At 41.2% G+C, this 72,089-nt stretch overlaps 3 protein-coding genes across 7 annotated transcripts; all 3 read right to left on the bottom strand.

Moving 5' to 3' along the window:
- Positions 1-38,936: 38,936 nt before the first annotated feature.
- On the bottom strand, positions 38,937-40,083 carry LOC121854474. The gene is made up of 2 exons (XM_042349149.1): positions 39,733-40,083; positions 38,937-39,131 (listed from the first exon to the last, which is right to left on the bottom strand). The coding sequence occupies exons 1-2, from the start codon at positions 40,081-40,083 to the stop codon at positions 38,937-38,939; spliced, it is 546 nt and encodes a 181-aa protein (XP_042205083.1).
- Positions 39,562-48,797, bottom strand: LOC121854463 (ADP-ribosylation factor 1-like). Of its 5 annotated transcripts, XM_042349140.1 has the most exons (7): positions 48,097-48,284; positions 47,311-47,419; positions 46,501-46,635; positions 43,818-43,898; positions 43,448-43,629; positions 42,654-42,884; positions 39,562-39,666 (listed from the first exon to the last, which is right to left on the bottom strand). In XM_042349140.1, the coding sequence occupies exons 3-6, from the start codon at positions 46,541-46,543 to the stop codon at positions 42,678-42,680; spliced, it is 513 nt and encodes a 170-aa protein (XP_042205074.1). In that variant the 5' UTR covers positions 46,544-46,635; positions 47,311-47,419; positions 48,097-48,284; the 3' UTR covers positions 39,562-39,666; positions 42,654-42,677. The 5 variants fall into 5 exon arrangements, with proteins under 5 accessions (XP_042205074.1, XP_042205072.1, XP_042205071.1 ...); XM_042349136.1 differs by lacking the exon at positions 39,562-39,666 and having other exon boundaries at positions 41,253-42,884; XM_042349138.1 differs by lacking the exons at positions 39,562-39,666; positions 47,311-47,419; positions 48,097-48,284 and adding an exon at positions 48,672-48,797 and having other exon boundaries at positions 41,252-42,884.
- A 7,203-nt stretch (positions 48,798-56,000) lies between these two features.
- LOC121854458 lies at positions 56,001-57,681 on the bottom strand. The gene is made up of 2 exons (XM_042349132.1): positions 56,914-57,681; positions 56,001-56,667 (listed from the first exon to the last, which is right to left on the bottom strand). The coding sequence occupies exon 1, from the start codon at positions 57,642-57,644 to the stop codon at positions 56,937-56,939; it is 708 nt and encodes a 235-aa protein (XP_042205066.1). The 5' UTR covers positions 57,645-57,681; the 3' UTR covers positions 56,001-56,667; positions 56,914-56,936.
- Between the last annotated feature and the right edge of the window lie 14,408 nt (positions 57,682-72,089).

Genomic DNA, 72,089 nt, shown 5'->3' with positions numbered 1-72,089 from the left:
TGTGTTTAGGGTGTGTTGTGTTTAGGGTGTGTGTTGTGCTTAATGTGTGTTGTGTTTTAGGGTGTGTTGTGTTTAGGGTGTGTTGTGTTTAGGGTGTGTTGTGTTTAGGGTGTGTTGTGATTAGGGTGTGTTGTGTTTAAGGTGTGTGGTGTTTAGGGTGTGTGTGTGTTTAGGGTGTGTTGTGTTTAGGGTGTGTGTTGTGTTTAGGGTGTGTTGTGTTTAGGGTGTGTTGTGTTTAGGGTGTGTTGTGTTTAGGGTGTTTGTGTATGTGTGTTGTGTTTAGGGTGTGTTGTGCTTAATGTGTGTGTGTGTGTTTAGGGTGTGTTGTGCTTAATGTGTGTTGTGTTTAGGGTGTGTTGTGCTTAATGTGTGTTGTGTTTAGGGTGTGTTGTGTTTAGGGTGTGTTGTGTTTAGGGTGTGTTGTGTTTAGGGTGTGTGTGTTTAGGGTGTGTTGTGTTTGGGTGTGTTGTGTTTAGGGTGTGTGGCAATGTGTGTTGTGTTTAGGGTGTGTTGTGTTTAGGTGTGTGTTGTGTTTAAGGTGTGTTGTGTTTAGGGTGTGTTGTGTTTAGGGTGTGTTGTGTTTAGGGTGTGTTGTGTTTAGGGTGTGTTGTGTTTAGGGTGCGTTGTGTTTAGGGTGCGTTGTGTTTAGTTACAAGATTAAAAAATCCCTTCATCGGGCTACAGTCATCCAGTGTGTCGGTAGAACTAACATCACTCGGAGTTACGTGATGGTGTGTGACAATTCCCTGAAGCGCCGAGGAGACAGAGACCACTTACTGCTTACCGTTCCCTCGCGTCCCTTTGGTAGGAAATACGAAAATATCTTATGAATTATTTCGGTGACAATAAATGGGTCTCCTCGCTTTTTGGTGCTTTGACGTACACCCCTCCTCACCATCTCACCATCACCATCACCCCCACCCCATCACCATCACCCCCACCCCTTATACCCCTCCCCACCACCACCCCCCCTTGCCCACCAAAAAAGTTAAGTCCTTAAGATGCAACAAACTGAACAATGTCCAACTCAAATCTCAAAAGGTTATTTCCTGTTAAACTCAAATGCTGTTCTGTGGGATTTGTTGTCCCCAAGACGTCGAGGCTGCGAACTACTCGTCATTTTCCGAGAGTAAAAACAATACTGTAATTCATTAATTACTCCAACAACTATTATATAACTTACCGTGCATGAGCGCAGTGTACGGAGACTTGCCTCTAACCTATGCGCTGTAAAATATACTTCCTGTTATAATATTATCTCACTAAACACTTCACACCACTACGTCAACAAAACGCTGAACACAGAGCATAAGAGGTAGACTACATCATGAGTTGACATACCCTTAACTAAGAGAGGTAACTCGACAAAATATATGATTCATAGTCAATGTGTAACGTTCGTCGTGCAGTTTCCCATCTTAGTTTACTTTGCACCGGGAACATCTGCACTGTGTTCACCTGGCGGTCGCGTGAAACGATTTAATAAACAGTCTGAGAATATTCCAGAAAATCCAGAAATAATTAAGTATAATAAAAATTCTTACGGTTGTCTTATATGGAGATAAAAATAAATTTAAATAAATAAATCACCTGGTAATTAATGGTATTTAAACAAAGCGATACCGATGCCTTAGTTGGGATGCAGACTACCAGAGGGCAGTGTGATTAAAAGAATCGCTGATCTGTTGAAACGAATCTACGAACTGCGTGAACGAATCTATGAAATACTGGAAAGAGTCTCAGAGTTGCGTCACGAGTGTAAAATAAATTTGTTAGTGATTCTATTTAACTTTACGAATATTATAGAAGTGTATGTGTGTGTGTGTGTGTTGCATTACGGTCAAGATATAAACTTGGTAACTAATTGCATTACTATTTTAACAATATAGATTTTCAAACCAGCGTCAATACTAATACTTTTACCACAATCTACTACTACCACAATCTATTTCTACCACAATCTACTTCTACCACAATCTCCGTCTACCACAATCTACGTCTACCACAATCTACTTCTACCACAATCTACTTCTACCACAATCTACGTCTACCACAATCTACGTCTACCACAATCTACTTCTACCACAATCTACTTCTGCCACAATCTACGTCTACCACAATCTACGTCTACCACAATCAACTTCTACCACAATCTACGTCTACCACAATCTACTTCTACCACAATCTACGTCTACCACAATCTACGTCTACCACAATCTACGTCTACCACAATCTACGTCTACCACAATCTACGTCTACCACAATCTACGTCTACCACAATCTACTACGTCTACCACAATCTACTTCTACCACAATCTACGTCTACCACAATCTATTTCTACCACAATCTTATTCTACCACAATCTACTTACCACAATCTACGTCTTCCTTGGCCAATCTACTTCACCACAATCTACGTCTACCACAATCTACGTCTACCACAATCTACGTCTACCACAATCTACGTCTACCACAATCTACTTCTACCACAATCTACGTCTACCACAATCTACGTCTACCACAATCTACTTCTACCACAATCTATGTCAACCACAATCTACGTCTACCACAATCTACTTCTACCACAATCTACTTCTACCACAATCTACGTCTACCACAATCTACTTCTACCACAATCTACTTCTACCCCAATCTACGTCTACCCCAATCTACTTCTACCACAATCTACGTCTACCCCAATCTACATCTACCACAATCTACGTCTACCACAATCTAATTCTACGGACTGTTATTCCTCTGACATTAAATTGAACTGTCAAAAAAATGTCTTATTCTTTAAATTTATTTCCGAATTTAAAGAGAGACAAAGAGAATTTATTTTAATTTCAGATATCGGAAATAAATTACACAAGGAGAACAAACGTACATATGTGTGTCTGTGTGTGTGTGTGTGTGTCATGAGGTTGTCTCTCATATTCCGACATCTGATAAACCGTCTGTATGGAGAGTGCATTTCTTATCGTAGTGAACATAATGCTATAATATACACAGTTTATAACAGAAAATATTAATAGTTATTGAAAGTTTATTCTATAGTAATATTAGATTTATTTTAAGATATAAATATATTTTCTAAAGTAATTTACACGATACCCAGGTCAAGTTTCCCGGGAGGTCAGGTTAAAATAGCAAAGCTCGACATGGTTTAATTTTGAAATGACGGTCCGACACAATTTAATGGCAGAAAGTAAGTAAAGTAAGTAAAGTAAGTAAAAGTAAGTAAAAGTAAGAGAAGTAAGAAAAGTAAGTAAAAGTAAGTAAAAGTAAGAAAAGTAAGTAAGTAAAAGTAAGTAAAGTAAAGAAAAGTAAGTAGAGTAAATAAAAGTAAGTAAAAGTAAGTAAAAGTAAGTAAAAGTGAGTAAAGTAAGTAACAGTAAGTAAATAACCATTGTAAATCGTTATTCATAGTAACTTAATGAACAAAAATATATCTGACTACTGTCTTGTACTGACCTCACATGACCTGACCTCCCATTAAAACAAATCTAGCGTCATTATTGTCGTTAATTTCATCTTGAATTTAATATAACCTTTCCATTGACCCCTCCTCACCCCGTGACCTAGGCAGGGGGGGGGGTGGTTCCTTTGATGCCAGGTTAAACAGATGGGACGCAAGCATGACACCTGCGCCATTTCCCTATTCAAATAACATTATACACTGGAACAGAGAATTTTCACGCTTGGGTGTATTTATCCAACATTCGACTGGACGCTCACACTCCTGGCTACTGAACACCCCTGGCTACCAAACACCCCTGGCTACCAAACACCCCTGGCTACCAAACACACCCTGGCTACCAAACACCCCTGGCTACCAAACACCCTTGGCTACTAAACACCCTTGGCTACCAAACACTCTTGATACTAAACACTTTCTGCTACTAAACACTTGCTACTAAACACTTTGGTTAACAAACACTCCTGGTCAAACACTCTTGGCTACCAAGCACTTGCTACTGAACACCCTTGGCTACCAAACACCTCTGGCTACTAAACACCCCTGGCTACCAAACACCCCTGGCTACCAAACACCCCTGGCTACCAAACACCCCTGGCTACCAAACACCCCTGGCTACCAAACACTCCTGGCTAGTGTCCCCCAATACATTTTCTCCTGCATCCAACCAGACGGACGAGGTGTAGCTCATATACTCTCCAGTTCAATGTCAAGAGTCTCAAGGACGTAAGAGCTTAAGTTTCTCGAAAGCCTTGAACTCTTGGAAACATTTTTAGTAACATAAGAGTAAGACATTAACTCATAGTGTGTTGTCGAGGATTTTATGTAACACAACTCTCTCTCTCTCTCTCTCTCTCTCTCTCTCTCTCTCTCTGATATCTGGAAACATGGAAGGAATTTCTAAAAACAAATAAAAACAAGCAGGAGCTGGAATATTAGAAGCAATGTAGGAGGGAGAGTGGTGAGGGAGGGAAGCAATGTAGGAGGGAGAGTGGTGAGGGAGGGAAGCAAATGTAGGAGGGAGAGTGGTGAGGGAGGGAAGCAATGTAGGAGGGAGAGTGGTGAGGGAGGGAAGCAATGTAGGAGGGAGAGTGGTGAGGGAGGGAAGGGAGTGGCAAGACAAAAGGCGAGGCTTAACACGGAACAACGACAGGACGGGACAAGGGTGGACACTATCCATCCTACAGTGGCGAAACAGACGAACCCACAGTGGTGAAGGGGAAGCAGATGGGTACAGTGGAAAGGGGGAATCAGGGTGTACACAACTAGAACAATAGGAATGAAGAGAGACAAGTGATGGAATTAAGGGAGGGGAGGAGAATGGTAAGTGAGGGGAGAAGAATGGTAAGTAAGGGGAGGAGAAGGTTGATGAAGGACGGGGAGGTAAGTGAGTGAACTAAGGAGTGACGTATAGTTGTTATTAAAGGGAAAATAGGAAGGAAGTCTACAGGAAAGAACCTTGTGTGTGTGTGATGGTCAGCGTACTCGCCTCACTAGCCAGCGGACCCGGGTTCGATCCCCGGGCAGGGTGAAACTATGGGCAAGTTTCTATACGCCATTTGCCTCTGTCTACCCAGCAGTAATTGGGAACCTGAATGTTAATCGATTTGCGGGTCGTGATCCGGGTAATGTTTAGCCAGTGCAGTTGGCGAGTTGTCCGGTCTTCTCGGACTATTCCTTGACATTGGGTCATGCAACTCGTTAACTCAGGGTGTGGTTGTTGGCGACAGCTTCTACACCTTAAACAAATTCACACCTAAGTAGCCCTTGGGCCGGCCATCCTCGTTACACGAGGAGCAACCATTATTTATTTGACAGAGGTAGGAAGACAGAGAAAGCACACACACACACACACACACACACACACACACACACACACAGCAGCAGCAATCAAGGAGCCCAATAAACCATTTATCATAACTTTATAGATCAATCACAAAAAAACTGACACACACACACACACACACACACAGGTTCTCATCCTCGACTTCTCTTAAAAGTTTGTTGACGTTGGTTCGTGCAGGTAAATCTGGCTCTAATTTAAGTTTTAATGGGTCGGTACACAGGTGGAGCAAGTTAGTGAGAGAGTTTCTAGCCAAGAGTCACACGGGGTCAGGTCACCACAAATACCTCCTCTTGTGACCTTATTTACCTCACCATGAATCAAGCTGAGTCAGGTTAAACCTATAAAAGCATTAAACTGAAAAATAAAATAAGCTTTTAATTAATGCGACGTGAAATAAAAATATGATTACTCATGACATCATTACCGGGCTCAGCACAACACGTCACGTAAACTTGGCCACTTTTTCAGACAACGCCGACTGGCTGTTATGACGCAGTGCAACGATAATAAATAAATAAAAATTACCGTAAAATGTCTTAACGAAACGGCTGGCGACAGAGAGTCTATTCCCCGGTGTTAAACAGCCTCTACCTGCACGCTCACACAACCACCACCACTACCTGCACACTTACACCACCACAACTACCACCACTACCTGCACACTTACACCACCACTACCTGCACGCTTACACCACCACAACTACCTTCCACCACTACCTGCACGCTTACACCACCACATCTACCACCACTACCTGCACGCTTACACCACCACATCTACCACCACTACCTGCACACTTACACCACCACATCTACCACCACTACCTGCACACTTACACCACCACATCTACCACCACTACCTGCACGCTTACACCACCACATCTACCACCACTACCTGCACGCTTACACCACCACATCTACCACCACTACCTGCACACTTACACCACCACATCTACCACCACTACCTGCACACTTACACCACAACTACGCTTACACCGCCCATCTACCACCACTACCTGCACTTAAACCACCCCTCACCACATGCCACTTACACCACCACTACCTGCGCTTACACCACCACATCTACCACTTGCACGCTTACCACCATACCTACACACACACACACACACACAGGTAGATCAGATTAACTGCTACACTCTATGCCCCCCCCCCCACCATCCTATCACAAACACAGTATAGATTCGACACAAGGATCACCCAGTAATACCTTAACAAAACCATTTCGTTAATAATGACACACCTTCTCAAGTCTTTACCTGAAGAATGTCAATCAGGAAAATTCAAAAGGGTCAATTTTCGGGTAATACGACTCATCTTTTACCCGAGAGAGGATTTAGTATTGAGAGCTGACTGACAATTTTCCCCTAAGACCTTAAGTTTCATATGGGAGTCAAATTTCAACTACTTCGTCACTATTAGTTATTTTTATGACATATATTACCGTTTTGAGGGAACCTGGGGATTTTTTTACCCTAATATAAGACTGGGAACTCTTATCGATATATGATTCATTGATTCTGAGTCTATACTTACAGCAGTTATGAGTTTTTATTTGGTGAAATTCATCAATATGTAATTTATTTCTTATGATTAGTGTAATGCATTGTTTATTATGGAGCTAAACGTGACAGTGATGACTTAATACACCATAGACCTACACTGAAATGTCTGAATTCATCTTCCATCGTGGATATTATGTAAAAAAAATGGACATTGACATCAAGAACATGTTTATATCTTTACTGGTTCAAAAGTTATGGCAGTTCTCATATATCACTCTTGTTTATCGATGATCAGCCATCTTGAATTTGACCCTCTGGTGGTGTAAACTCACACTTTTGCGAGGTATATAGGAATTTATTTTCTTTTAAATCTAACGAGTCACAATCAACCACCAACCCTTTGTTTTGGATATAATGCTCACGGTAGCACCATCTATGACAAGATTTTAATACATATACAAGGTTAGGTTAGGTTAGGTTACAAACTCTTTACATTACTCAGTTACGTAAACTCTGCCTAAAACAAACCATGAATTACCTACGACTGACTTCAGCCAGAACAGATCAGAGTTTGGCAGTGTTCAATGATCCGTTCAACTAAAATTAGAGAAAGTTTACTGTTAGTTTGTTATCATTGACGAGACTTATGAAAGTAGTGGCTAACATGTAGCTTCACACACAAGCGGTTTTCATCAGTGAGAAGATGGAACTTTAGGGGAAAAATTATATGGAATAAAGAAAGAGACAGACAGACAGACAGACAGACAGACAGACAGACAGACAGACAGACAGACTCAATTGGTTCAGCAGATAATGAAGAAAGAAATGAACAGTACTAATGACATGCACACGTGTCAAAAGAATATCTCCGAGGGTATGGGTTGTAGGTTAGGTTAGGTGCACTCTTTGTAAGCCCATAGTGGGTCATTAAGGTATTGTGAGGACTGAACAAGGTGATTCCTCTGACTCACATAACGGGATCTCAGGGATGCAGGAGTGAGGTGAGGACAACTCCAATATGAGCGCGGGAGAACCTCAGAATTTTCCTCCGTCTTCTCAACAAAATTCTCCACTTTACAATTCAAGAGACAAGAGGAGATAATGTGGATCAGTACCCCATAAGGTAGCTTCTCCTTACACTCTTACAGGATGGTGCTCATGTTGATTGCTTCGTTGTTTACCTCACTGGCAGCAACTCACGGTCATGATCCACAGACTAGACTATGACCATCTCCCTGACGCATATTCTTACGCTGACAAATCTCTCTAGTCGATGAATTGTTTAATATTTTGGGGGTAAATTTCAACAGTTTTTATATGATTTAGCAACTGCTGAGGATATAGATGAACTCTGCAGTAACCTTGATGAACTGGGGGGGAGGTGCAGTCAGTCGAGGCCAGTGGTTAATGCTCAGTCCGCTCTCCCCTCTTAATGGATCACAGGTGAGCACATCAATGAGATAATTCCCACCGTATATAATTGTACGGTGTTGTCTGCCCTGGTAGATTAACTCTCAGATCAACTTGTATATTACTTGTACCTACTTCAATGATATGGTCGCATATATATAAATTTGTGAGGTAATTTTCTTTTACAGATCACTGGTTATAATGGGTCTTCATTAAACCTCAGTGGTGATATTGTAGCACCGGAATATAAAGAGCTGATTTAATACACACTATCAGAATCTATACACAGTGGTTAATTCATGACGTCGGAATCTATACACAGTGGTTAATTTATGACGTCGGGCATAATGTGTTGTCCCAAAAGGATTTATTTTCTTATAATCCACGACACAGCGTTCTATCATGAGGCTCTTAACTGTCCACACACTTTACGTTTTGAACTATTCCCGTCAGTATGAAGGACCTACACCATTTTACATTCGTCAATACACTTGTAGTTCAAATTAAAATTATTTCCTAATTACAGTTTTTGAAAATCCTTAAATTAGGGTCAAGTTCATATTCAGACAGTAGTTAACCAGATGGAGATGGTGGTGTCAAAAATTATAGTGGTATGGTATCACAGAATATAGCGGTATGGTGTCACAGAATATAGCGGTATGGTGTCACAGAATATAGCGGTATGGTGTCACAGAATATAGTGGTATGGTGTCACAGAATATAGCGGTATGGTGTCACAGAATATAGTGGTATGGTGTCACAGAATATAGCGGTATGGTGTCACAGAATATAGTAGTATGGTGTCACAGAATATAGTGGTATGGTGTCACAGAATATAGCGGTATGGTGTCACAGAATATAGTGGTATGGTGTCACAGAATATAGCGGTATGGTGTCACAGAATATAGCGGTATGGTGTCATAGAATATAGTGGGGGAGGTAGAAAAAGTAAAACAGTGAAAATAAGTAATGCTCACGTATCAAATATTCCATTAAAATAACATCCAGCAAAAAATAACAGAAAAAAAAAAGACAAAAATAACCCCCAGTTTAATTACAGTTATCATTTTTCTTGTAGATTATTAAAAAAAAAAGTTTATATATATTTTTTTCTGATTTACCAAAAAGGATTCCATATTCTAAACCTTGGCAAGTTTGTTTTGGCATGAGAACAGCGTCGTGGTTATTGTGGCTGGCTGGGTGGGTGGACCTTGTGAGGCTGTTGGTATGAGGGCGACGGCCTGAGCCAACACTAAAGACTCACCATCACTTCATCACCAGAGGGAAATGTTTACCCTGAGTACAGACACAGCCAAACCCTGAGACCCAGAGCTGCGCCTGGAATTATTTTGCTCGAGAGGGTAAAGTTGTGTGGAGTCCCAGCGTTCAAGACATTTTCAAGAGAGTGGAGTTTTGTACCATGGTGCTGACGAGAGAGAGAGAGAGAGAGAGAGAGAGAGAGAGAGAGAGAGAGAGAAGATTGGGGGCTATAGAGAAAATAGAAAGCCAAAGCGTATATATTTGTTTGTGCGTACGTGTGTATTTATAAGAATGTTCGCACTAGTGAGTATATTCTCTGGCGCCCCATTTCCCTGGCTCTCTGGCCACCCTATTTCCCTGGCTATCTGGCACCCTATTTCCCTGGCTATCTGGCACCCTAGTTCCCTGGCACCCTATTTCCCCGGCACCTTATTTACCTGGCACCTTGGCACCCTGTTTTTTTTGGGGGGGGAGGGGGCTCTGGTGAAAACAGTTTTGGAAGATTACACACACACACACACACACACACGAAGCAGTTCACCAGTACATTTTTCTCTCCGCCTTGAGATACGGAAGATCGCATGTTAAGGAGCCCATAAACATTCAGTCAGTGTGATAAGAGCACCAAACTTGTCACAGTGTAGCTAAGATGAACCATTTAGAAGCAGACTGACTATTACCAGCAGAAATTCCTTAACCCCCTTTTGGCTGCAACGTTTGTATTCTAGGTTAAGTGAGACAGTCAGATGTTTTTCCCCCATCTTTAGGGTCAAATTTATCCTGGAAAATCTTTGTAAATGTCTGGGTGTACAGGGAGAGGTGCAGGGAATGTCTGGGTGTACAGGGAGAGGTGCAGGGAATGTCTGGGTGTACAGGGAGAGGTACAGGGAATGTCTGGGTGTACAGGGAGAGGTGCAGGGAATGTCTGGGTGTACAGGGAGAGGTACAGGGAATGTCTGGGTGTACAGGGAGAGGTGCAGGAAATGTCTGGGTGTACAGGGAGAGGTGCAGGGAATGTCTGGGTGTACAGGGAGAGGTGCAGGGAACGTCTGGGTGTACAGGGAGAGGTGCAGGAATGTCTGGGTGTACAGGAGAGGTACAGGGAATGCCTGGGTGTACAGGAGAGGTAGGGAATGTCTGGGTGTACAGGGAGAGGTGCAGGAACGTCTGGTGTACAGGGAGAGGCACAGAACGCTGGGTGTACAGGAGAGGTGCAGGAACGTCTGGGTGTACAGGAGAGGTGCAGGGAATGTCTGGGTGTACAGGAGAGGCAGGAACGTCTGGGTGTACAGGAGAGGTGCAGGAACGTCTGGGTGTACAGGGAGAGGTGCAGGGAACGTCTGGGTGTACAGGGAGAGGTGCAGGGAATGTCTGGGTGTACAGGGAGAGGTGCAGGGAACGTCTGGGTGTACAGGGAGAGGTGCAGGGAACGTCTGGGTGTACAGGGAGAGGTGCAGGGAACGTCTGGGTGTACAGGGAGACAAATTCCCTGACAGTTATTTGAGAATGACTACCAACAGACAATTTGTCTTGTAAGTTTGACCCTCCCACCTGTAACCAAACCTAACCTAACCTAACCAAACTAACTTTAAGGTGTTTAGTCATCAGATTAAATAAACTGGTTGGGCTATTCTTCCTGTGATTCTTTTTAACAATCCCATTTATTTCCTGGTCGCTCTTGGCTGCTACATTTGAAAAGAAAAAAACGACCCTGACAGAAGCAAATGTCACCCTTATTGAGTCCAAGGCAGAGAAGGAAAAGTCTTGATTCTGACCATATTTACACAAGTCTCCTTCACTGACTAGTATTGAAAGTTGTTGTCAATATAGGTTCAGTTTTTGCGACAGACAAGAACCTTCAAGTTAAAGTTTAAACTGAATTAGAAACTTATAAAAGAATTATAGCAAGAATATTCAGATATCTATTTTATCAACACGTATTAGTATTATGTCATCAAAACAAAACAAAATCGAAGAAAAACTGAAGAATTGAGATTGAAAATGTTGTCAAAATGGCGAGAGAATAAGTTACAAGTTATGATTGGATTCAGTGGCCGAGTGGGTAATAAACTCGCCTGGTTTCCTGTGTGTCCCTGGTTCTATAGTTCTATCTCCAGGTACTCTAAGTCCACTCTGCTGTAAAGAGGTACCTAGCCTTACAGTTGGGGACATGAAGGTAATCTAGTGCAGTGCTGACGACTATATAAACACTGTCCCCTTTTTCACACTCAAATGATCATGAATTCCTGGAGTAGCGGGGAATGTAGTGTGACGTGAATAGAATGAGGGTGAGAGTATGAGTGTCTGGAGTGGAGTACCTGAGTGAGGGAGGAGTGTTATAAGGAGTATGTGACTGTCTCATTAACGTGTGGGAGGCGCTGGTGTAGTTACTGTGTCGTGTTGATGGTGGGAAGCAACATGTCTTGACTTTTTAAAATCAAATCAAATAATAAATCCCAGTGAACCAACGACCCTAAGTGTAGGAGGTTGGCGCGGTATCCACTCAGCCACCACACCTCAATATCACAACAGAAAAACATGATATTCACACCACCAACTCATATAAAAGGGACAGGTTTGTGGATTTCCCCTGACAGATGACGTTGACAAGAAACAAAACAGTTACACCTACAAACTTGGGAACAAAAAATAGTCGGTAATTTTTTGAAGATTTTTATGTTTTTTTATCCGTAAATTACTAAATATTCATCTTAGATCATTAATTCGGTTAAGTGAGTCAATCAGAGTGTGTGTTGTAATGAAAGTGACATCTGTTGTTAACCTTCTTCCCGTCGTTCTCTCTACGCTTCCCTTTTACATAAATAAAAACAGTAATCTGAATATCCTGAGTTTTTGACGATACAACATATAAAGGCAAATCGTTAAAAAAAAATAATCCGAGCTCAATTCTGAAATTAGTTTAAGCTTCCTAACTTCTTGCTTGATTTGAGGATAGCTGGGGCGATACTGAACGTCTGATGGATCGTTCACTTGAATATTTCTCTTTCTTCAACTGGGTATCTATCGTCATCTCCCATGTACCCCACTGCACAAATCAAGACGAATTCAAGGCATGATCGAATTATTCTTCCAGTGTTCCAGCAGTCGTGATTTCTGGAAAGGGAAAATTCACATCTCACTGTTTACTTTTTTCACTGCTTAATCTTTCTCATACACTCTTTTTCTTACCTTCGTTTCTTAAAATCTTTCCTCACCTCCAATTTCTTCCCCTCGTGATTCTCTTTCTCCCCTCCTCCTCCTCCTCCTCCTGTACTTAAGAATTACATCCACACAACACAATTTTCTTCACATTAACAGCCGACACAACCACGTAACTCCAATTCTTTGACGATTCTTCTCACACACACACACACACACGTGGAAAATAATGTTTGTGAGGCAGAAAAATCACAGGAAAAAGTCTTAGTCTCTCTCTCTGTCTCTCAACCAAAAGTCTCGCCATTCGTTCTAAATCATCCCAAACTCCTCAGCACTGTTTCTTATGTGAGCTTCACGCAATACTCTGAGACTCTATATTAAGACTCTGTACACTACATACATTATCATCTATCTGTTTTGTTTTATTTACTATCATCCTGTGTTGATCTGTGCCCAATGTCTCTCTCTGAACTTCCCCTGCCTGTATATAAACCTACTGCTCTACACTCCAGTCCGATACAGTCTTCTCTCGTCATCTACAAAAATCAAAGTTAATAAGATATATGAGACGAATTCCGTGATATACCTACACCCGGAGCGTCATCTTGATATCATCTGAAATCTTTCGCTAATATCCTATAAAAGGGTAAAATATTAAAGCCAGGAAACTAATTATTAGATTCGGTTATCGGAGTTAGAGACCAAGATGACAGTTTTTAGTTATCATAGAGTGTAATGGGTAGGAAGGATAACTAGACCGGGTGATCACCAGGCGAAAGTAAGGAGTAAGATAACATGATAACTAGGGAGTAGAGACAGTGTGTGTGTGTGTGTGTGTGTGTGTGGCTGTGTGCGTGTGTGTCCCGCTGATTCCTGGCTGAGCAAACTGACTGTGCTGTGTACACGCCCTCTTGTTAACAATTGACGTTCATGCCTTTGTGGACCAGGAGACTTAACACCATTGTATATTAGCCAGGTTAGGTTAGGTTAGGTTAGTTTAGGTTAGGTTAGTATGCAGGTGAAATAAAGTGTGTGGGGGTAAATATTTAGATGAACGCCAAATAATAATACATTTTACTGTGAATTATGGAGTTAATTTGTTTACTTACGGTAGATATTATCATGATTGACCAAAGACAGATGCAATAAGAACACGTCTCCCCGTCTTGTCATTACTGAGTGTGTGGAGCAGAGGCCGCTACACTACGCTACTCCATTGTGTGAGCGACGAGGCGGCGACGACAATAAAAACATACAACTCGGGTTTTTTGTAGGAAGCAATTTGCCTAACAGCATTACAGCCGTTGAATAGTGAGGTAATTTTACTTGGAAATAGAGCAAATGTTTTTTACGTATGTTAGTCTATTGTTCGCTATTTAATTTACAGAACAAATCGAGATATAACCGATGTTGGTGTTACGCAGACGTCTGTAGCGTTCATTTGTGGTGAAACGAAATAATTGAGTTAAAAAATGAAAGGTATATTTACTTCAATGTACAATGAAAGTTTTTAATGTTATTTAAGATATTCCTTAACCAACAGCCTCATAAGATTGTACTTCTGATTAAGCCGTGGATATTAACTATCTTCTGTAGCACAAACTAGAGTGAGAAGTGGTTCCCCTAGGATACTCCACAGAACACTTAGCTTAATATAGTTAGGTTAGGTTAGTTTAGGTTAGGTTAGATAAGGTGACCATTTACACCTGGGTGGACTAGAACCAGTAACCCTTAGGCAAGGAGATGAGGAGATCACTTCATTGACAAAACAAACTCATTATTGTCATCACTGCCAGGTGTGAGTAGGACGGTTGACTGCCACACACTACTGCTGGGGAACACTTTCTGCCACACACTACTGCTGGGGAACACTTTCTGCCACACACTACTGCTGGGGAACACTTTCTGCCACACACTACTGCTGGGGAACACTTTCTGCCATGGTGTTTTTTTAGGCAAGTGACGGCCCGGCCAGGCAAGGAGGTTTTCCTGACACATCAAAAATCCTCCACCGAGAAAAGTGTAAAGCGAATGAGCCTTTAAGGCGGAGGAATGATCTAACAGAAATATATTTTGTCTTAACAGTGAGAGAAGGTTGGGTATAGGAGGGGAAACTATCTCAGGCGTGGAAGCGTAGCACACAGGAGAAGCCAGAGCCGCCAGAATTCCCAGGATAATAAATACACTCGTTACTCCACCACATGTTCGTACTACCCCTCTCTAGTTATCGTCTGGTGGAATATAATATCACCTTATAACGATACAATGGATCACCTATACTGATAACTGGGATAAAACTCCAGCTAGACTCACACGCGAAGACTCCAGGAGGATGAGGACTCCTAATAGCAGATGTACGAGAGACCAGGATGGTTCAGCTGTTGCAGGACTCCTAGTAATAGTCCCCAGGCCTGATATACCGAGTTTCAGGGACCACAATACACCCAGGGCCGGGAATGTTGAATTGTCTTCAAGTTTAGTTCTGCCTCGTGCGGCCAACAAGGGAGGTGGGGGGGGGGAGTCGACAGCCTGGGCAGTATGAGGAGGAAGAGGAGGGCGAGGAGAGGTGTCTACCATCAGGAGGAAACACCAGGCAAGACCAGTGTGGGGAGGAGGACGAGGAGACGTGTCTACCATCAGGAGGAAACACCAGGCAAGACCAGTGTGGGGAGGAGGACGAGGAGACGTGTCTACCATCAGGAGGAAACACCAGGCAAGACTAGTGTGGGGAGGAGGACGAGGAGAGGTGTCTACCATCAGGAGGAGACAACCAGCCAAGACCAGTGTGGGGAGGAGGACGAGGAGACGTGTCTACCATCAGGAGGAGATACCAGGCAAGACCAGTGTGGGGAGGAGGACGAGGAGAGGTGTCTACCATCAGGAGGAGACACCAGGCAAGACCAGTGTGGGGAGGAGGACGAGGAGAGGTGTCTACCATCAGGAGGAGACAACCAGCCAAGACCAGTGTGGGGAGGAGGACGAGGAGACGTGTCTACCATCAGGAGGAGATACCAGGCAAGACCAGTGTGGGGAGGAGGACGAGGAGACGTGGCTACCATCAGGAGGAGACACCAGCCAAGACCAGTGTGGAGAGAAGGACGAGAAGACATACCCTGATAAGTCAAGACCCACATTACTGACACACACAAGAAGTAAAGATAATACTACACATCTCACCAACACACTACTGCACATCTCTTCACCCATCAGGCTCCCACGTATATAAAAATCTTATAAATGGAGTACATCTAAACACAAAAAAAATCACTTAAAATTACAATTGACAAAAATAAATGAGAGAAAAACAAATCTGATTCTTTTTATAGTTAATACAAGATTCTGTTTCACCTGCAACACTTCTGTATTTACGGAATGATATTGTTAAAAGCTTAATATATTCTGTTATGAGAACACCCCCTCACCAAACGTATAATGCCATGAAAAGTTTGTTAATGTGATAAATGATACACTAATGATACTGTTTTCTTGTCATAAATGAATAAATTGTGTTTAGAGATATTAAACACGTTACTATCATTAATACCTCAAACTCCTTTACTATCATACTGCCTCACTATCACCCTACAACACTGCTTCACTATCACCCTACAACACTGCTTCATTATCACCCTACAACACTGCTTCACTATCACCCTACAACACTGCTTCACTATCACCCTACAACACTGCCTCACTATCACCCTACAACACTGCTTCACTATCACCCTACAACACTGCTTCACTATCACCCTACAACACTGCCTCACTATCACCCTACAACACTGCCTCACTATCACCCTACAACACTGCTTCACTATCACCCTACAACACTGCCTCACTATCACCCTACAACACTGCTTCACTATCACCCTACAACACTGCTTCACTATCACCCTACAACACTGCTTCACTATCACCCTACAACACTGCTTCACTATCACTCTACAACACTGCTTCACTATCACCCTACAACACTGCTTCACTATCACCCTACAAGACTGCTTCAATATTAAATTTAAGATGAATTCACTTGTTCCAAAATAGTTGTTAAATGTGTCCACAAGATATGACCAGAAAATAATGATTATTATTGTAATTATTTATTATCACATAAGAGAGAATATATAACAAGTGCACACGCACACAATATATATACATAGATACATATATACATATATATATATATATATATATATATATATATATATATATATATATATATATATATATATATATATATATATATATATATATATATATATATATATATATATATATATATATATATATATATATATATATATATATATATATATATATATATATATATATATATATATATATATCATCAATATTTGTGCTGCAGACTATCCACTGTCAGGGAAACGTACAGTGAATAAGAGATATGAATTATGCATGCATCCCACCCAGCAATTGTTGAAATAAATAGTGTGTATGTGTGTGTGTGTGTGTGTGTGTGTGTGTGTGGGGGTTTGTGTGTGTGGGGGTTTGTGTGTGTGTGTGTGTGTGTGTGTGTGTGTGTGTGTGTGTGTGTGTGTGTGTGTGTGTGTGTGTGGTTCCCAGCCTTCAGGGCATTTAATATTGCAGGACTTAGGTTTAACACCTCGCAGGTGGTGATGGTTGGTGGTGGTGGTGGTGATGGATGGTGGTGGTGGTGGTGGTAGTGTTGGTGGTGGTGGAGGTGGTGGTAGTGATGGCTGGTGGTATGTTGGTGGTGGTGGTGTGGTGGTTGGTAGTGGTGGTGGTGGTAGGTGGTTGGTGGTGTGGTAGTGTGGTGGTGATGGGTGGTGGTGTGGTGGTGGTAGTGGTGTGTGTGGTGGTGGTGGTGGTGTGGGTGGTGGTGTAGTGGTGGTGGTGATGGGTGGTGGTGGTGGTAGTATTATTGGTGGTGGTGTGGTGGTTGGTGTAGTGGTGGTGGTGATGGGTGGTGGTGGTGGTAGTATTATTGGTAGTGGTGTGGTGGTTGGTGTAGTGGTGGTGGTAGTGTTGTTGGTGGTGGTGTGGTGGTGATGGGTGTAGAAATAACTTGTCATTAATTTATTCAATACGGTTTTACATATAAATTCACTACTGACACTTAGATAAGTCTCAAGACCAGAGTTCATGACAACTTGTGGACAAACTGACATACGATCAAATCATGAATAAACTTAACCCCTTGAGTACGATGAATTAACCTCTTCGTACACCAAGGAATAAGTTATCGTTTTCAGAGAGTTTAAGAAACACATCTTATTCCAGGGGTTAAGTCATCGCACTCAAAGGGTCAGATACGACACCCCGGATGTAATAGATTAATCCACTGAGTGAGTCTAATTAACCCTTTGTTTACAGTAACTTAACCCTTTCACTATAGTATCTTAACCCCATGTGTACGATGCCTTAATTCTCCAATGCAAGATGACGCACTCAAGGGGTTAAGCCATCATATTCAAGGGGTTTAAATAGACATACGTGGCCGAGCTGGAGTTAACGAGACATCATTCACACTAATCTCACACATTCTGAGTTTGCCATGCCTCTTGTGATGCCCCAGTTATGAGCATGATTTGCAACTTGGGAATATTCTACATGTAGTCCAGCTCAAGCTTTACAACACTAGCCAACGCTTACACTCCAGTCCTTTACTAAAATACTTTGCCCAATATACCCAAACAAACTAATCTAAGTTACAACCTCGTGTAGTCTGCTTCAACTCCCAAGCAGTATTACATAACTGTGTTTGTGAAAAATGGTTCGCGCCGTCCACTGAAAGCGTGAGAATTAGAGATTCCCATTACCAGCAACTGTAAACAAACGAGCACGTCCTTGTGTAAAGTCAGTGTAACCGCTCTATGCATCAGTTCTCTCCCCATTTACGTCCAATGAGGGTAAATATTGTGAAACGTAGCCGTAAAGCAGCTAACTGAACGCTTATCTTATTACACACTCTGCGTCCAGTCCTCTTAAATTCTCGCCACGTACACCTCGTAAATACCTTAATGGTGCAGGAGCCTTACAACCTGATGGATGGTTCGCCCGGCCCCTAGTGGAGGAGGTCATTTAGGGTAGCTGGGGTAAGGTCTCTAGTGTTAGGCATCATATGGCTTGTGGAGTGTGGCCAGAAGGTGGGTAAGATGTGGCGTAAAGGTGGGGCTCTAGGGTGATGAGAATGGGGCACTGGGGTAGCTAGGGTGGTACTCAGGATGGGGATTAAGGTGTGTTGTAAAGCATCAAGATTATCTCTATATCTCTCTCAGTTGTGACAGTCACCCCTCAAGACACACCAACTTTCTTCATCACTGGTTGTAAGTTTATTCTTTACACTAATGTTCTTCTCTTACAAATATCAAGATCACAAGGGAAGATTTGTCTAAGTAACTATTTTATCGAGTTCTTGGTAGTTAAGTGTGGAAGTTAAATCTGCGTTATGAGACGTATATTTATATAAAGAAATATAAATTGCAGTGGTCCTAACAAAGTGCATCGTCGCCCCACCGAGCCATGAGCAAAAATACGACTAAATTATGGAAAAATAAGGTCCAAATGTCAACAACTTGAGCTTGAAATATCGACCTCAAAAAGTGCTTGAAATATCGACCTCAAAAAGTGTCTGATATATCGACCTCAAAAAGTGCTTGAAATATCGACCTCAAAAAATGTCTGATATATCGACCTCAAAAAGTGTCTGACATACCGCCTTGACAACCCCCTCCCCCCTTCACATGCACTCGGCCCGACACTGAATGAGGTGCACCAAAACACAACTGGCCACACAGTTAAGGAAGATGTCAGAGAAGATCGAGTCACTCTAATCTTGACATTTAAATTCCTCTTATATTATGTACGTTTTCTTCACTATCTCAATTATAACTTCTTCGTATATCCAATTCTTAACCACCACCCCTCTTCTTCCTCCTCCTTGCTCTTCTTTTCCCTCTCTCTTATATTTGTTCATTTCCCTTTGTCCTCTGCTTTATGGTGTCCCTAGGTATGTGCCTTCTCTGTATTATATTGTGAGGGTGAGGGTGGCACAGAGAGAGAGAGAGAGAGAGAGAGAGAGAGAGAGAGAGAGAGAGGATACTTACAATCACAACACGTCACCGGCCACACAAACCTCCCAACAATTCGGTCACTGAGAGATTCAAGAAGAGGACCACAGTAAATATCACTCGAACTCTTAAGCTCCGATAGTAATAAAAATATACGGATTAATATTTACCAGATGAAGACGGAATTCCCACAGACTCGTATTTTCATTTTCCGTCTCATATTGAAAACGAAAACCATTCTTAAGAAGCTACAGGGATAAGATGGCGTCAACATAGTACCAAGATTATATGGGACATGTGTTCGTTTCGTCCCCAGTCGTTAAGAATCAATGCAAGAGTTTGTATCAGTCAACGTTATGTGCTTAATCACTGGGTGACATAAACTGAGGTGGTTGATCATAACCTGAACCATTATATTGGCCCTGGTGGCTAAAATATTTCAACATATGAGTGACTACAAGTAAGTGTTATGATTAAAAGAAAGTTGAGTGTTTATAAATCCCTAACCTAATCAAACCTAACCTAACATGACCTGACCTGACCTGACCTGACCTGACCTGACCTAACCTGACCTTACCTGACCTAACCTACCCCCTTGTATACACCCCTCTGTGCTGAATAAAACCATCTAACGTTAGATAAATGAAATATAAAATATGTCGTCCTCGTAGTGAAGATGTTAATAGTTACTTTCTAGTGTAAGTATTTAAGCTCAGATTTAAAAAAAATATTAAACTATAATGATAATCAAAACGATAAACGAATATTTTATACATGATCTCTGACACCATTTTCCCCCATATGACTTAACAATCCTAATTCAAAACAACTGAACAATTTATAATAATAACTTACGTATCGCTCATTTCCTCATTATATAACTAACAATAAAAGAAAGAAAAAACAGCATAGTATTAATTTATTGTTTATGTCACAAATGTCTCGTCGTAATTTACTGCATATATCGTCGTAATGTTTTAAAATAATATGAAAATGACAGATTTAATTCGGCATAATGTTACTTGAGAGACAGGACATTCTCGGGTTACTTACCGTGTTCTGAGGTGTTTGGGGGCCGCCAGCTGCAGGGAGAGAGATGGGCACTGCTGTCAACTGTGATGTTTTTGGTTGGCACGTTGGCACTTGTTCACTGTAGGTCACTTATTATGTCACTTGGTCACTGTTGGTCACTTATTATGTCACTTGTTCACTGTTGGACACTTATTGTGTCACTTGGTCACTGTTGGACACTTATTATGCCACTTAGTCACTGTTAACACTTTATGACACTTGGTCACTGTTAACACTTTATGCCACTTGGTCACTGTTGACACTTTGACACTTGGTCACTGTTGGTCACTTATTGTGTCACTTGGTCACTGTTAGACACTTTATGCCACTTGGTCACTGCAGCAACAAGATAAGGTTATGTCTTCAGGGTCACACAATGATACCTGAAAAGTAAGAATTAGTCATATCACTCATGTCAGCTATTACCTCCTTAAAGTGACTCATGGCGAATAATACAAATTAAAAACGGATTCATTGAGTCATTAACACCTCAGAAATGGCTTAAGTTAGTCACCACCACCTCATAAGTGACTTAAGTTGGTTACTACCACCCCATAAGTGACAGAGTGAACGACAGCTTCTGGTTACAATAAAGCCATAGAACTAGCTGTCGTGATAAGTAAAAACACGCTTGACCTAAAGTGAATTGCTGGGACTGGATAGGTTTTAAAAAGAAGATCAGATTACATATGACGACCACACGACCAGAGCCCATAATGAGAAACTGTCATTCTGTAAATAAAAGTGTAAAAATATAGTAACCAAATGTAAAATAACTTATGAGGATGTTTATAATACTTTGAACTCTGACCTGAGGGGTGGAGGTTACAATGACCTGTGCCAAATCGAGAAATGTACAGTTAGGTAATAGAAGGAAAGGGACCTAGGTATTGACTCTGAAAACGCTGACGAACACCAAGGAAAGTCCCCAGTTAGTCAGATATTTAAGCGCCTGTCAGTAGAGCAGAGAGAAATTTCTCGAGAGGGTTATAGCTCAGAACTTCAAATACTGTTGACAAGAGAGAGCCTCCTAACTGACACAGACAGAGCCTCCTAACTGACACAGACAGAGCCTCCTAACTGACACAGACAGAGCCTCCTAGCTAACACAGAGAGAGCCTCCTAGCTAACACAGTGCCTCCTAGCTAACACAGTGCCTCCTAGCTAACACAGAAAGAGCCTCCTAGCTAACACAGAGAGAGCCTCCTAGCTAACACAGACATAGCCTCCTAGCTAACACAGACAGTGCCTCCTAGCTAACACAGAGAGAGCCTCCTAGCTAACACAAGAGAGCCTAGCTAACACAGTGCCTCTAGCTAACACAGAGCCTCCTAGCTAACACAGAGAGCCTCCTAGCTAACACAGAGAGCCTCTAGCTAACACAGACAGAGCCTCCTAGGCACAGACAGTGCCTCCTAGCTAACACAGACAGAGCCTCCTAGCAACACAGTGCCTCCTAGCTAACACAGACAGTGCCTCCTAGCACACAGAAAGAGCCTCCTAGCTAACACAGAGAGAGCCTCCTAGCTAACACAGAGAGAGGGCCTCAGACAGCCTCCTAGCTAACACAGACAGAGCCTCCTAGCTAACACAGACAGTGCCTCCTAGCTAACACAGACAGTGCTCCCTAGCTAACACACTAGCACAGCTAACACAGAGAGCCTCCTAGCTAACACAGACAGAGCCTCCTAGCTACACACAGACAGTGCCTCCTAGCTAACACAGAAAGAGCCCTAGCTAACACAGGAGAGCCTCCTAGCTAACACAGACAGAGCCTCCCTAGCTAACACAGACAGTGCCTCCTAGCAACACAGACAGTGCCTCCTCTCCTAGCTAACACAGACAGTGCCTCCTAGCTAACACAGACAGTGCCCCTAGCTAACACAGACAGTGCCTCCCTCTCTAACACAGACAGTGCCTCCTAGCTAACACAGACAGAGCCTCCTAGCTAACACAGACAGAGCCTCTAGCTAACACAGACAGTGCCTCCTAGCTAACACAGACAGTGCCTCCTAGCTACACACAGACAGAGCCTCCTAGCTAACACAGAAAGAGCCTCCTAGCTAACACAGAGAGCCTGTCCCACTTTCTCCCCATGTGTGTGTGTGGAGGATAAGTTACCTTCGCCTTAGTGAAGTTTTGTAGTAAATGTCCTGCTGTGTCCCGTAACAATAGCTCTCGAATGTGTCCCGAGAGAGAGAGAGAGAGAGAGAGAGAGAGAGTGTGTGTGTGTGTGTGTGTAATTCTCTCATATATCTCCCCCTAACATGTGTCTGTGTTAAGTCTCACCGGCGTTTGGAAGATGAATATTAATTGTGAGAGCCTAACATGTATTATAAACCTGACATCCTTCACCTTCCCTTCACTAAACTAATCTCCCCATACCTCCCTACTCTCCACTCCCGCCTCAAGCTCCCCCCCCCTCTCCCCATCCTTCTTCCCAGCGGCCTCTTAACTGCAGAACTGCCTCGTCCTCCAACTTTCAACCTCCACCACTCTCTCTCCCCCTCTCTCTCCTCTCCAACCTTGGCTTCTCTTTAACCTTTTCTCTCTCCCTCCTCTCTTCCAACCTCCAACCCTCTCTCTAACCTCCCCTCCCTCTCTCTCTCTCCAACCTTGGCTTCCCTCTCTTTACCAACCTTGGCTTCCCTCTCTCTAACCTCCCCTCCCTCTCTCTCTCTCCAACCTTGGCTTCCCTCCCTTTACCAACCTTGCCATCACGAAAGACTCAGTGGAGAGATCGATGCTTCTGGGACTCAGTATAACATATAAGCCAACACATTAAAGTTAAAGTAAAATAAGAACACATATAAATAAGTAAGTAATGACTGAATGACACTTCAGGATATATTAAAGAATAATGGGTATTTTATGGAACAGAATAATGTAATAATGAAATGAGAAATAACCAAAAAATAACGAGTTAAAGAAAGAAAAAGGAAAATAAATAGATTAAGTATTGGGAATGTTGATAAAAATCCAAAACTGAGAGAAAATTATAGGAAATACTTAATAGTGTATTTGTAAGTTAAAGTGGAAAGCAAAACCCCAATATTTTAACAACTGGGACCTACCTAAGACCAACCAACATGGAACCAACCAACCAACCAACCAACCAACCATGTCAGCTTAAACCAAGAAGTGTAAACTGTTTGGTGGACTGGTGGGAACTTAATAGCTTTCCTTCCTTTATTTATAGTACAAGGTCTCTTCTCTATACCCTGAGTCTGTGTCTGAATCTGTGTCTATAGCTATGTCGTTACTCAAGCATTACCAAATACATACTGTAAATACTTATAATAAACCAGATATAGAAAGTATTATTTACAATCATGAAAATACTAACATTGTAGAATAACATTGGTCACGTTTTAATGCAGTGTTAAATTTGGTGAAGTATTTCAATTAAATCTTATTTCAGCAACAATTTTGGGACGCCGAATAGTAGTAATTTTATTTTTTATTGTTATTGTTACAGTACTACAGTATTATAACTTAGCCCTATAGTGAAAGTAACACAGTTGTAAATAAAATAGTGTACAGAGTTAATATGATAATGCATGAGGACAGGTCAAGTCGGGTTATGTTTGCTGGGTCAACGCTGTTACGAGTCTCTATTAGTTGTGAAATTTAACTAATATTTTAATTGTTAGGTGCAGTTTGGGTTTGACGTTCCGTATAGAAACTTGAGATAGTAATAAATTAAGTATTCACTGCTGCGGGACACACACACAAACAAACACACACACACACACACACACACACACACACACACACACACACACACACTCACCTCAGAACAAAACAATAACAACATCTTGGTGGAGGGAGGCGCCATATCTGTGTGGACCAGCCAGGTGGGGTCACCATCTGTCTCACTAGATGACAGGTAGACAAGCGCTGTGATATGTTACCTGTATCTCCTCCCTGCCAGAGACCCCCTGAGATGAAGCACCGCAGAGAGACCCCCTGAGATGAAGCACCGCAGAGAAACCCCCTGAATGAAGCACTGTAGAGACACCGTGAATGAAGAGGATGGACAGCTCGGGTTCAGTAAACATCGGGTGGCACTGAAATACGGCTCATCACACACACACACACACACACACACACACACACACACACACCAAACATTAAGAATAATGAATGTCATGTAAGTACGTTAGGTTAGGTTTGAATTAACACTTTGAATGATTTGTTATTCATTAGGAACGTTGGGAATGAATAATCTGATAAATGCTAATCAACTTCATGTGTTTATATTTAAATGGTTAATACTTAAACCTGAAAACATATTACACAGGTATAATATAACAATTCAGTTATATATATTTTCATATACCATCAAAGACTATATTATTTATATATTAATAGTCTTAACATAACTACACTGGCTCGTTAAGGGTTATTCTTATAGCTATCACCTTTCTAGTATACCCGTCGAGTTCAAAAGTTTCTGCGGCAATATTTTATTTACGAAGGAAGATTATCGGTGTGGCCACTAAGCTGCCAAGAGGTCAGGTGAGAGGGGGGATGGAGGATGGTGGTGGTGGTGCTACTGACTCCTCAACCAGGCTATATCCCGACCTTAAAATTTACATTTCTACTCGGCAGGATATGGTGATGTGCACTATCATGTGGAGTAAATATTAGTTCTATCTGACCTATTACTTCGCTGTATCATGCCAGAACTGAATAAGAAATAGATGTTTTAATCATGTATATCAAAGTGCTGTCATACGTAACACAGCAAGAATATAAATTAAGAGAAATTTTCCATGTATCGGTCACCTTCTGCCTCGAATACCTGAATTATACCTGTTAAACTCTCCATAACATTGGTGCATCTATTAAAAATTAAACCCTTATAGTTGATGTAATTTTTATAACATTTCATTATTTTCAGTAAGATCAACATCAGCGTCTGAAATATTTAACCATTAACTTTTATTTATTTATTGTAACTTAAAACATATCAATAAAGATCATTTAAAGACATCATTCAGTGTTGAGACAGAATGCAGCGCCTCTTATCCCCTGTTTAACCTTGAAACAATTAGTAGGTTCAGTATATACCAACACTGTAGCCTTCTGTTGCCAATAAAAGTTTTAGAATTCTATTTTTTTCTTCGGTAAGGTCTATGTTACCCAAGGCAACTAGAAGTTTATTGTTTTACCAGAAGCCCCCTAAAACCACAACAAAAACACAGATTAGCACAAATTTCAATAAACCTTTCAAAGTATTTCATTTAAATATCTCAGACTGAAAATACCTTCCTTAATTGTTGTTCTTTTCTTAATTAATTTTCATAATATAACTCTATTTATTCAATTTTTTGTAGTTTATTTAAAAAGTTTATTCAATACAACTTTGCAGGTATGAAGAGTTAGGTTTATTTTTTGTAAACTGTGTGGGTGAACTCTACGGCTCCTGTCAATAATTCCATAATGTTGTTTTAAATGAGTGGGAACATTGTCTGTGTTTACATTATTTAGTCAAACATTTGATCCTATTCCTGCACCAACTGTTTTTTTTTTTTAGAATTTCTGCTGAAGTTAATGAACCCATAAACCAAATGATTCTTTACTTTGCTCACAAATTCCTCAACTTGTGTGTCTGAGATTTGTCATTTGATCTTTATTTCCTTCTTATGTCTTACTCCCTCCCTCTCTCCTCCTTCTGCCTGAGCATTTTATCTTTCCAATCATATATTTACTGGATATTTTTTTTCTATACATTTCCCTGCAGTAAATCCTTAAGTTATCCTTTTGTATCTTGTATTTTTTTTAAGAATTCTACTCTAGCTTCTCAATACTTTTTTTTTTATGCAATTATCTCTAAGCCTCATTTCTTCTGGCAGTTTTATCATGGTTACTCTTTTAACTCATATTTCTATAACTCCATCGCTGTTCAATATCTTATTCTTCCAGACTTTCTTCTCACAACTTTTTATTTGGGAAATTTTTAGGTTCACAGTTTGGGCTTCCGAAAATTATAAAATAAAGATTATACTCAACAGAAAACTTAAACGCTTGTAATATTTTCTGTATTTGGGAAGAAATTAAAAGGCGGGGACAGATATCAGTCAAAATTAAAACATGATTTGAGACGTCAGAAGAAAACTGTTGAGACACAATATATAGTTTGTACTGCTGCACGGATCAGAAGCGTGGCCACTCACAGCAGACACCATGCAGTAGGGGGATTGTTAAAGGCTTTAGAAATGTAGTCCTCTAGGATAATGCTGATAAAAATAAATACTGATAGAAAGACAAATAACTAAGAGTGACTAGAGCAACAAAATAAATACTGGAAATTTGTAGAATAAGAAAAATTAAGCGTTTTGGTTGTATTAGATACGAGAAGTTAACATTGGAGTAATAAATGATAAAACTGAGTGTAGGAGGATCAGGGGAAGGCAGAGACCGAGATGAATAAGAGAGATTAAACACAGCTGCTCCCCAGAGAGACATAAGCCCTGTGAGAAATAGAAAAGAGAACTGAAAAAAAAAAGGTTGGGAATTGAGAATCGTGGTCGCCAACCCTCAGACATGAAGGTACAAAATTCTTAATAACTATGAACGATATCCCGTGAAAATCCTTACTTATTTATTAGCTTGAAACAAATAAAAATACAATTGAAAAAACAAAAATTCTTACATGTTATGATTTTAAAGTTCCAAGACCACCCCAAACCTAACCCAAACAACATAGGATTAATTTTTACTTTTTTTTTTTACTTTCTGTAGATGTGAAAACCAGACAACTATGTAAATTTATAATACACACACACACACACACACACACACACACACACACACACACAAAAGACCAAAATTCCCTAAGAATTAGACGAAAACCTTACCACACTTTGGCTTAGTTCCCACATCTTATGACTGTACTGCCCCCCTGTTAACAATATGAACCTAGAAGAGAGAATCAACCACTAGAGCAGCAATGCAAAATAACAGAAGACGACTATTACAACCACATCATACCTGGCGAAGAAAAAGATTAAAAAAATACGTCTGGTAATAATTCAGAGTTTGCCTGACAGGATGGGGACGTAGTCAGTTGTTGGTTTGTGCGAGCGAGTCAGGTTCCCAGATACGCAGAGGGGAAGGCACAATAAATTCCCTTGGACTATTAGGAAGAACAGGGCGTGGCCGTCGATAATACATTAAGTGGATTAGTGTGTGTGTGCGAGAAAAGTGCGTTTTGAGTGTGAGGGGTACAATGTATTAAAAGTGCGTGGGGGAGAGTGCATTGTTAATTTGTGGGATGCAAAATCGTTTTAAGTGTATAGGGAAAGTGTGTTGTGAGTGTGTGAGTGGTAGTGTGTGTTGTAAGGGATCAATGTTGTGAGCTTATAAGGAAGAGTGCGTTTTATAAGTGTGTGTAAGAGTGTGTGTGTGTGTGTGTGTGTGTGTGTGTGTGTGTGTCTGAGAGAGAGAGAATTCGCTGTAGGTCTGTTGTAAATGTGTTTAGAAAAATACAATGTGAGTGTCTGGTGGAGTGTGCGTGGAAAGAGTGTGTTTTGAGTGCGTGTGAGAGTATGTTATAAGTATGTGTGGGATAGTGTGTTATGAATGTGTGTATGGAAGTGTCTGTTGCAAGAGCCTGGGTAAAGGTTTTGTGAGTGTGTTGGGGAGAATTAAATACAAATATGTAAAGCAGAGTGTGTTTCAAGTGCGTGGGAAGGAGTGTGTGTGTAAGGGAGCTAGTGATGATTAGCCCTCGCATATTTCACCTGAACATTAACCAACATAGCGCTACCTGGGGGAAGGGTAGGGTAGGTTAGGTTAGGTTAAACAACGGGAGATAGTTTGTTATGAGTGCGTAGAAGAGAGTATATTGAGTGCGTGGAAGAGAGTATGTTAAGAGTGCGTGGAAGAGAGTATGTTGTGAGTGAGTGGAAGAGATGTTATAAGAAGAATATGTTGTGAGTGAGTGGAAGAGTATGTTAAGAGTGCGTGGAAGAGAGAGTATGTTGTGAGTGCGTGGAAGAGAGTGATGAGTTAAGAGTGCGTGGAAAGAGAGTATGTTGTGAGTGAGTGAGAAGAGTAGTATGTTATGAGTGGAAGAGTATGTGGAAGTGCGTGGAAGTATAAAGAGGTGGAAAGAGTATGTTAAGAAGTATGGGAGTGCGTGGAAGAGTATGTTATGAGTGTGGAAGAGAGTATGTTAAGAGTGCGTGGAAGAGTAGAAGAGTGTATATTAAAGTGAGTGCGTGGAAGAGGAGAGTGCGTGGATATGTTAAGAGTGCGTGACGTGGAAGAGGCGTGGAAGAAGATGTAGTGTTATGCGTGGAGAAGTTGAGTGCGTGGAAGAGAGTATGTTAAGAGTGCGTGGAAGAGAGTATGTTGTGAGTGCGTGGAAGAGAGTATGTTATGAGTGCGTGGAAGAGAGTATGTTATGAGTGCGTGGAAGAGAGTATGTTAAGAGTGCGTGGAAGAGAGTATGTTTGTGAGGAGTGGAAGAGAGTATGTTAGAGTGCGTGGAAGAGAGTATGTTGTGAGTGCGTGGAAGAGAGTATGTTAAGAGTGCGTGGAAGTGCGTGGAAGAGAGTATGTTAAGAGTGCGTGGAAGAGAGTATGTTGTGAGTGCGTGGAAGAGAGTATGTTGTGAGTGCGTGGAAGAGAGTATGGTATATTATATGTGAATGAAATAATTCACCTTTGAAAACAAAAAAACGCAGAACAAATAAATAAATAGAAATATTCCACTAAAATAAATATATAACAAAAATACTTTAAAATCCGATTTATTATTTAAAAAATCTAAATTATTTTTTTTTACCATGCGCTCGAAATGAAAAAAAAATCGAGTTATCATGAACACTAATACACCTGACTTGTAATCTTTCGTGATTGTATTTGGCTTAAAAATCTATCCCGTATTTGAATCAAAGTTAAAAATTCATGCATGTTAATAATCACGAACAACCAGCGATCATCACAATAAATTAACAAAATCATTAAGTTGAAAATCCATGATGGGAATTCGACACAGGAGAGTGTCATCACCAGCGACTTGATCAGCTGATTCCACGAAGTAAACACCAGCCGTCAAAACGTGTCCAGAAGCGTCCACTCACCCACGTGTACCACAGAGGCTCGCAACACTACCGCTCACCACGATGGCTACACCGACACTGTTTCCCCTCCAGCGGCGTCTAGCCTAGCCAGGGCCAGGCTCTCTGCTGCTCCATTCCCGCCTCCCCTTCCCCACACGCCACCCTCCTTGCTTCCCTGGGTTCTCCCCCCGCCCTCCCCTCTCGCCTTCCTTGCTCTTCCACTCTCCCTCTTCCCTCTCACGCCTTTCCATCTTGTTTTCTTCCATATTATCATCAATCAGCTGAAATAAGCCATCTGGTAGAACCCATTATCAATGAGCCGAAATAAACCATCTGGCACAATTCAGTAACGTCGGCCAGCTGGGAGAATCCATCTGGTGGCGACTTGGTGACAGGCAGGAGCGTCGTCCTGGTGAACACGGGAGGTGTCTTGTTCATGACAGCCGAGAGTGAAGGGCGACATGTGGGTAAGTTTTAGGCAAGGAGTGTGACGGCTTGACGGGTGAAATGGGTGGTGCTGAGGTGATGGGCTGGGGAGGTGGTGAGGGATGGGGGTGGAGTTGAGGGATGGGGACAAGGAGGGGACGTGAGGCCATGGGGAGTGATGGGAGGGGGAGTGAGGTTAAGCAAAGAGGTGGAGATGGGAGTGGAGTCAGGGAGTAGGTAGGGGGGGTAAGGTATGAGGGAGGGGAGGCTGGGGGAGTGTAGACTGGGGTGAGGGAGTGAAGACTGGTGTGGAGAGGGGAGAAAGTAGTGAGAAAGGGGAGGAAGTGAAGAGGGAGTTGAGACATGAGTGAAGGAGTGGAATGGAAACAGGGATGACGGAGGTGAAGGAGGAGAGGGTGAGAAGGCGATGGTCTGCGCTGGACACTAGGGCAAGGCAACTGACTTGAGAAGAGAGTTGCATTAAAAGTCGTAGAAGGGCGAGAGTTGGTGTGTCATGACAACTCTGGCAACTGTTAGGGGAACTAAAATGTTTCGTGGTCCTGTAGTGGCTGTAGTGGTCCTGTAGTGGTCCTATAGTGGCTGTAGTGGTCCTGTAGTGGTCCTATAGTGGCTGTAGTGGTCTTGTAATGGCTGTAGTGGTCCTATAGTGGCTGTAGTGGTCCTATAGTGGCTGTAGTGGTCATGTAGTGGCTGTAGTGGTCATGTAGTGGCTGTAGTGGTCCTGAAGTGGCTGTAGTGGTGCTATAGTGGCTTTGATTAGTAGTGGGAGAGGAGTAATGGAAAAAAAGGAGATAATTTGGCCGTATTATTAGGGATGACAAGATAATGGTAGAAATATTAATGGGGTAAATGGAGGATAAGACGACCACAAGAAAGCATAGAATGAGAGGGATAGTACTAGGGAAGAAGAGGGTGGAAGGGCCAGGAGAATACAGGGACTGGACACTTGACTCGTATTGCCAGTATGGTAGAGCTCGCGTTAGAATACTATGACACCAAATTCCTTGATACCTGATGAATATGTTAAACCTCATCACTTCTTAATACTTGGTAGTATATATTATTACTTAAATCTTGTCACAACGCAGCACTTAAGATGGGGGAGATGCCAAGTTAGTAGATAGAGTATTTAATAATCTGCTCGTGGGTGTGAGACATGTTTTTGTTGGTTAAGTACCACAGTGCTGACATCTGTTGACGTCCAGATGAGCGGAATTCCCGCCAAGTCCAGTGGCTGTGCAGCCTGTCCCCCAGAGCATTTTACCCCCCCCCCCCTCGCCTCTCCCAGACTGGGCGTATTTATATCGAATTTTATCAGTTATACAAATGATTTGAGATTTATCCTGCCGTACAAACTGTAGTTCATTACCTACAGTGTTTCGTATCAGTTGATTGAAAATGTCCAAAGGCGGGCCACCGGACTGGTGCCACCACTTCGGCACCTCAACTACCCTGAGAGATTAGAGCGCCTGCAATTGCCCAGCTTATACTACAGACAGGCATTGGGGGCTAATTGAGGTGTATAAACTTCTCAAAGGGCACTACTGAGTCGAGTGTCCTTACCTGGAGCTGAAGGAAGTTCGCCCCACAAGAGGTCACAGCTCAAGGTTGAAGACACCACAAGTCCAGAAAACTGAGGGCAAACTTTCTCCTGCACGACACCCGTCTACCGTGACCGTGATCGACACGAGACTAAGTGTGTTAACCTAGGTTTGTTATCCCCGTGGAAATATCACGTGTGGAAGCCTGGTTGCGACAAAAGCAATCCAGGCTGGTCTATTGCACCTAATGGTTAATTCAAGTCACGCTTACCAGTTCTACTTGCCGCGACAACCGTCCACAGTGACTGTCAGTGACGCGAGACTATGTGTGGTAACCCAAGAGTACCTTTTTGTTGTTATGGCCGTGGGAAGAAGTTCTTGTGATGAAGCCTGGTTGCAACAAAAGCAATCCAGGCTGGCAGTAAATGTATCACTTGAAGAATTAAGGCTCTGTTAAGTCACACCCATAGTAGAGTAACCACATGTGTCCCCAAGTTGAAAATTCCCTGTTTTAGAAGATTAATTTTATTACAGCGTGAACGTGAGTAAATCATATATCCATGCAAATTGTAAATCATTGTATGGAAGCTTGACAAATAAATGTAAGTGCAATTATCTGCCCGTATCTGTGATCCTATCTTATTATTACTAAAGGTAATGACTGATTGGTTATGACATAGTATAACCAATAACTTAGATGGATGTTGAAAATTAATGGAATTCATTAAATCATCATTTATCAAGTATAAATCATGGAATGTCGAGTGGTGGAGTGAACTTCTACGTAGATACGCCATAATCTCCTGTAAGTAATCAGTGTGAAGGTATCGGACTCTACGGTAAGAAATAAGAAATATATAATATAATCCACTCCTACTACCACCGAACCACCCCAAAACTATGACACAAGACCAGACTTGACCAACACTGGAGCATGTTCAGGTACATTCAGGAGCCAGTGCATGCCCAGTACTTGCCAATAGTGCGTAAGAGAGACGTGACCGATCGCCCAAGCAACTAACGAGCCGATCAGTGGTGAAGAGGATAAAAGTAAAAAGTAAAAATCAACAAATGAATAGTTACTCCACAAAATACACGAGTTTATGCTTTCAACATTTTCTTTCTTGAAAGCATCAATAAAAGCACATGACCGGAATGTGATGGTAAATTACTCTATATTCTGCCATACACCGCTATAGCAGTCTATTTTATTTATATATTTTATTGAATTCGGAATTTATCATTTCAAGATGTTAAGGACAAAAATACATTATAATTAAACGTGCCAACTTTTGTTGAGGGAAGTATTCGTTCGACTTTCACTCAGTGAAATTTCGTGTACAGATAGTGAGATACGTACAGTAGTCTGCCGAGGCTTTTGATGCATTTACTTCATTTATCTAATGATCATCCACTAGAGGTGGTCATGCCGAGGGAAGGAAGCCAGTGGCTTATGTAGGATCCCACCATTGTTCATGATAATTCTGTCAAGGACCATTTGGAGCCCAGTGCGGTTCTTTATTGCACTGCTTGAGCTAGTAGACTAATGCACAGGTTCAATCAATGCTTAATAAATATTACTGTAACACTTGCACAAAATATAAAGGCTAATGGGTTTTACTTTATAGTCAGAAAAACAACAGCTCAATGGTAGTTACCCAAACACATAGTGATCACCTGAAAATTAGGCACCCCAGCGTATTACACCTTATAATTTAACGCCTAAACGCAATCTGGAGGGGTTAGGTTAAATTTGGTTAAGTTAGGTTACGTTAGAGTAGGTTACATCAGTTAGGTTAGGATGCACAAATTAATTAGACGATTTTTAAAGACATTTGAACACACATTAAGTATTACTGTGTTAGTACTGAGTTAAATTAAATATATGTTATGTTGACCCGTCATTAAGTACTCTACTTATTATGCCTACTTATAAACTCCTACGATGGTCTAATAATAGATTTAAGTGTATTTTTAAGGACAGTAGGATAAACATTTTTGTTCATAGATCTATACAAATGAAGGACTTTGTCATTCCTAAAAACAACCATTTATATTGTGATACTTCCTTTAAATAATAAGCTGCAGCCCATCCTAGGAAAAACAAAATATAAGAAAATATACGTGTGTTTACTTAGCCTCGCCTTATATTATCTGGTACTAAGGATAAGAGCTCCCATCAGCACGTCATAACAAAGATACGAACTTCCTGTGATAAGGCTGTGTACTGGGTCTGTTTACACGCCGAGATTGATGTAATGTGATCATCTTTCGTCGTTATTGTTCACGGTTTTCTATTCAAGCACCAGTATGAGTGTCGAGGCAGATTTGTTCCTTTAGCCGTAAGCTGGAAACCTTTCGTGACTTTAAACCCTTGAGTACGATGACTTTAAACCCTTGTGTACGATGACTTTAAACCCTTGAGTACGATGACTTTAAACCCTTGTGTACGATGACTTTAAACCCTTGAGTACGATGAATTTAAACCCTTGTGTACGATGACTTTAAACCCTTGAGTACGATGACTTTAAACCCTTGAGTACGATGACTTTAAACCATTGAGTACGATGACTTTAAACCCTTGTGTACGATAAGCTTAACCTTTTGAGTACGATATCCCGATAACCCTAAAAGCTTGAACCATTCAGGACGGTGACCTTAACTTCTAAACATTTGTATGGGAAACACCGTCAGGATATATGAAGCGTTAATTACTAGAAAGGTTAATAGAGGTATTTATTTTTATTTTTATTTTAATTACATCATAGCGGTTGTAAAGTGAACACGTTATAAATATACTTCACTATGGCATAAAAAAAAATTGCGTCATTGTACATAATCCTATTACCACAGCACAAGACTAGACAGAATAGAGAGATTACAGTTTCTACCACAAAATCAGATACAATATTACACAATTAATATATCTTATGCTGTAACATCTGATAATGATTTACATAACAAGATGTTCTGTACCACACAACTGACACTATTAAGAAAAAATATTATGCCACACTGACTGTTTTGAATAGAGAAATCATTTATACCACATCATATATCAATGTCTAAAACATTCATGACGGAAGTATTTTAATTTTAGTTTTACATTTGCTTTGTTATTCTAAAACATATCTTGAAAAACGAGTAACTGTGAATCATTTAAAGTCAACAAAAATAAATGTTCTTTTCTATTTCTATAAAGACAAAATTCTTCATCACAATCCTCACTTAATGTCAACGGTGCAGCTTTACGTTAAGCGATCCAGCGACTTTAACCTTTTTAACCTCACAAGTGTACTATGATCAGGTTACGTCAGGATCACCTCACATACATACACACAGACTACCTGAGGGCACACACAGATACACACAGACTACCTGAGGGCACACAAACATACACACAGACTACCTGAGGGCACACACAGATACACACAGACTACCTGAGGGCACACAGATACACACAGACTACCTGAGGGCACACAGATACACACAGACTACCTGAGGGCACACATACATACACACAGACTACCTGAGGCACACACACAGATACACACAGATACACACAGACTACCTACACACACAGATACACAGATACCTGAGGGCACACATACACACACTACTACAGAGAGGGCACACAGATACACACACACAGACTACACACAGATACACACAGGAGGGCACACACAGATACACACATACACACAGACTACACTGAGGGCACACATACATACACACAGACTACCTGAGGGCACACACAGATACACACAGACTACCTGAGGGCACACACAGATACACACAGACTACCTGAGGGCACACAGATACACACAGACTACCTGAGGGCACACAGATACACACAGACTACCTGAGGGCACACAGATACACACAGACTACCTGAGGGCACACATACATACACACAGACTACCTGAGGGTACACATACATACACACCAGACAGATTACCTCGATATTGATTACGCTTCACCGGATCAATTAAAACTAAATAAAGTCAGGATTGAAAACTAAAGTGTGAATCAGTGGTTGTAAATATTACTATTATACTTTGAAAGAAAAAATAATACTGAAAATTCTAAAAAAAAATATTCACTATAGGTTTTGAAGATCAGTTAATGCCACCATTAATGTACATTTTATAACAGTGGTGACTCAATATTCTATTATGACACATTGGTGATCCTCTAGCGAGTGATTTTGTTCAGTTACTAATCAGCAGAAAAGTTTTTTTTTTCTTATTCATCAATCAACAGAGGCCCTTTTGACCTATCGATAGAATGAGGACTATGTGTCATCAATTGATCACAGTCATGTAATCATATTGGAAGTGATCGGAATAATAAAACGGTCAACCTGAGACCCGAGAGAGAACACTCATTGTCTCACTCTCCTGACGGTGAGGACGAGGTTGTATATGCCGAGACCCACAGCCACTGTCACCCCTGCCATCAGCACCAACAGCCACATATTGCTCATAGTGGCAGTGGAACGAGATGTGGGTGGTGACGACACCGATTCAGTCAGAGGTGAAGGAATCCCCATCACTGGTGTGAACGAGAGCTCATCTCGGCTCGCCATCACAGAGGTTGAAGGCATTAGTGTGGTGGCGTGGGTGGCAGTGCTGGTACACATGTTCACAAAGTTTTTCCACGAGTCATTCTTGAAATACTGTTTGTCGTCACAGCCAAAAGCCCACAAGGAAATCGTCTGCATTTTCAGCTGAAATTTCACAAACTCTTCACCGTCACAAACATGAATTTTCCTGTCGCTGCTGGAGACAGGCATTAGGCGTCTGTTTACATGTAGAGAAAAACCGTGGTAGTTTGCTTCTGTACGAGTATAACGAATGGAAACTTCATTCCACATTCCAGTAATGAGGCTTAAATTATTTTTAGTGTACGTTTTCACGTATCCTTTCTCCTTTAAAATACAATCTCGAATCACCTGAGCGATGGTCAGCTGAAAGTTTTCTTGAGGTAAAATAAAGAAAGTGTGGCTTCTGTCTTTAATATCTTTCACAGGTGTGTTTGGCGTCACCTGTTCACCAATACAGTGTTGTGGACACTGCCAGACCAGCTGGGCTTTGATCACCTGCAACACCTGCACCACCACCTGCCCACACACCTGCCTCACACCTGAACTTATTGAGTAAACTTGGTCCCGGTGATGTGCGGACACTTGAAGAATTTGGTCAGTGGTGAAGTTAAGAAATATTTCAGTCCAAATGTCCAGGGGCAAGAAAGCCTCGGCGGGCCAGACACTTGTTGCAGGTGCTTCCCCGCCCAGAGACACAACAACCTTGTCCTTGGCCGCATGATGAGGTCGGAAGCCTAGACGCCACTCGAGGTCGGGAGCCTTGAGGATGAAGTCCAAGGACCAGTGTTGACTCTGTGGTCTGACGGTGAAGGAGGTGGGCAGCAGACTACTGAAGTCCGACCTGACCTCGTGTGGGGAGTAGGGCACACAAGGCTGCCAGGGTACCACAGTGCTCCCACCTGCCAACAGTGCCACTGCCAGCAGGAGGAAGGAAGTGATGAGTGCCATGTCTTCCAGGAACTGTAGACAGCAGGGGCTCCACTTGCCACCACACCTTGCAAGCGACTAACGCGCACCACTGATGCCACACTCTCCTTATACAGAAACACTGCCACTACCTTGGATGATACTTCTAGAACGCAGCATTTGTTCTTTGTGCTTAAATTGTGTTGACAATCACTTTAATCACTATTATTTCAACCCATGTACTGTTGTGTACTGTACGTGTTACTTATAGTACTCTGTGGATCACAGGGAAGGAATGGTAATTTACAATCTCTTTCTAATTCTACAGTGAAGTTGATCGATGGGCTACGTTGTTAAGTAGTGGTAGAAAACGTTAAGTTCTCATTACACGGTAAAAGACATATTACATCTACATATCTAAACCAAATTGCTGAAGGTGGTAAACTATTATTAATTTCTTAAAATATTCCATATATCGGTTGCTCAACACTGGTCAATGACGATTACCCATCGCCAGGGATTCTGTGATGTACTCGAACAAATCATCAACTGGGATCTTTTTAAGCGGTGATGTTACATCAAAACTGACCAGTCTAAAATCATAATTAATGTGTAAGTTATTGAGATCACGTTTTACATGTTCTTGAGATTGTATTTGTGTGTGTCTGATGTATGTTGCTGTAGGATTCGTTTCCTTATGTTTAAACATGACTGTTTTAATACTGATATTTGTTATGTATTGTTGTAATAATACCCTTCCCTCGTCGCTCTACATCCTGTCGTAATAAGGACTTATGAAACTTACACGACGGATATCTAATTAACTTAACATCGCCAACTACAGCATAATGTGTCAGCGGCGTCATTTTAAAAGTTGATCACTTAACTTCTTCACTAAAGTCTTAGACGAAAACCTTCAAGAATGATAAACATAACAGAATGGATATCAATCCATAGAAAGCATACATAGGAGGATGTCAAGACTAATTCCGGGCATTAGGAACCTTGAGTACAGAGACAGGTTAAAGCATCTTAATCTGCACTCCCTTGAGAGCCGTAGAGTGAGGGGCGATATGATCGAGGTGTATAAATGGAAGTCAGGACTAAACAAAGGTGATATAACAAAGGTACTCAAACTATCCAACCAGGAACGAACTTGCAGCAATGGTTTTAAATTAGACACATTTAGATTTAGGCGCAAGATAGGTAAACATTGGTTTGGAAATAGGGTAGTGGATGAGTGGAACAAGTTACCAAATATCATCATTAAATCGAACACGCTGGATAGTTTCAAATATAGGTTTGATGACGGATATATGAGCGATAGTGGTTAGGTGTAAACGGGACTGCCCAGTATGGGCTACTAGGCCCGCTGCAGTTTCCTCCATTCTTATGTTCTTACATCAATCATGACCTGGACAACAGACTAATACGGTTATGGCACTGGAGCATAAGTCAACAAATGTTACCAGATGGAGAACTGACTGAACCTGTTGTGTCTCTCGTGAAGATTATCGGTAGACGAGGACTCATACAACAGGAAAGTTAACCGATGTACCTGTGTTACTCGGAGAAATGATCAGCCAGCCAGTCAAGCGCCTCGTAGATACCGGAGGAGGTGTCGTGTAAGGACCAGGGCTGCTGCTTTTGGTTGAGGTTGAGAGCGTCAATGACCTCGGCAAAAGAGATGGCTTGTGGAATGTCCTGCTTGTTGGCCAATACGAGCAGTGGACACTCCGCGGCCCCCTCTCCCTGCAGCTGTGGAAGATCAGTGAGATATTAAAGGATCCTAAATAATCACAAACGAGACTTTACACGTTATATCCAACAGCAAATGTAACGCTTATACAATGTTATGGCAGTACTTATAATCAAAGTTCCTGTTATTCTCAGTTCAGGTCACTTACAATTCGCCTGGAAATTCTACAAGTTTTCATAAATCAGAGGAATCGACTGATGTTTAACTTGGGTCATAGTAGACTGTCAATTTACACCCATGTATCTACACGGCTCACTTAGGCTGGCTGACTCAGCAATACAGAGTCGATTATCTGGCTTTGGGTTCATGTTTTGTCACTACTACGCATTCGCTAAACTCAGACAGTTTCGGTCTGGTTCACACAAAATAAACCTTGTCTAACTTACGCAAGTGGAACTTGTAGGGCTTCTTATTCTGTAGCAGTGAACTGATATGACTCAAGATAAGTCCCATGTGTTCCTCTTCTTGTGTAAGTCACTTTTCTTCTTCACTTTTTGTACCAACAAAGTGTCTTGGTCACGTCACTGTGTCACACTGTCAAGAGAGATATGTACCTTGATTAGCATAAGTTTGGTGATCATATGAGGTAATTCTGTTTACTTTATGAATGAGAAGGTGAGGCCGTGGAGTCTGGGACGTAAATGGTGAGGGCTGAGACTGTCCCATGAGAAGGTGAGGCCGTGGAGTCTGGGATGTAAATGGTGAGGGCTGAGACTGTCCCATGAGAAGGTGAGGCCGTGGAGTCTGGGACGTAAATGGTGAGGGCTGAGACTGTCCCATGAGAAGGTGAGGCCGTGGAGTCTGGGATGTAAATGGTGAGGGCCGAGACTGTCCCATGAGAAGGTGAGGCCGTGGAGTCTGGGACGTAAATGGTGAGGGCTGAGACTGTCCCATGAGAAGGTGAGGCCGTGGAGTCTGGGATGTAAATGGTGAGGGCCGAGACTGTCCCATGAGAAGGTGAGGCCGTGGAGTCTGGGACGTAAATGGTGAGGGCTGAGACTATCCCTGCATTACATTATATAGGGGCTAACAGTCCACGTTGTTTGACCACGCTCTCTAGTCCACGCTGACTGTGAGGTGTGCAGTGCCGCGGCCTAACAAAACATCACTTGACATCATCCAAACATCAACATACTCAAGTTCTTATCAGACACAGTTGTTTAGTTATCAGTTATAATGTTATCAAGGTGCCAGATATAACACCAGTACATCCACGATCTCTATTTCCCTCAAATACGAATGCTTCAATAGCACAATTAATGGTCCATGAAATGTAGAAATAGAATTAAACTCTTAGTGTGGTGGGTCGATCTGTTATTAAATGGTTATATTTTTACTTTAAAATTTGGGTTTCGCTGAATATAAAGGACACACACACACACACACACTGTTACAACGTCTCTTAATTTACTTAAATATCCAGGTTCTAGGCTTTACCAAACAAAAAAGTGAAGTAAATTAAAAGGGAATAAAAATAAATAAAGTAAACCTTTAAGAATTTAATTAATTAAATATTAACACAATAAAGAGCCTCGTAGGCTGTCACAACAAATTAATTCACCATCGAAACTTTTAAGACATAAATGATACTAAACATCGAAACATCAAAAGAATACAAATAAAGCATAGGATTACGTTAACACTGCATAAACATATAAAACCAAACACTGAAATTAACTAACGTGAAACAACACTGAATTACTTAAACGTAACTAAGCAAATACTGATGGACACAAACAGAGACAAATAGGTACTCACATAGATATACCACATTGGTGGCGACAGGAACAACACAAATAAATTAAGTATAAGTAACAGGTGACGAGTGACACTCAAAGGATGTGGACTGTATGACAAGAGGACTGAACTAACTCAAGTCAGTTGGTGGGTCCTATATATAAGGTCGGCTCCCGCCACGCGACCCGCCGGTGGGTCGTTTAACGATGCAGATGGTCGTTAGAGTACAAAGAATGCTGGTTACAATACAGAATGGGTTTGAACAAATAATAACAGTTAAAACCTTAACAGCACAGGGTAAGGTGACTAGAATATATAATAGTAAATACAACACATCATTACAGGAATAATATGGAACATGGAAGCATGTTATATAAAAAAAAATAGAAAAATACGACACGGTCGTAACAACACACACACACACACACACACACACGTCTTAGATCTAATGGCAAATAAAATACAATTAAATACCACACTACGTATGTACACTCGCTAACAAAAGTCCTGTCGCCTCACCAGCCTCTTCGTGAACCCAGAGATTCAGAAACTTTCTAAGATGAACAACAGGTGATACATGTTCCTCAGGTCACCGCTCCTTACCCTGCGCCTCTGTGCCTATGTAACAAAAACACCAAATGTTCCCTTAAACCATCCATATGTACGTCCTTGTTTTGTTTTGGTCCTTCCGGTGAGAAAGTTAATACCTCTACTCCACGTCTGGTGTGTGCACGAGAGACGCAGACTTATAATTTTCCTTTTAAACAGACTTACGGTATGTGGTAAAGTGAAAGGTGATTAACTCTTAAATTTTGGATATGGATAATCCCGGTTTGAATCCTGGATATGTATTTTTAGTTTAAATATTGGATACTATTACTAATTTGAGCTATAAATATTTACTCTTAGTTGTTATCTTAAAATAGATATTCTCAGTATTATTCAGGTCAAACATGAGACACAAGTAAGAATAGTGAGATGTATTAAACGATTAAGAAACAACATTATCGATGGTGATAAATTAACCTGTTTATGTCCTCAGCAAAGTTGTTTGTCTTCTCTTATTTAAGTTATGATAGAGAAACAAAGATTCCAAATTATTTCATTTTATTTCAATATTTTCTATTAAGGCAGAAGAACAGTTGTGATTGGTGGAGGAAGCTTATTAATATATCAGGTTCTATATCATGTTAAAAGTTGCACCATCTGAAGTTTGTTGTCTGAATAAAAAACTTGGTTCAATACAATATGAGAACTAGAGATAAAATACAAGCTTTAAACGCGTGGTGAGAAGTGAGGGTTGGCCCCATGCACCCAAGCTTCGCTAGTGGGGGGTGTGGATAACACTCTGGGCCAACACTGCACTCTGAGGTCTTTCTCTTCCCCAACAGACAAATAAGGCATCCATTTTGCAGCTGGGTTGACTGGGGGCGCCGCATCCAGTGGCCGGCTGCAAAACTCGAACTCGAGATCTTTGGGTCACAAGACGATTGCTATATCTACTTAGCCATCGTCTCACTTTAGCAAGCAACAGTATCATAATGATGCTGGTGAACTAATCTGGGTATGAACAGGTGTATCCAAAAGATACCTGAAGCTGTGAAAAACCATCCTATCCCGATTATTTATTTTATCATTAATTTCTAATCAGTGTCCGAGGTCAATAAAGGCAGGCGGTATCTAGCTCCATAGACCAATAACAAAGACATTTCGAACTTCATCAATTCAAAACTTTGCTCAAGGTAATAAAGTTACATGAGTGTTACTTAATATCACACAGTCACCTTGGATATTTACTGTGACTGTCATCACTTGGGTACGTGGTTAAGCAGCCAGTCAAGTCCTTCTTGAATGCCAAAAGGTTTGATGGCACAAGTTGGCTGCACGAACCAGAGTCGGTCCAAGTGACGGAGCTGCAAGATGTCAGTGACCTTCTCGACGGAGGCCGCTTGAGGCAGGTCCTGTTTATTAGCCAACACCAGGAGTGGATGTCCAGCAAGCTCGTCACATTTCAACTGGAGAGAAAAGGTAAACAAAGAACGCTGAGCATCATAGGTACCCATAAGGTAAGAGTATACAAACAGTGAAAATGATAGGGTTAATCCCCGTCGTGTTCTTTAAAGCTTTCTCCTTGAGGGAGGGAGTAACCATCACAGATAAAATCCTACTCACAGTATTATACGCTTAGATTATACATTACTCCTTACTCTCTTCAGTGCTATCAACGCTTACGGATTTCATTCAGCTTCGAGACAACCTTCGGCACTGAGTTGTATAATAAACAAATAATGGTGTCACTGTGCCAGGCCATTGTATGAAATATGAGTTGCAAAATATAAAAAAAAACCTTTTTGGTGAGGCACTTGGTCACTATTGTTCCTAAATTTTGCTCGAACAAGCAAGTGAGCGAGCAGGAAAACTAACACACACAAAAAAGCAGTAATCAATAAGTATCCCCGTGGAGCACACGCGTCGCGCGTCACCTGGAGACGGAATGGAATGGAAGGAGAAGAGGTGTACACAAAAACTAACGTGGTTGTCGTGACCATAGTTCCAGTTAACAGCACAGGGGACTTACCAACTCCTTTAGCCTTGACCGAGACTCGACCAGCCCCTTCGGGTCGTTGCTGTCGATGACGAAGATGATGCCGACAGCTTCAGGGTAGTAGTGCCGCCACAGTGGCATCATTTTACTCGGAGTGCCAATGTACCAGGACAAGAAAGAGAATTTGTCGTATTCCACGACCTCCACATCGAAACCTGATGAGAAATACTACCAGGGTAAACCAACGCTGATAACATGATCTGTTTACAACTGTTGCAAAATCATTTGTATTTATTTTTTAGAATTTATGTTCATCAGTATATTCCATGTTATCAATCACTTACTTGACAATCAAAAAGAAAAATTAATAACATATTTTAAAATAATTGTATTATTTGTTTACCAACAGTTGGCGTCAGTGTGAGGACCTCGCCCAGCTGCAGGTTATGAAGCACTGTGGTGATCCCGGAGCCGTGCAGCCCAACTGAACATGAGAGAGAAAACCAAGTAATGTTAATGGGAAACTCTGAAGAATGTTGTGCGGGTAAAACCACTGTTTTTTATGACTTATTTGCTTATAAAAGTTATATTAAATATCGTTATATATTTATACAGTATGTAGGCCTATATGTTACACTATAGTGGGGATATTTACTGGTTAACGATAACTTGTAGGTATTTATTTTTAATTTCTGACTAACCACAGGCAACAATGTTAATAATCATAACGCATATACTGTAGATGAGTGACTTCACCCTAACCTAACCTAAACTTACTGAACGTCTTAAATTACACAAATTGTTTTAATATGTACGATTTAATTTCCATTAACTTATAGGAATTTAAAAAGTTTGAAATATTTGACAAACTCGTCTGTCGTTACGTAAATCTTAATGAGCCATCACCCCCTACTTAGCGCGCTAGAGTGGAATATTGAATGAGTGACACCATAGTATTGTATTCCAACACTCATCAGATTAATAATGTAAGTAATTCTTCAGAGACAACCCACCTCAGGCAGGGTCAAGAAGGTCATTAGCACTAGCCTCTGTTCACACTAGAGACTGGCAGAATGTCATTAAGAGGGCTTGTTTTTACCGGTCTCTGGTGCTCACACTCACACCTTTGTCTATATAGATATAATTTATTATGTATCATAGTGTTCTAAAAACAAAAACCACTCAGATGTTTTTAAGAAAATCCCGACCACTTAATAATGGCAGATAAGGTTAACCAATACAAGATAACTAAGATCACTCCGGTTATAATAGACTAAAGCATCACATAACACGATTACATGCGTATAGGTAAACAGTAATTCGACACTGGGTGACTGGTTGGGAGAAAACCACATGAGCTTCATTTATACACAGTCTATAAAGTTCGTGTACAGCTTAAAATTGTTAATAACTACATTTCTATAGGAGATAAAAGCATTCTGTAAAATGCAATAAAGAAATAATTTATTCCAGTTTTAACACGAACAAAGAAATTTATTTATTCCATTTTTTCTTTAAGATAATCGACCCAACACTAAACGAAATGGCTTAAAAGTTGTATTCTGCTTTGTATCCGTAAGGATGACGGAGATGTTGAAGATTAAAATACTAATATTACAGTTGTTAAAACTGACAAGATTCTGTTTCGTTGCTGAATCATTGTATTTAAGAGATTATCATTTTTACTCATGGAGTTAAGTCATTGTAGACACGGAGTTGTCAGCATTACTCGAGGAGTTTAGTCATCACAATCAAGAGGTTTAGCCATCGTGCTAAAAGTACTAAGTCATCGTGCTCAAGGGTATGTCATCGTAATTAATGTGCATAGTCATCGTATTCAAGGATTAATTCATCGTATTGACATCCTACTCAAGGTCTTTAACCATCAATATCAGTATAATGAGGTAAGACGTGGGAGGGGCTGTAAAGTCATGAAGCTGGTAGCGTGGTTCTGTGTATCAATGATCATGGTGTTGGGGTAACTAAGGGCAAGTACTACACGTTCTTTATTAGTTAACTGATAAAACATGGAAATTACTCATTATGGATGGATATTCACAAGATCATTACTATGTTATTTCTAGAGCACAGATTACACCTATGGTTATGGCAGACAAGTTACCACAAAGCATGGATTATCAAACAGGGCCTACTGCCACTACTTCCCTTGAGGATCTAGGAACCTTTCTACACAAACGAATCAACTCACGACTGCGACACTCAGAGAGAGAGAGAGAGAGCGAGGCCTCCAACTCTGTGCCCAAGACTCTGTTCTTCTGACTGACTTACTCTGCTCGTTGGGGCAGTATTTATTTGAAAAAAAAATCAAGGCCAAGTTTACCCACAATGTTTTCTTAAATTAACGTGAAGAAAATGTAGAAACATGACTCATATGGAGGTCAGTCCGGCTCATCTTACGCATCAACCATGGGGTAATAGTGTCCCGAGTACCTTAATGGCTTTGGTCACCTCCCTCAGAATTGGGTCGCTTATTCCTCAGTACTATGCTATACTTCTTGTCTGTTCACTAGATAAAACTGAGGTCCTATTGTACTCAAGAGGTTAACTTATCAGAATCGAGAGGCAAAGTCATCACACACAAGGTGCTAATTCATTTTATACTGAAGGGGTTATCATCGTACACAAGGGGTTATCATCGTACACAAGGGGTTATCATCGTACACAAGGGGTTATCATCGTACACAAGGGGTTATCATCGTACACAAGGGGTTATCATCATACACAAGGGGTTATCATCGTACACAAGGGGTTATCATCGTACACAAGGGGTTATCATCGTACACAAGGGGTTATCATCGTACACAAGGGGTTATCATCGTACACAAGGGGTTATCATCATACACAAGGGGTTATCATCGTACACAAGGGGTTATCATCGTACACAAGGGGTTATCATCGTACACAAGGGGTTATCATCGTACACAAGGGGTTATCATCGTACACAAGGGGTTATCATCATACACAAGGGGTTATCATCGTAATCAAGGGGTTAAGTCACCACAATCAGAGGTTCACTTCATGATGCTCTTACCTTCAATAATGAACAGACAGATTATGCAACTTACGTGTTAGAATCCTGCAGCGTTTCTTGCTCTGCTTCAGTCCCATGTTGACGTGTTTCCGTCTATGTTAGTCAGTCAGTCAGCTCTCTCCCTTAATGCTCAGTGACTTAAGTTTCTTGTTCGCGTCACTGCATCACACTGTAAAGAAGAATACCCTATTTAAGACATGTATAGTTAGGGCAAGATAATGTTACTGATTATATGAAGTGATTGTTGTTACAGTCACTAGTGCGTTTACAGCGACTCGTTACATAAAAATTCCGCAAATCATTTACTTCGAATTTTTTTTTTTTAATATTGTTTTAATTTGGTTCCATAGTATGTTTATTATTGAGAGTTTCCTTCTGTCGAATGTAAACAGACACAGGGCTGCCACGCTACACAAATCCTGACGAGCCCCTGTAAACGCACTAATGAAGGGGGGACTGTACTTTGTGAATGGGAGGGTGAGCCCGTGAAGCTCCGGGGGTGAGAGGTAAAATCCTAAAGCCGTCCGTAGTGGCCACCATCCAAAGCGTTGACAGGCCACTTGTAATTTCTATATTTGCCCAAGTTAGGTTAGGTTAGGTTAGGTTAGGTTAAGTGAGGCTAGGTCAGGTCAGGTTCTGATTAATAAGCAGTTCTCTGTCTTGTAAGTAAAGTTATGGTATGTGTAAAGTATTATTGGCCAAATATCAATACCATTCTTACGATGACGTCTAGTCGAAGATGTTTACTATATTACCCCCACCTAAATAATGATATAAACTAATACAACAATAAATCCTAGCAATAAATCCTTCCTTTAGCTGCCGGGAGGTTGGATTTGTTTACCATATTTATCTCAGTTGACTTCCTGCCGAAATAATGGTCTTCGGTTTAGGGTCTTGATCTGACACAGGTATATCATATAGGCTCATTTATCTGTGTCAATATCTTAAAACTAACAAAAGAAACAATAGTAATGGATTAGCCAGATGGGAAGGACATGGGGTTTAGTTTCCCCTTAATATTATAAACAATGACAAAACGAATAATCAAAGAAAATGTAAAATTATGGGTAAACTTTAAAATATTTGTTAACCCCATTTAAATAGGTAGATAAATCGATAGAAATTCAGTAAAATTTCCATATATACAAGTTTATATTGACGTAAATATATATATAAACAATGCAGGTATACAGTTCAACATGTATATAGGCAGTGCAGGTATACAGTTCTTCATGTATATAGGCAGATTGTCATGCCTAATCGTTTTTTTTTTTTTTTTCCTGGTCACACAAAGCGAATTACTTGGTTATAGATTGTCCTGTAACATATTGTTGATACTCTCACACTGGCCATCAACAAGTGAAAATTACAAGTTTTATCTCTTCAATTCGGGAGTGTCCTTCGTATCTCCCGCGCCAATCACTGGACAAAATATATTGACAAATATCATGTGACGTTAAAAGCTAAAAAAAAAAAAACTACAGAAATAAAGACATGGTGCACATCCCGTTGGTCATCAATATATTCACAAGAAAGAGTCAAAATCTCTTCATTTGGTTTTCATTTGTTTTAAAAGCAGACGACAACAAAGAAAAGCAGACGACAACAAAGAAGTTCAGACGACAACAGGCACACGTGTTTTTTTCTGTTAAATTGTTAGAGTTGTTTTATCAGATCTTCATATCACTCCTCGTATGTTATTTTGTTTATCAGTTCCCTTAACTAGGTCTCGTTAACAGATCCAGGAGACCCTTGACACAAATCAAGCTGTCACTCGGTGGCTTCCGGTGAGACAGACTTTTCCTAAGTTGGCATGCAATCAACACATTGCTAGAATCCCGCGTCACTGCCTGAGTTTCAACGTGTCGAATTTTAATACATTTTTTATTAAATATGTAATGCCTTTTGAAGTATAGACAACAGTGTGCTTAATAAATATACGATATGGCGAACAGGAGATCCACCCGTTATTGTTCATAAGTTATGGAAATATATGGTATTGGTAGGAAATAACAGCACTATAATAATTTTAGTTGGCATCGTCTCTCATACCACTACCGATCCCAAGGTCAGGGATCAAGCTTGTCCCTGGAGTAAATGAGAGAGAGAGAGAGAGAGAGAGAGAGAGAGAGAGGTAATATCGATAACAGATCACAACTGCCTGTGTACCTGCGACTCGTGACAGCTATACAGGTCACTAACCTCCTTCCCCCGTCGTGGCCGCCTATAGGTGGGGTGGCACATGGTCTAAATATTTAATCCATGGAGGGGCACTTGAGGTAAATCCGATAGGTAGGTAAAACAGTGGCGTCACATCACTCCGGCGACACAAACCACAGACGCGCGGATATTGATTCCGTTCAGATGATGGTGCAGTTAATCCCGGATATTAGAGAGCTTGAATACAGATACTTTTAAGAAACCTGAATTTACACGTTCTTGAGAGACGTAGAGTGAGGGGCGAGATGATTAAAGTACACAAATGACAGGTCGGATTAAATACGGTACCTAAACAATTAAACCTGGAGTGAACACGTAGTAATGATTTTAAATTGGGAACATTTAGATTTAGAGGGAAATTAGATAAATAATGGTTTGGCAGTAGAGTCGAGGACGAGTGAGACTAGTCATCAAATACCACCATCAGTGATCAAAATCGCTGGGAAACTTCAAATATACAGTAGGTTGAAAAGACAAGTGAGTAATGGGGTTGGGCGTCAACAATAGAGGGAAGCGGAGTACAGTCTTCTCATGCGGGGAAGACATATTATGAATAGGACTGTAATGTTTCTAAACTTGGCTGTAACCCAAAGCTCAGTCTGTGATCAAATGCGGTGATACCATTGTCAACTAGGCTGTTAGTGCCTGTGGTAACTTAGTGATGGTAATTAGTTTCATGAGTCTAGGGCCTCAGCTGTTACCATTATGTTCTCACTTAACCATGGCGCCCTGTTGCACCTTGTATCATATTTATCACTTCAGGAACTCATCATGTTAATATACCGGACACTTCACTCCAGGAACTCATGTTAATATACCGGACACTTCACTCCAGGAACTCATCATGTTAATATACCGGACACTTCACTCCAGGAGCTCATCATGTTAATATACCAGACACTTCACTCCAGGAACTCATCATGTTAATATACCGGACACTTCACTCCAGGAACTCATCATGTTAATATACCGGACACTTCACTCCAGGAACTCATCATGTTAATATACCGGACACTTCACTCCAGAAGCTCATCATGTTGATATACCGGACACTTCACTCCAGGAACTCATCATGTTAATATACCGGACACTTCACTCCAGAAGCTCATCATGTTAATATACCAGACACTTCACTCCAGGAACTCATCATGTTAATATACCGGACACTTCACTCCAGAAGCTCATCATGTTGATATACCGGACACTTCACTCCAGAAGCTCATCGAGTTATTGTGTTGATTGGGGCTCAGACATTTAAAGTCTTTCCTATATGAGGCACACCTCTCGTGTCTGGGGAGGACAACCTAGTGCTGAAGGCGGTCCCAGTATTACAATATTTTCCCCCGTGTTGAGTGTATTTCCTCAGCTTGTTATCTAGTTGAGGGATTTATCAGCTTTAAAATACTAGTATGAGTCAACAATGATCCCTGACATCGCCAGAGTACATGTGGTGACGTGAGCAACGATGTCAATAGTATATTTGTGATGGTGTGTTGTGGTGAGACCTATATCTGTCAAGACGCCATGATGTATCGCCTACTGGAAAGCAAAATGCAGAGCTGTGTATTTAAAAACAAATGGCTGATTATATAAACATCGGGTAATAATCATTTTGAATTTATTGATAAATTTATAGACATACATGTTTACACCCACCAAAGGAAGAAGGTTACATTAAGGTTGATATAGAAGATAAAATAAGATGTTATATTTTCGTCGATTGGAAAAGTCAGTAATGTGGATGGTTACCTAAAGTTAATTGTATTCTGATGTATATTTCCTGACTTACAATTTTGTCGATGTAAAAATAAATATCTCAATATTACTACAGTGGTTCTATGTAATAACTGTTATAATGAAACAGAACCAATGTAGTAAGAATATAGGTTCCCCTTCACATCATCTTCAATATATCACAGCATCTTCACTAAATTACATCTTCAGGATATCCACTTCATCTTCACTAAATTACATCTTCAGAATATCCACTTCATCTTCACTAAATTACATCTTCAGGATATCCACTTCATCTTCACTAAATTACGTTATCTTCAGTACATCACGTCATCTTCAGTACATCACGTCATCTTCAGTACATCACGTCATCTTCAGTACATCACGTCATCATGTCTAGGGGTCGCCGTCACTGGTATCTTGAAGTATTTCTGGAACTTATTATTATTATTATCAATATGTTTGTGCTTTTTTTTTTGCACCACCATTTTAACATATAACTAAAATTTAAAAGGATTATGTAATAGAAGGTAGAGCCTGAAATTTGGTATACTTATGCTTAAGTTAACTTTACTTCGTTCAAACACAAACACAGACAACATGAGGGATATTAGGCAGTGTTGAGTTATATTGAATTCATCAATCAGACCAACCCCGTCATTGTGTGTATTTTTAAGTTAAAGAATTTGTTTTTTTAATATATAGTTTTATCAATAGTCTACCTGTTCAATTGGTCATTAATGCTGTGATACTCACCTTGATGCTGCACAAGGGTAGTGTTATCAAGGGTGTTCTTATAAGCCTGTAAATATGTTATTTGTTTATCCCTAAAGCATCTTTCTTCCTTCAGATCAGAAACTTGTGTATTCCGTCTGGCCAGTTCAGAGTACATACACTCTTCCGTTGTCCTCTTCCTCTGCCTCATCCTCTTGGCATAAACAGCACGTTGTCTCCGTTCTTCCAAACAGGGGTCCGCTTGTGGCGGCATCTGATGCCATTTGATCTTCTTCCCAGGAACCGACGAGGTGTCTGAAGGGCCTGTTGATGAGTGGCTGGCGTCGCTCAAGGATGGGACCATGGACGAACCACCAGTTGCTGACGCCTGTGTAACTGCTGTGTTCCAGATGACGGTCCCGAAGAGGTCTTGTCCAGATGGGACACCTGCGTCAGTCGATCCAAATGTCCTGTAGTCATGACCCTCGAATTCATATGCGTGTCTTGAAACAGAATGTGTACCACCGTAGGGCGGGAGGTACGATGGTCCTGCACCATTCTCTGTACCACCGTAGGGCGGGAGGTACGATGGTCCTGCACCATTCTCTGTACCACCGTAGGGCGGGAGGTACGATGGTCCTGCACCATTCTCTGTACCACCGTAGGGCGGGAGGTACGATGGTCCTGCACCATTCTCTGTACCACCGTAGGGCGGGAGGTACGATGGTCCTGCATCATTCTCTGTACCACTGTCGGAGGAGTGGAACAAGGGTTGCACAGCAGGATCTAGACTACTATGACAGGGTGGTGAGGTAAGGAGATGATCACTTGTGGCCGGCGGGAGACAAGAGACACTCTGGGGGTCGGGGAGGTCTTGGGGATCAGTCGGTTGTCCAGAGTATGGAAACATGTTGTGGCGGTGTTAGTACTACACTAGTCACTGGGCGGCAGTTGGTACAGTTATGTGATAACTTGTGTAACGAAAGCACTTAAGATTTATCCCTTATATACCATCACGTGCTGGTCATTAGTCGGGATATCCTGAAGCTCATTAGAACGTTCCAATTCCTTAGTTGTTTAACTTATAAAAACATTTCCTATAAAAAAAAACCCTCGGGGATGGATGGCACACTCATATACTTCGAGGTACTGGCACCACGAGGAAATTTTATGTAATTTTCATGGAAGAACCGTACAAAAATTACTATAATTATAATTAATAATTACCGATGACACGAACTAGAATTTTTGTGCTGGAATTTTCGTTCAGCTTAAGATTTCGTTAATGAACCGAATGAAGGTATTTTGGGTGTTTAATTATTTGAGATGTTTAACACGACGAGGGAGTATTTTACTACTCTAGGAACACATGCTAGGACAATCTCCTTTTGTCTTTGTTCACAAATTTTGTTTTGTCTGCCTCTCCCTCCCTCTCTCTCTCTGTCTCTCCTGCCATCCGATAATAATTTCTTGATGAGTTATATAACAAGTTCGTCTCATCTGTGTGTCACTCATAGACAGTTTATTATATATATATATATATATATGAGTTTCTTTTGATTTTTAATGTTGTTAGCTCCTGTGCTGATGTGCGTTTGTGGGGGGGGGGGGATGATTTTCTCCACAGGGAGGTGTAGTGCATCTAGTGTGACAGCATTATGTTAGTGTTAAAATGCTTGCATTACTTGCTTCCTCTTACTTTCAATTACTGCTACTGACTAGCCCTCGTGGTGTACAGGGAGACAGCTTTGCATAATATATCAAGATTCCTACTGTGCCTCCTCGTGGCAATACACGGTAACTGGGTGCCTTGCGGCCCGATGTTAAATCAGCAGGGAATCTCGGAGCAGCAGCATGTGGACACGCCCTGGCGCCTACCGACCACAGCCCCGCTGCCTTGCGCATTAGCCTTTATAGGTATAAGGCTGCGGGAGTAAACCCCAAACGAAAAATCTGCGGTGGAGCCCCGCATCAGGCAGACATGCTTTCAGAGCTCCAACAAGAACCCAATGGTAGAATAGGTGGAAGAGGTGACCATGGGAACCCAACGACTGCATCAGCAGATGAAGGCAATGCAAGATGGACAGGCTACTAAGGCGAAACCCAACAAATTGGTCTATCGACAGTCCATTGCAACTCTCCCTCTCCCCAGTTGTTGCAGCTGCCTGCACCACTGGATCAGCAAAGGGAGAGCCAAGATGTGTGGTTGCCGCCTGCACTCCTGCCTCACCACATAAATCAACTCACCACAGCCATCATCCAGCTCATCATACTGTACTCACCATCGTCATCTGAAGCCCTAAACCAACGTTGACAGACGAGTAGCGACGAGGATAGGCAGAGATGACTGCCGGGAGTCTCAAGTCATAACTCGGCACATGGGCCGTATAGACAAGATGATGCAATCCGGTTCTGTCTGTGCGACTCAGCAGCCCTTCTCAGGACCCACTCTACACACCCCACAAGGCGAGGGGGTTAGAAAAGGTGACCCTAAACATAGCCTGCCTAAAAAAAAGGAAAAAAACTGACTTGGCAACCGCACCCAGTAAGCGTCATCCTAATGCTTTCGAAAACATAATCACAGATCAAATAAAAAACAAAATATCCAACCTCTTATGGTTACTGCAGGGAATGTCGGAACCCTTCTCCACTCATCCGATGGTAAATCCCTAATTAAACACGAATAAGTCATTCTTCAGCGCTGGAAAGAGCACTACCATTCGCTGCTCAACCGAAACACCGATGTGGATGTCCTGACTACCCAGCAGGTTCCTCAGCACCCGAAACTAAACCACCTCAGCTATCCTCAATCCCTGGATGAGGTAATTACTGCCATCAAGCAGATGAAAAATAACAAAGCCTCAGGGCCTGATGGAGTCCCAGCCGAAGTGTGTGAGGCAGGAGGACCTCTGCTTACCAGCCGTCACCACTCTCTCCTGTAGAATATATGAAAGGAGAAAATCCCCCAAGCTCTTAAAGACGCCTCCGTCGTCAATATTTATAAGAACAAGGGAGACCGATCAGACTGTGGCTGCTACTACGTGATCTTGCTGCTATCCGTATCTGGCAAGATTATCGCCCGAGTCCTCCTAAAACTTCCTCCCAGAATCTCAAAGTGACTTTAGACCATCACGTGGCACCACTGACATGAATTTTGCTTCTGCACGAAAGGTGCAGAGAACAGCACTATGACCTGTACATGGCCTTCCTTGACCTAACCAAAGCCTTCGGCTAGGTCAGCAGGGAAGCCCTTTGGCGGACCCTCTGCCGTTTTGGTTGCCCATCAAAATTCATTGCCATTGTAAGGCAACTCTACGATGGCATGAACTGCAGTGTCCTGTACAATGGCACACAGTCTGAGTTCTTCACCATCCAAACGGGAGTAAAACAAGGGTGTGTACTGGCACCAACTCTCTTTTCCATTTTCTTAACTGCCTTCCTTACTTGTGCCAGTGCCAATTTAGCCTGCGGGGTGGACATCCAGTACCGGATGAAGAGGCTTTTCAACATAAGACGACTCCAGGCAGTAACAAAGGAGTTGGCCACTTCCATCACTGAACTTCAGTCTGCAGACGACCTCATCCTTGTCGCTCACACTGAACGCGACCTACAGGAGATTCTGAACACTTACATAGATGCGTATGCACACTTCGGCCTTGAGGTGAATGTATGTAAGACTCTGATTCTCTTTCAGCCTGCCCCTGGTTCAGCCACACCTTCACCATCCATCCAGCTAAACGGTACTACCCTCTCTAATGTTACCTACTTTCAGTATCTCGGCTCCCACCCGTCCACCACCGCGGATATCGATGAAGAGATTCAACATAGGATCAGCTGTAGGAAGCTGAAATTATCTACAAAGTTGCACATATATTGTGCAGTGGTTCTGCCCACCCTGCTATATGGCAGTGAGACATGGGTCACATCCAGGAGGCAGTTTCAAGGCACTTAAAAATTTTCACCAACGGAGGATGGAGATTCTCCGAGTTCGCTGGGAAGACAAGAGAACAAATACCGGTATTCTTGCTGACACCAACTGTAGAAGCTTTATCACTCATGTTGGTATTCTTCCTTATTAGAAACATCTATGTGTGTATTGTTTATACTGAGTGTAAATTCCAACACCTATTTATGTCAAGTGAAATTACATCTAGGAATCTTTTCCACCAATCAGCTCCATCGTTACAATACTACTACGGGTTCATTCATAAGTTTACTCTAGTATCGCGACCCTGCCACATAGCCACAGACGTCAACAAGAGGATAAAGGAACTCTCTGAGGCAACCGTACATGTATGTATTGGCTCCTGTGGTATTAGCTAAGTGTAGAACTATGACACATAATATATATTGTGTCCTAATAAAGTGGGAACAAGTTAACTTCCATTGACCTCTATAATAATAATTAACCTGAGTTCTCCCAAACCCCAATGGACGAAGTTATATATAATACTTTATTAACGAAGACAGAGGTAGAGTGAGATTATTGAAGACAAAATATTCCGATGGCTATAATGTTGAATGTTAAACTTAATATAATTTCATATCTAGTAAGCAATAGGCAGAAGTTACATCACACAAAGAGAGAGAGAGAGAGAGAAGGAGAGAAAGAGAGGAGGGGGAGAAATCAATGGGAAGAGAGAACTAAAGAGATAAAATGGCAGAGATGAACAGAAACCCTTGTGGATTCAGCATCTGTTTTCTTTATTCTAATTAGGAAGTTAAATAATAGATTCCAATTGTACAAAAATATATATTTATTTAAGCAATTTTTCAATGACATAATAATACTTGGTATATTAACACACACACACACACACACACACACACACACACACACACACACACACACACACACACACACACTGGTTATTCTTTGTTATTTTTCTTCCTTTAACAAACAGCAAACAATCAATCGTCACTCCTTTAATTCTGGAACAATTAATTTGTAGCTTTGTGTTCTTAGATCCTTGTTCCAATACTCCCTGATGATTTAGTCATTACTTCTCTTCTAAGTTGCTCTTTGTTCATAATTTTATAACTCAAGAGCATAAAGTTGGCACAATTTTAGTTCATATGAGACAATGGAAAGGTATAGAGTGTACGTATGTTAATTATATTACATATTTAAATCAGGTTTCACTGTAGTAATCTCATAGTTCAGCAAAATTATTAACTTAACAGAAATTTCATGCACGTATTTGTTTTTTTCATTTCTCTGCGGAGTTGTGTTCAATTGAATTACAGTAGTTCAGTTGGCCTTGTCGACAATCTGCCATCTTCATGTTCCACCACCAAGAGTTTAAACGTGTTTGTAGACCGATTATCACACTCCTGGGTTGTTAGGTTAGGTTAGGTTAGTAGTGAATAGGCAACTTCGACGGGTTTTATCTCCGAAATCACCAGACAAATTTCAGACGATGATGACAGCGTCGAGACAACCCGCTGTCATGCTACTTCGTCAAGACTCGTGGTTCCTGGCGGCCGTGGAAGTCCTCATCACTCAGTCTTTCCCGTCAATCGAACAAACCTGATAGGCACAAGGAGTAGTTTTCACAGTTTTTATTTCTTTTAAATTTAATGTTGGACTGCCATAAAAAAATCATTATTATGAAAGTAATCTAAATTGGGCTCGAATCATCATGAATACATTCAATGATGAACAATTTTTATCAAGAGAAGTCTATATTTTTTTCCCTGCAGCTAAAAAAATTATCACAGAAAAATAAACATATGTGTCTCAATCAAAACAATAGATATGTGCTTAATACGTTACCATTTAATTTTGAAGAGGAGACTTTAGCACAGGAAGAGGTTCATACTAGTGGGCTCCCTCTGTAACATATCAACCTGGGCCTCTAGTTGTGTCACCAGATGCTCCCGTTTATACTTCTCTACCGTGAGTGTACTTATCTCATTGTCCAAGTTGTTGAGGATCTTTTGGAGGTTATCTTCTTGTTGACTGACCCTCCTTCGGTTATTGAAGGCCTTTATCGCCCGTATCCTCTTCTTCTCCAGCTTGGGGTCACTCTGGGGAGGCCATTCATATACCTTCAGCTTCCGATCAGTGGGAGTCCTTGTGTTCCTGCCAATTGGTGAGTGATCAGCGTCACTTGGCCAGGGAAACATGGGTTGGTCTGGACCTATAGTAGGCCAGCTTTCTGCATCAGTTGCCTGCGCTGGATAAATGCTTGTGTAGTCACATATAGACAAGTCGGTGAGGAGTGAACCCGCCGTACCTTCTTGGCATGTAGTGAAGGGTTGAGATACACACTCACCGTACTGAATGCCAATTTGGTTTGTCTCATTAATATCGTGACTGTGTTGGTTTTGGGGCCAGGACACTGTTGCTGCAGAGGGAGGCTGAGGCTCGCTGGGGTATAGCTGTAACGCTTCTTGATTTTGATATTGGTCATAATATTTGTAACTTTGATCATGGAGGTTCTTGTGTGAAGAATTCAATAGATCTGACCCTTCTGAGTCAGCAAATCTACCTAAGGCAAACATTTACACCGAGTTCTATGATTAGCGAGCGAAGGTCCTGTCACACGCCGGTACTAGATGAGTGAAGCGAAGGCTCCACTGTCGACTGTTTTTATACCATTTACAGGCAGACGTGTAAGGGGATTTTTTGAGGGGAAGATTAACTAAAAAAAAAAATTCCCGTCTCACTTATAGTATACCTAACAAACTGAAAACGGATGTGGTGTAAGCATTCCCTGGGCAGCGCGCTGGTACGGGTAATTTCCCAATGTTTTGGTCCTCACAGCGACACTCTTCTCGCATCCTGGTTGAACCTCAGGCTGTTTAGGTGACGTGCTCATCCTGTCAACCTTTCCCCTTTCTCTTTTCCTCCCCCTGGCCCTCCCTAGCTCACCAATGGGAGCATACATTACATTCAGTCTATTCCTTTTTTCTTTCATCGGAATCGCTTCGAAATGCCATGTGATTTTTAGTTATTTAGCTTTTTTTTTCATAGATTTTTAGAAAGTCTTTATTGGTTTTAAGGTGAAATGGCCGAAGATTAAGAACCTTAAAACTGAATTATAATATCGATTCTCGTACAATAATTACAGCTTGTATGCAACGATCACCTTCAGTAGCACGCTGGTTAATGGTAGAGAAAAGTCTTTACTGTGTACAAAGTTACTAATGCTAAGAACGTATAACACTGATTTTCTCGTCTTGAATCTAAAGTCCAACAACAGTCCTCACGAAACTACATTATAATTTCGTTTTAAAGGCGACTGATGGTTCCAGTTTAAAAATATTGGTCAGTAACACGATACAATTTTTATTTCAGTTGGGTTAAAGGAAACACTGTACTGGGAATTTGGTTTCCACACTATATCTCCAATGTCTGTGCACCAACTTTAAGATGCAGTAACAGTTTTGTTCATAACTAGAGAAAGTAGTCGGGGGTGAGGTATGAAGCAGTTTTTTTATTCAGAACCTCATGGTTATCTCAACTCGGCTCATTTAAAACAAACCTTTGATTGATTTTTTTTACCATTACCTATGAACATTACATTTATTACTTCTGGGTTGCCACTGCTACCGACGGGTTTACACTGAAGGTATCTGACAACGACAAGTTTAAATCAGTTGGTAAATTTTATATTTTTCAGTATTTTTATGTCTAGAAAATATGACCCAGAGTTTGGATAGATAATATAAAATAAAACACTGACGGAGTGTTAGTGTTGAAGGGGTCGAGCTTCTTGTGGGTCGAGCTTCTTGTGGGTCGAGCTTCTTGTGGGTCGAGCTTCTTGTGGGTCGAGCTTCTTGTGGGTCGAGCTTCTTGTGGGTCGAGCTTCTTGTGGGTCGAGCTTCTTGTGGGTCAGCTTCTTGTGGGTCAGAGCTTCTTGTAGGTCGAAGAGCTTCTTGTGGGTCAGAGCTTCTTGTCGAGCTTCTTGTGGGTCGAGCTTCTTGTGAGGCTTCTTGTGGGTCCTTCTTGTTTCTTGTGGGTCGAGCTTCTTGTGGGTCGAGCTTCTTGTGGGTCGAGCTTCTTGTGTCGAGCTTCTTGTGGGTCGAGCTTCTTGTCGAGCTTGTGGGTCGGCTTCTTGTGGAGTCGAGCTTCTTGTGGGTCGAGCTTCTTGTGGGTCCGAGCTTCTTGTGGGTCGAGCTTCTTGTGGGTCGAGCTTCTTGTGGGTCGAGCTTCTTGTGGGTCGAGCTTCTTGTGGGTCGAGCTTCTTGTGGGTCGAGCTTCTTGTGGGTCGAGCTTCTTGTGGGTCGAGCTTCTTGTGGGTCGAGCTTCTTGTGGGTCGAGCTTCTTGTGTTGTTGTAATGAGAATTATAAGTTTAGATGAATTAACTTTGAGCATGTAGAGAGGCTTCATTATCTCTCTCTTGCTAGACACAACGGGTCCTTCCGGTGTCTGTGCTCAGGTTTAAGTAAAATCGCCGTGGCTTAAGTTCAGAATAGTGCTACATACAGGACAGTGGTTCTTAACCTGTTTTAGATCATTAGCACCTTGGCGGTAACTAAACTGCCTCGTGGTATAGGGGGGAAAGGTCATCTGGAACAAACAACTTTTGCCTTCCAGTATATACAGTACAGTTGTGGCGAAGATTAATCCCATACGTAGTATTCTGCCACCCACTTCTTCGGCAGCGCTTCATGTTGCTTATTGATCAACGTCACCAACGCTTTACCAATCATCGCTCATCCAAAGGTGATAAATAAACAACTCATTGATTCACTGTAAAGAAAACGGAAAAGATAACAACACAGCAGTGACTCAAGTGTTCTGCATTTTTAACATCATCGTCAACCACTGTAAGAATAGGGAATAATTACTTTTATATCAACTTATAAAATTTATTAATATTTACTAACATTCGGCGACCACCATGCCGGGAGCCAGACCTGCCCTGTAGCAGCTGGGAACCCCTGTTGGTCTGATGTTATCCTTGCTGTATCACCACACCGTCCCCCGCGTAAACAGTTCGGGTTTAACAGATACGACGTTAGTTTGTGTGGGGTACTGTGTTACTAATGCCCACCAGGGAACGAGGTAATAAACACTACCATGAGACAACACTAGTACTAGGCTGTGATACTTATGGCGGCTGGACTAGCGAATGAGAAGACGCCCTTGATAATAATAAAAATTTCACTACAAGTAAAATGATTCTTAACTATCCTTGAGGCAGGAGAAGGACAACTCGGCCCCAGGTATCCAATAACAACACCGAGAAAGGAAGAAGTGCCCATCAAATAATTGTGTAAGGTTACTGTTGTAGCAACGGGGAAATTTCGATAAATTATAACATTTCAGCAAGATTATGATAACATGTTTCTATTGCTGCTACATGATTTTTTACAACCTTTTCATAACCTTACAATGTTCACAGGACGTTTACAACTTCCCTACAACCTTGCATGAGGTAACGGAACTTACATATTTAAAAGCTGATAATGATATATTGGAAGACATAACAGTAACTAATTAAGGAGCAGAAGTAACATATATTCAATAAGACTCCGATGTTCCTCAAATGTTTATTTGACAGCAAACAGCGGGGTATCTCTCACCAGCGTGCAAGTCCTGCCTGGCCCGTACACAAGTGACCCAACCAAACATCACAGGAAATGTACTAAGTGGCACTGACGTATTTAAAGGGAATCAACACAAAAAAAACTTTATCGTGTTCTGGAGACTTTTATGAAGCTGAGTATGATGTGCCACACTCGACCATACTAGAGACACTTCCTGATGCTTCACCACCCATAGTTCAGTCTCCTATCTGCAGAAGGATGGTAGTCTAGCTCTGGTACCGACGTGGGGAGTGAAGACAGGGCCCCGGCGGTGACGTCCTGGGCATCGGCTGAAGTGACGTCACCACATCGACGCCGGTGCAGCAACAGTGTTAGTAAACTTTGTGTCTCTGATATACTTTATCCTCTTCGCCACTGTCTGGCCTCACACGCCCGTATTATTAAACAGCATCTTCCCTTGAAGAGGGTCGTCGTGTTTCAACCCGAGTTTTAAACTAAATGAGTCCTGAGGGACACCGCAGTACAGTACTTACCGGGGTGGTGTGACGGTAAAATGAACTAATTCCAATATGGATGATGTAATTTCGGTAACATTTAGATACGTGAAAAATATGACTTTAGTAATGTGTGTGTTCATTTATATGTTACATACCTCGTGTATTCAACAGTAATATAGAAAACATAGCTTTTGGTTACATAATTATAAAACATATATCATTACCCGATACTTTTATTGATAATTTACAATAGGAACTGGTTTACTACTTTATGCAGAACATGAGTGACGGCTGACCACATAATCTCAACTGAACTGAACGACAGTGATTCCTTCAGCACATAAATATGAATGATTCAATTTAGGGGTAGTGGCTGGTTCATGGAATATTAGCGATAATTGAAAACTGGAGTACAAAATATTCATAACTGATCTAATACTTGATCCTAACATAATTACAGAACATCACTAACAGAATCAGTTCATGGGTACAGTAGTAAATCAAAGCTGGATTCATCGATGATGAATTTGTCATAACGCACAGTGAATAATTCTTGTTTACACTTCAACTGGGTATATTGAATACCTAATTATATCTAGTTTCACATAGACAATCTAATGACAGTCTCTAGAATTCTAGGTAGTTGTGTCTTTGACCTGATGAAGATCTGATGCCAGTTATCAGGTCTCATTAAGATATACAGAAAGGCCAGCAAACTGTCATGATAGAACTATCTAAAGATCCAAGTGTCGGTAATCAGAGAGCCATACTAGAATTACCCAAAATTTATACGTGAGAGTCATCAGGTGTTGATGTGTGGAGGTATATGCGTCAGTTGAGACTTAAGTAAGATAATCTTTTGGTCGAGCGCTCTTATATCTTCTCTCAGTTGTTGTTTTTCATTATTCTTATGGACGATACTTGTGTAAACTTTAGCCATGTTCTGGGATTTGTTTTCTCTGTTGTTTTTGGCTCGTTGTGAACGGAGTCTCTTCATCTCCAACTGAGGGTCGTCCTGGGGCGTCCACTGGTACATCTTCATACTGCGTCCAGTAGGCAGCTTCAACAGGTGCGGCAAGATGACCACCTGTCCACTCTTGCTAAACCAGTCTCTTTTTCCCTCAGCTGTAGTCGTTAGACATACACCACTGGGTGTGGGGGCATGGGAGGAATGAAAAGACGTCATCAAACTCCCACTGCTGGACGTCGATGTGTGGGGGACGTCAATCGTTGTCATCAAACTCACACTACTGGACGTCGATGTGTAGGGGACGTCAAATGTGTTCATCAAACTCCCATCATTGGACGTCGGAGTGTGGGGGACGTCAAATGTGGTCATCAAACTCCCGCCACTGGTCGTGGGAGTGTGGGGAACATCAGCCGTGGTCGTCAAACTGTTAACATTGGTCATGGTTGTATATAGGCCGTCACTCATCGTGTCCTCACAATACTTCTGGTCTTCTCTGATGGTTCTTGGTATCCCCGTGTTCATGTCGTCGAAAATTACAAATTCGTCATTATTTTTACAATGGAAAATTCCAGCAGGAGATGAAGGTGTTGGTAGTAGTAGAGAACTGTGCGTCCCATAGTTCTCTGATCTTGTTCCATTATCAAACAGATCTAGATCAAGTTCATTAAGAATATCGTTGTCATTATATGACATAGTTGACCGATCTGTAAACATTGATGAGTTCCCTCCACCTGAAGTCATGGTCGTCACTCTGTGATGAATTGAGCAAAAAATCTGGAGTGATCACACTGTAGTCGGGAAGCTAACTGACCAACTTCTTCATTCATGGTCTATTATATATTCCCTTGCTCGAATCAGCCATCACAACACTCAGTGGGGAATTCGTTTTTTCTACTATGAAATATATAAATAATAATGTTCCCGAGGCAGTGTGCGGGGGAATTGATTTTTCCCGACTACTGTACTAGCGCGCAACTTGACGTGCTGGGCCCCAGTGTATGACCTGACTTTGGCGTTCCTAGGGGGAGTTTTACTCCACACCCCAAATAAATTTATACTCACTGCTAGATCCAAACAATAGTAGAGGCATTAAAATTGTCCCAGGTACCGTTACCTCTCCTCTGTTATATACATACATGATAACAATATACAAGATGACGCTCGTGCTATAACGTAGGGGAAGTGGTGCGTCACACCCACTGGCCGCCACTCCTTAATGCTCCCATCACAGATTCTTCCAGTAATAGTATCAGAGTGGCATTAACATACCTGAGGATGTACAGTCAGCCAAACATTCGTCGACCCCCACCCTGGCACTCGCAATTTTATCTGGCAATACTTGGTAAAGGAAGGCTGTATGTACTGGGGATTGTGATTGGTGGATCTGTTTTCGGCTGCATCACTATCGGGGTAAAAATTAAATAATCCAAAGGTAGAATTTTTATAATAATAAGCTTTTCATCATTATTTAAGATCGTGATAATTTTCCAAATGTTCGAATATTTGCTTAAATAATTATGAAAATTGTTTAATGAAGTGGCAACTCAACTTCACCAAGGGCTGCCACAAGATACTTACTTAGTCACAAAACCAACAACAGCAGAAACAAAAAGAGAAAACAGCGACAAAGGCTACAACAAAAACAACAACAAAAACAACAGCACAAAAAAATAAAAATAAATAAATTAATAACACTATATAAGACTCAAACATTGTTAGTACCAACAACAACAGTAACAGCTGTAGCACCTTTAACAATAACACCACACCACCACCACCACCAATAACACGGCCAACACCAATAACACCACCACCACCAATAACACCGCCACCACCAATAACACCACCACCACCACCACCACCAATAACACCACCACCACCAATAACACCACCCAGCAATAACACCACCAGCGCAATAACACCACCACCAGCAATAACACCACCAGCAATAACACCTGCACCAACAATAACACCTGCAAGCAACACCTGCCACCAACAATAACACCACCTGCAATAACACCTACCAACAATAACACCACCACCAACAAGCCAACACCACCATCAACAATAACACCACCACCAACAATAACACCACCACCGCCACCACCACCAATAACACCACCACCAACAATAACACCACCAACAATAACACCACCACCAACAATGACGCACCACCAACAATAAACACCACCAGCAATAACACACCACCTGTCGTCGGCACCACCAACAATAACGCCACCACCAACAATAACACCACCACCACCAATAACACCTGCCAACAATAACACCTGCACCAACAATAACGCTACCATTAACAATAACACCTGCCAACAATAACACCACCACCACCACCAACCAACACCTGCAACAATAACACCTGCACCAACAATAACACCACCACCAACAATAACACCGCACCAACAATAGCACACCACCAGCAATAGCACCACCAGCAATAACACCTGCCAATAACACACCTGCAACAATAACACCACCACCAATAACACCACCACCACCAATAACACCACCACCACCAATAACACCACCACCAACAATAACACCACCACCAACACCAATAACACCACCACCACCACCACCACCAATAACACCACCACCAACAATAACACCACCACCAACAATAACACCACCACCACCAATAACACCACCAGCACCACCAATAACACCACCACCAACAATAACACCACCACCAACAACACCACCACCACCACCACCACCAATAACACCACCACCAACAATAACACACCACCAACACCACCAACCAATAACACCACCACCACAACACCACCACCACCAATAACACCACCACCACCAATAACACCACCACCAACAATAACACCACCACCAACAATAACACCACCACCACCACCACCACCAATAACACCACCACCAACAATAACACCACCACCAACAATAACACCACCACCACCAATAACACCACCAGCACCACCACACCACCACAATAACACCACCACCAACAATAACACCACCACCACACCACCACCACCAACAATAACACCACCACCAACAATAACCACCACCACCACCACCAACAATAACACCACCACCACCAATAACACCACCACCAACAATAACACCACCACCACCACCAATAACACCACCACCAACAATAACACCACCACCAACAATAACACCACCACACCAATAACACCACCAACAATAACACCACCACCAACAATAACACCACCACCAACAGGCCACTCACCACATAACACCACCACCAATAACACCACCACCACCAATAACACCACCACCAACAATAACACCACCACCACCAATAACACCGCCACCACCAATAACACCACCACCACCACCACCACCAATAACACCACCACCACCAATAACACCACCGCCACCACCAATAACACCACAACCGGGCGGAAATTAAAAAAAAAATTTTGCTTCTTCAAAATTGTTTACCTAATTACTAATAGGTCAGGTTTATCTATGCTATATAGGCTTACCCTTTTCACTGTTACAAATTCTAGCCTAACCTAACCTAACCTAACCTAACCTAAACTAACCTACTCAAGGAAAATATAAGAACATAAGAATGAAGGAAACTGCAGCGGACCTATTGGCCCATTCTGGACAGTCCCGTTTACACCCAACATCTATTACTCATATATCCATCTAACCTATGTTTGAAGCTATCCAGCGTATTCGAATTAATGATGATATTTGGTACTTGTTCCACTCATCCACAACTCTATTTCCAAACCAATGTTTACCTATCTCGCGCCTAAATCTAAATTTGTCTTATTTAAAACCATTGCTACGAGTTCGTTCCTGGTTGGATAGTTTGAGTACCTTTGTTATATCACCTTTGTTTAGCCCTGACTTCCATCTATACACCTCGATCATAAAGCCCCTCACTCTACGTCTCTCGAGGGAGTGCAAATTATGGTGCTTTAACCTGTCTCTGTACTCAAGGTTCCTAATGCCCGGGATCAGTCTTGTCAGTCTATATCCATTCTGCAGTACGGCGACCAGAACTGACCCGCGTACTTCAAGTGAAGTCTCACAAGCACAAGATATAGTTTTAACATAACCTCGCTAGCCAACTTAATATTTCCGATAATCACTGTGCTGATTAGCCTTTAAGGTTAGGGTCGTAAGAGATGAGGCTTACTTTCTAGTTTCTAATGTTTGACCTTTATGTGATCGGATCATTCTGCGAGCTGATTGCATGTACAACACTATGTTGCTCATCGCTCTCAAGCTGGCATTCATCCTAATTTATCCGATCATTTCTTGATTTTTAAATATGTGAATAATCAGATAATATAGCAACCACGAAGCAGTAAGCTGGTATAGTTGGGTCAACGTCTAGTACAGGAGAACAAGCTGCTATCGGTGTTTGTCGTGTGATATCATCCAAGTGAACCCATGCATCTGCTACCTTGTGTCCGCGCCTTAAAAATCATTCCCAAGATTAATAGTTATACAAATTAATTAAATCTTTATAGTTATATTACGAGTAACACCTACGGTAATAAGCAACACTGCCTCACAGTATCATTGTTTATTTCAACATTACACAAACTATGGCCAACATCTGAACAATTACCTGAGAGTATTTATTTTATTATACTTAATTTCTGATTATTTTACATTTAATTGGTACACTAATCAATTAATTATAACCCCATCTACTGTGTTTATTATGACAAGAATCATCAGGCGTAATAGGCCTAATGCTTCCTTGTCAAAATCTGGACATCAGCAACAAACAGAACATCAACTTCAGTAAAACCACTAAAAATAACATCAATAACGGCAATACTTTAACCATCAGCAACAATACTAAAATATTAATGAGTGCCATATTAACAGTATCAGCTATGACAACAACAGAATTAAGTCACTGTCACACCAAACGTTGCGTGACCTTTTCGTGGCGTGACGTCCCGGGTTTGACACTCTGGGATTCAGCCACTGAGGGGAATTACATTAGTTTAATAACGTACCCCATTTATGTAGAGCTTCGTATATTACTAAATTTTTTGGCGTATATATTTACGAAGGAATATTTCTGAAAAATCCATCAAGACAGTCTCGTGAAAATATTTATAGATGAACCTACTCGAGGGATTAATATAGTCGACCTTGATTTTTCAAATAGAGAAAATTTGTTAAGTAATGTTGAAATGGAGAGCAAGTGAAGTAAGAAAGATTCTAAGATCTGACATAATGAAGAGAAACAGAGTAAATATACCACCAAAGTCCCAGATTTTTCAAGAGCGGAATATAAAGGACTAGGAAGAGACTTAGGAGTGGTGTGTCGGCCTCTGTTACGAATAGGTGAGCTGATCTCACCTGGAGCTCTGGGTGTGTAGTGAGAGGCGACTAGACTGGGTAACGAGACAATAGAAGAGAGACCTGGCTATAGCGGGTGATCTGATATAGCGATACATAATAGACGAAGATCATACCATTTTCAGAGGTGTTTTGCTTGAAGCCCAAGACTTAAGTATACTTTATAGATAACTAAGAGCAAATAAAGATGACATAATTACTAGTAACGATGTGCTTAAAGTAATTAACAAACTGAAGCCTCATAAATCGCCTGGTCAGACGAGGTATATGCTAGAATATTAAAAGAATGTAGAGATGAGTTGAGTAATCCATTAGCAGTTTTATTTAATAAGTCATTAGAATCGGGCCTAGTGCCAAGCTTGGAAACTTGCAAATGTAGTTCCGATTTTCAAAAGGGTGATAAATCAATAGCATCAAATTACCGTCCCATTAGTCTCACGTCAATCATAGGCAATTTAAGAGTCAATTATTGCTACAAAAATCAAAGCCACCTTAAACATTCAACTTATTCATTCTTCTCAGCACGGGTTCACCCAGGGACGTTCTTGTCTAAAATTTGCTTAGCTTTTTCTCAGAAGTATATGAAGCGGTAGATAATGATAAGTCATATGATATAATTTATTTAGATTTCAGTAAGCATTCGATAGAGTCCCTCATGAGAGATTGATAAGGAAGGTAGAAGCACATGGAATAGGTGGATCAGTATTAAAATGGATTAGGTCATGGTTAACTGGTAGGAAACAAAGAGTCAGCATAAATGGATTAAAGTCAGACTGGGGTGCGGTCAAAGCGGAGTTCCCCAGGGATCTGTATTAGGCCCTCTGCTGTTTGTTATATTCATTAATGATCTTGATTTAGGCATAACTAGTAGGATTAGTAAATTTGCAGATGATACCAAAATGGGGAGAGTGATAAATTCAGACAGTGACATGAACACAAGAGATCTAGATACCTTCATGAGTGGTCAGTAGACTGGCAAATGAATTTTAATACTGATAAATGCAAGGTACTACAGATAGGAGACGAATACAAACGTTAAGTATAAACTAGGTAACACGGAAATAGAAAACTCAGTTTGTGAAAAAGATCTAGGTGTATTTGTTGCAACGACTTGAAACCTAGAAAACAATGTATTAGCGTTCGCAACAAGGCAAACAGGATTCTTGGGTTCATATCTAGGTCTGTGAGTAACAGAACTGCTGACGTTATCTTGAAACTTTACCTAGCATTAGTGAGGCCACACATGGATTATGCGGTTCAGTTCTGGTGTCCTTATTATAGAATGGACATAGATTCTTTGGAGAGAGTACAAAGAAGAATGACAAAAATGATCCATAATATTAGAAACCTTCCATATGAAGAAAGACTGAAAAGCATTCATTAGAGAGGCGTAGAGTTAGGGAGATATGATAGAGGTGTACAAGTGGGTAAGTGGGATTAACAAGAATGGAAGATGTTCTGAAGCTCAGTAATAACGAAATAACTAGAACAAATGGCTTTAAATTAGATAAATTCCGATTCAGAAAGGATATAGGCAAGCACTGGTTTGGTAATAGAGTTGTGGATATGTGGAATAGGCTACCAGAGTGCTATAGTAGGATCGGGGACGCTAAGGAGCTTCAAGACGAAGTTGGATAGGCACATGGAGTGCTGGGATGGGTGTGAAAGGGATCTGCCCTGTATGGGCCAGTCGGCCTCCTGCAGTTCCCACTTTCTTATGTTCTTATGTTCTTATGAATAAGCTTCTAAAACATGTTATTGAGCAAAACAAAGGCCATATACAGAAGAATCACACAGCGACGTTCACCTTCAAAATAATATTAATAAATTAACCAGAAGAGTCAAGAAAAATACAAGTAGAGCAAAAAGACACTATGAGGATACCGTAGCTTGGGAGGTACAGATAAAGCCTGAAGCAAGGGTTCCCAACTTTTATCTTCATTTTAATTACACATTTTTAGAAATTTGTCATTACTGAGAATAAACTCACAAAAAATATTTTTTTTATAATAGACAAAACTTTCATATATTTATATTGATAGAAAGCCAGAACAACAACAACAACAACAACAACAACAACAACAACAACAACAACAACAATAATAATAATAATAATAATAATAATAATAATAATAATAATAATAATGATAATTATTCAACATTCAGTAATAAAACATCATTTATATTACAACACTTGGGCACACAACATGAGTGACTACAATACTGTAACAGATAAAAGTTATCAGATGGTCACTAAATATCACAAACATCCTGTGAGGGACCACCGACAACCTCAAGTGCCTGCCGTTAATTAAATAATTTTACTAATACAATTGTTAGATCAGGAGAGGGTCATCACATAATCACTCATGAACTACTTATGTTCACATGAAAGTCATCAGATAATCTTACTAGGAACACCTAGATGATTTAGGTGATTGTCGTCAGGTGGTGATGTATGGGTGAGAGGAACGCAACTTGTTCAGTTGAGACTTAAGTAAGATAATCTTTTGGTCGAGCGCTCTTATATCTTCTCTCAGGTGTTGTTTTTCATTATTCTTATGGACGATACTTGTGTAAACTTTAGCCATGTTCTGGGATTTTTTTTCTCTGTTGTTTTTGGCTCGTAGTGAACGAACTCGCTGACTCTCTAATACAGGGTCGGGCTGGGGCGGCAACTCGTACATCTTGGTGTTGTGAATCTTTGGCAGCTTCAGCAGTTGCGGCAAGATGACCACCCGACCATTCTGGCCACACAAGTGTTCTTCACCTCCAGCTAAACCTTCAACACTGGTCGTGGGAGTGTGGGGAACATCAGCCGTGGTTGTCAAACTGTTAACATTGGTCATGGTTGTATATAGGCCGTCACTCATCGTGTCCTCACAATACTTCTGGTCTTCTCTGATGGTTCTTGGTATCCCCGTGTTCATGTCGTCGAAAATTACAAATTCGTCATTATTTTTACAATGGAAAATTCCAGCAGGAGATGAAGGTGTTGGTAGTAGTAGAGAACTGTGCGTCCCATAGTTCTCTGATCTTGTTCCATTATCAAACAGATCTAGATCAAGTTCATTAAGAATATCGTTGTCATTATATGACATAGTTGACCGATCTGTAAACATTGATGAGTTCCCTCCACCTGAAGTCATGGTCGCCACTCTGTAATGTATTTGAGTAAATACTTTGGACTGACTGAACTGTCGTGATACATTGTATATATATATCCCTTTATTCGAATAACCCATGAAAGCCCTCAGAAAAATTCGTTTTTGTTTCATTAAAAACAATTTAAATCGTAATCTACAGTAGATCCCGTGAAGGTCATTCGGATTTTCCCGACTACTGTCAACACAACGTAGTGTAGGTTTCTCACGGACGTAGTTCTGCCGTGACATAAACAGGAAATTTCACCCGAAAAACCACGTATGGATCTCATGTACAGCTTAAGCGGTTTACGTTCATCATTGCAGCTGGACATTATTAGAGAAATGAACATAAATATGATTTACACTTCATAAATAAATGTGTATTTGATTGTGCTATGTTTTCATTTATATGCATTTGACTGGACAACCTGTAACTGTCCAGTAAAAATAGCACAAGTAACAGTAACAATAACTGGAGTAACAACAACAATAGCAGAAGTAACAACAATAATAACAGTATTAACATTAATAACATAATTAACACAAGTTACAACAACTATTATAATAACAAGAATCACAATAGCAGTTACTATGATAACAGAAGCTGCGGACATAACAAGGACAACAGCAGCAACAACAACAATGATAACAGCAATATATCAACGATATAAAATATAAAGCTTTATCAACAACCAACACAGGATTAACAATAATATCACCAACAATAACAACAACAAAACAAAATATTTTGTACAAAATTATTCATATGAAAAAAATACTCACAGCAACGCAATTACATTATATATAATGACGTTTTTGTGTTGAAGTTTATTTACGTCACAGAACACGTGTGAGGTCACACCTTATTCTTGTGGCGCCGCGGGGCAGGAGGAACAACAAACTATGACGTATCCCGTTGAGACAAAGCTGCTTATGTATATATATACGAGTATATTATGTCTCACTGTTAAACCTATTTTCACATGAAACAAAATTAATGGAAAAAAGTGCTTTATCTGCAGACACATTACTTGGGTAGTGAAACTTTGAGTTTTATTAAGTATGTGATAAGTATACGTGTGGGTCAGTGGGCCACCAACATGCACTAAATTTAAGTAAAGAGCGAAACGAAGGCATCCGGTCAACATTCAACCTTGAGTGAGTTACATCTGTTACATACAGAAGGAGCTACAAGTAGTCTAGATTTCTGCAGGTCAAATCTTACCAACTCCCATCCATCGCAGGCAACTGCAAGTCAAGATCAGCCCATGTTTCCCTGGCCGAGTGATGCTTGTCACTCAGCAGTTGGTGAACAGATGGCGTCACTTATTGGACGGAAGGTGAAAGTATATGAATGGCCACCCCAGAGTGACCCCGAACTGGAGAAGAAGAGAAAACGAGCGATAAAGGCCTTCAAAAACCGGATGAGAGGCAGCCAGCAGGAGGAAGAGCAGTACATGAAGCTGGACACCCTCACCC

Source organism: Homarus americanus, unplaced genomic scaffold (assembly GCF_018991925.1).
Source record: "Homarus americanus isolate GMGI-L3 unplaced genomic scaffold, GMGI_Hamer_2.0 scaffold53225, whole genome shotgun sequence".
NCBI classification, from domain to species: domain Eukaryota; kingdom Metazoa; phylum Arthropoda; class Malacostraca; order Decapoda; family Nephropidae; genus Homarus; species Homarus americanus.
This window is presented reverse-complemented; position numbering and strand designations above follow the sequence as displayed.

Coding starts and splice junctions, on each gene's coding strand:
- LOC121854458 (XM_042349132.1), bottom strand. CDS start 57,644: ATGTTTGCCTTAGGTAGATTTGCTGACTCAGAAGGGTCAGATCTATTG.
- LOC121854474 (XM_042349149.1), bottom strand. CDS start 40,083: ATGGGACAGTCTCGGCCCTCACCATTTACATCCCAGACTCCACGGCCT. Junction 39,132..39,732: donor CTCACCTTCTCATTCATAAA/GTAAACAGAATT, acceptor GATCTTCCACAG/CTGCAGGGAGAGGGGGCCGC.
- LOC121854463 (XM_042349138.1), bottom strand. CDS start 46,543: ATGGGACTGAAGCAGAGCAAGAAACGCTGCAGGATTCTAACAC. Junction 43,899..46,500: donor ACGCTGCAGGATTCTAACAC/GTAAGTTGCATA, acceptor TCTCATGTTCAG/TTGGGCTGCACGGCTCCGGG. Junction 42,885..43,447: donor GGTCAAGGCTAAAGGAGTTG/GTAAGTCCCCTG, acceptor TTTTCTCTCCAG/TTGAAATGTGACGAGCTTGC.